Genomic DNA, 72,089 nt, shown 5'->3' with positions numbered 1-72,089 from the left:
GGACCAACTTTCAGTCAACTGACAGTGAGTTGAAGAAATCGAGTAAAGAATGGGACACCAGCAAAATTGCAAAACACTTGCAACAAAAGAGTGTCCAGTGGCACTTCAATCCGCCAACAGGTTCCCACCACGGGGGAAGCTGGGAGCGACTCATTCGCTCTGTGCGAAAAATCTTGAGTGTGACAGTGAAAGAACAGCTTTTGGATGAAGAAGGTCTCCATACCTTGCTGTGTGAAGCTGAGGCCATCATAAACAGCAGGCCGATCACAAAGGCATCGTCAGACCTCAACAACTTAAAGGCCTTAACGCCCAACCAACTGTTGTTGCTCAAGGTCAAGCCCGAGTTACCACCAGGGGTATTTGACAAAGATGACCATTACGCTAACCGCAGATGGCAACAGGTCCAGTACCTTGCAGACATCTTTTGGAAACGCTGGTGCAAAGAATACCTCACACAGCTCCAAGAACGTCAACGGTGGTCCACACCTGGAAGAAACTTCTGTGTCGGTGACGTGGTGCTGATTGTGGACGACACTTCACCCAGAAATTCATGGCCACTTGGAAGAATTGTGGAGACTCTTCCTGACAAGAAGGGCCTCGTTCGCCAAGTGAAGGTCAAGACCAAGACCAACGAGCTTTGTCGACCAATAACAAAGCTATGTCTTCTTCAAGAATCAGAGGACAATTGATGGACTGAATCTGAAGCCAGACACCTGGTCTGGATGGAATCAAGAAAAGGAAGATTTCGTTAGATAGTTGAACTAAGCAACATTGTGGCATATAGGCTCCTTTAATTAAACATGTTTGAGTAATTGTTTCAAGGACATTGATAACAATTAGGGGCCGGTAATGTAGGAGCCTAAATGCATTTCTTCGATTTTTGGTTGAAAAAGGTTAATAAATAAATTAAAATTAGTTAAAATTCATAGCAATATAATTTAATTGATTAGGAAGGGAGTAAAAGGCCTATTTACAGGTATTTTCAGTTCATTTGAATGATACTGTAATTAATCGTTTAAAATGTATTTGGAGTTTAAAATGGATAAAAATGTCATTTATATAATATTTGTAATGGATGGGAGCATATATGGAAGTTTGGTATTTTAAGTTGCTGTGCACCTTTAATTACTTTGGTTGAGGCTCCCGTGAGGTCAGTCATTCAGTCAGTTGGGCAGGTGAGAGTGGAGCCACACGGTTTTTTGACCTCTCTCTCTCTCTCCTTTTACCTCGCTAACTCTCTACCTAGCCACCCCGTGGTAAAAGTTTTGGTTATGATGGATGCTTAATGAACAATTTCAATATTTTTCTGTATAACCCCTTTCTTTGGTTTTGCTTAAGTAAACAGTTTAAACTTTACGAGCAGTCCTGTGAATTTTTCTCGTCGATGTGGATAACGAGGGGATTAGTGAGAGCGTCAAGTCAAGCTCCATAGTGTGGAACCTACACAGATATTTAAGCTCCGACGTTCGTCTTCGTTTATTAATTAAATATTATTTCGATCAATTGGTAGTCCAGTCGGAGGTGAGGTGCAGCTATTTGCTGCTGTGTGTCCTTAACAATTTTTTAACTAGTTTTTAATGTCAGGCTGCTAATTTACTGGCAAATATGATGCTGTTTTACTCCTAGAACTAACTTTAACGTCTGTGAATCTCACAGCACGTCGCTGCAGACAGAATACACAAGCATGAATGCGCCCCTCCGCCGCCCGCCCAGAGCTATCAACTACATTTGTAAATCAATTGCAGCACGCCCGTTGGCACCTTTGTCTAGCAGTGACTCTGCTCTTGGAATTTCAGAAAAGGCTGGGTCTAATACAGTGTGTTGCCTTTCAACTTTGAGGGTCTTTAATTCACCTTTATGCCAGTTTCTCTGTGTGTTTCCACAGACTAATAGAATGGACCGTCACTAGATTCCAAATGACAGCACATTGGCATTTTTAAGACCAATTAAGTTTAAAGTGGGTCATTTCCGACGCCAAATAGTTAGGAAATACTGAGATCAGTCAGTCAGTCAAACTTTATTAATAGAATTGTTGAAAGTTCCTTATGTTTTACTACATAATCACCGGTGCTCCTACAGTCTGCTCTACCATCTGAGAGCAGCTCAGTCAGAGCCGGAACTTCGGTGACGCCCCTTGACTACCGTTGTTAGGGGGCGTAGGCCCGAGTGCCTTGTGAGGGGGCTCCTCTGGTGGCGGAGTGTGGCATGACTGGCGGCCAGACTGGCGGCTTTTTTTCAGCGATCATGTTTTTAACCAATATTAATATGAATATTAATCCATATATAAGACGCACCGGATTATAAGGCGCACTGCTTGTTTATGAGAAAATTTTAGGCTTTTAGGTGCGCCTTATAGTGCGGAAAATACAGTAAAAGGGATAAGGGATAGGGATAGAAGGGATAGTCTTAGAAACAGATGGTGAAGACATGATAACCTCAAGGTCCATAAAGGTCAAGGTCTTCAAAAGCTAGCTTATTTAGCAGGTGTTGATTGTATCTTGTGGGAGGACCTCATCGTCTCGAGACTGATGGCCGTAGAGATGGTGGCACTCTACACTGGTGTTCGACTGGCACTAAGATTCCAAAATTCTTGGGCAGAGGCAGCTGGGAGCGCAGTTTAAACTTTTATCTGGTGCAGCTGGTTGGTCTGATTCAAGCAAAGCCCTCCAGCTGGCACTGGTGCTGACAGAGAATGCTGCAGCCTGCCTGCTGCTGGCAGACCTGGAGGAGAAAGATGACTACGCGACCCCAGAGGGGGCGCTACACTACAAAGACGGTTTGGGAAATCCAGCTTGAGAGACTCTGCACTAGGGATGAGCAAGTACATCACTATCTGTATCTGTTCAACCAACTAGATTATCTGTATCCGTAGATGTACTCTGAATGGGCGAGGCTTAAACCGGAAGTGGGTGTGGTTTGACCGGAAATGGGTAGGGCTTAAATCGCCACATTATTTTAAGTCTAAAATTGATATGGATTGATCACAAGTTGCTATATTTATTATTTATTTTAAAACTATTTACTGAACAGCCTCGAAATTGAGATTCAAATCAATGTTTTTGATCACAAAAGTAAGAGAACTATTTACAGAACAAGATTTTTATGGAACTGAGTCAGAACATGAATATTTTTAAGTCTATGAATGAATATTTACTGAAGAGCCTCAGAATTGAGAATCAACGCTTTTGATCACAATAGTAAAGGAATTATATATATAACAAGTAAACATAAAATGCGTTAATGAGATGCATGCAATAGGAAATTATCAACTACGAAGTATGCATGAACAAGAATTGTTATACTTAACAAAACTTTTTTTTTCTTCTTTTTCAGTTCAATTTTTTTTATAATCAAACTGGGGTTTTTTTCCCAATTATTTATATTTAGCACCTAATGTTCTTTCCATTTTTTTCCACTTAAAGTTAAACAATGTTGATTGCGGTGAGTGAGTGTGTGTGTTCGTGTGTGTGTGTGTGTGTGTGTGTAGATAGGATATGCCTGGTACACCTCCGCAGGGTGGCATCCAGGAGGCATCCAGAACAGATGCCCGAGCCACCTCAGCTGGCTCCGCTCGAGGTGGAGGAGCAGCAGCTCTACTCTGAGCTCCTCCCTGGTGACTGCGCTTCTCACCCTATCTGTAAGGGTGCGCCAAGCCACTCTACGGAGGAAACTCATTTCAGCCGCTTGTATCCAGCATCTTGTCCTTTTGGTCATGACCCAAAGCTCATGACCATAGGTGAGAGTAGAAATGTAGAGTGACCGGTAAATCGAGAGCTTCGTCTTGTGACTCAGCTCTTTCTTCACCACGACGGACCTATACAGTTGACCACATCACTGTGGTCAACTGTATAGGTCTGTCACCACCTTTTTCAGGTCGAGAACTATGGCCTCAGGTTTAGAGATGCTCATCTCACTCGCGTCACACTCAGCTGCAAACCATCCCAGTGCATGCTGAAGGTCCAGGTTTGATGAGGCCAACAGGACAACATCATCAGCAAAAAGCAGATATGATATCCTTTGATCCCCAAACTCGCCCCTGATCCTGGCTGCACAAAACTGCATCTTTCCTCCTGAGTCCGCGGTTCAACTATAGGTCTAACCCTCCTGTTCAGTACCCTGGAATAGTCTTTCCCCAGGAGGCTGAGGAGTGTGATCCCCCTATAGTTGGAACACACCTTTGGTCCCCTTTTTTGAAAAGAGAGACCACTGCCCTGGTCTGCCAATCCAGAGGTACCGGCCCTGACTGCCATGCGATGTTACAGAGACATGTCAACCATGACAGTCCCTGCACATCCAGAGACTTGAGGTACACGGGGAAGATCTCATCCACCCCTGGTGCTTTGCCATGAAGGAGTTTGGCAACCACCACGTGACTTCAGCTTGGGTGATGGACGAGTCCACGCTTGAGACCTCAGCCTCTGCTTCCTCTGTGTAAGACATGGTAGTGGGATTGAAGAGATCCTCGAAGTATTCTTTCCACCACCCAACAATATCCTCAGTCAAGGTCAGCAGCTCTCCACCTCTACTGCAAACAGTGTTGTCTGCAGACCGCTTTCCCATCCTGAGGCGCTGAATGGTTTGCAAGAATTTCTTCGAGGCTGACCGATAGTACTCCTCCATGGCCCCCCTGAACTCCTCCCAGACCTGAGTTTTTGCCTTCACCACTACTCAAGCTGCAGTACGCCTGGCCTGCCTGTACCCGTCATCTGCCTCTGGAGTCCCACAATTCAACAAAATTTGATAGGACTCCTTTTTAAGCTTTACGGCATTCCTTACTTCCGGTGTCCCGACTGATTGGACTGATTGGGGGTTACCGCCGCGACAGGCACAAGGGACCTTGCAACCACAGCTCTGAGCAGCCACTTTGACAATGGAGGTGGATAACATGGTCCACTCTGACTCAATGTCCCCAGCTTCCTGCGGGATCTGAGGCCTCGTCCACACGATGCTGGAACTTTTTGAAAACGCAACTTTTTTGTTGCGTTTATGCCTTCTGTCCACACGACAACGCAGATATCTGGAATGAAAACGCAACTTTTTGAAAACGCTGGCCTAGCTGGATTTTTTTAAAAACGCTGGGTCTGCGTTGTCGTGTGGACGCTGTATTCGCAACTTTTTTTATCCGGGGGGCATGTCCCTGGGAAAACCGCTGTGATGTCATGCATGTGACCCGTGTTTACATGTACAAACGGAGCTAAAACTGGCTTTTTTCTGATGTATAACAGCTCCACGTCGAAGATGCGTTGATAAACATGCTTTGCACTTATATATTTGTTCCTCTGTTTCTTTATTTATGTGTCATAAAGTTTATATATGTATTCATTCATTCATTCATTCATGTTCCTCGCCAAAGACGCTGATGCCAGTTCTGGGTCAGACCGGCATCCGCTGTCTGCTGGTGGAGAACTCTGTGATGGAGGTTCTCATCGAGGAGGAACAGTGTGAATTTCAGCACGTCCCGGTCCTCTCTCCTGTCGTTCTCGGAGTTGTTCTGCTCAAACATGTGTTGATAAAGGCACTGATGTGTTTACGTGTGGATGGATATTTTTTTTAAAACGCTGTTGTGTGGACGCGAATCGTTTTCGATGCGTTTTCAAAGAGTCGCGTTTTCAAAAAATTCCGGCATCGTGTGGACGGGGCCTAACACTGTCCCTTCACCATTTGTTTCTCAGACTGTCCCTTTTGAATTTAATTACATCTCTGTAAAAGAGTCTTGTGACATCATGCCTGTCTTCAAGAATATATAAACCATTTTCTTGAGATGAGAACTTTCTTTCTTTCTCATACCACATGTACCAATGTTTTGTTGTATTAGAGAACGACCCAGAGCTCTGTTAAATAAAGTACCACAAACTTCAACCATCGTCTCTAGAGTCATCTGTCTGCCCTGATCATCAAATGAACACGCTGCGGAGCTAGAAGGTCGGAATCTGCTTCAGGTGAGAGTTGAAGACCTCACTGACAGAGGGTTCTGCCAGACATTCCCAACAGACTCTCAAAACACGTTTGGGCCTGCCGAATCTGTCTGGCCCCCTGCTCTGCCAGCAGATCCAGCTCACCACCAGGTGATGATTGGTTGACAGCTCTGCCCCTATCTTCACCCGAGTGTCCAACACACATGGTTGGAGGTCTGATGATACGGCAACAAAGTCGATCATCAACCTTCCTGGTGCCATGTGTACTTATGGACATCCCTGTGGTTGACCAAGGTGTTTGTTACGGACAAACTGTGACTAGAACAGAAGTCCAATAACAGAACATCACTCTTGTTCAGATCTGGGAGGCCGTTCGTCCCGTTCACCCTATGTTGGAGTTCACCCTAGTGAACGAAAGGGTTGTGCCATCGGGTTGTTGACAGGTGTCTCACTGTTGTTTCGGCCTATGTGCTGAAAAGATTTAAATATTATATACATGTTATTCACTATTTTGCTGACTGCATGAGTATTTATTTTTAATCATATACTCGGTACTTTTCTATCACTCTGTCTCAGTAATTTTGCACACACTTGACTTGTCAAGTGTCAAATTGACACTTGACAAAACACATAGTTTCAACAACACTTCCATTTGCTTACTGGTGATCAGGACGTCGGCAGTCTCAGTTCTTTGTTTACAGGATGAATTTTCACCCGCTATCAGCGACACAGTCCAACGCCCACGGAGAAGGAGTGGCCGAACACCTGTCATGATCTAATTGGACCAGAAGACGTCACATCATCTCATGCATATTCGTTATCTGAATTGTATAAAAATCACCGGGCAGGGAAAGAGGGTGCTTTTCTCAGCTGCGCTGTTGTAAGCCCTGATTACTGCAGGCATTCAGGGACACTGAGGGGAGCCCGGATATCTGTATTAGACTTGTTGTCAGGAATAAACTCTTTAAACTTAACAGGAATAAACTCTTTAAACGTATGATGATCGGCTAAGTCTCCTACTTTACCTCAATAACAAGAACCCACAGAATAACAAAGTTTTAAAACTACTCTGCTTCAGGGCAAAACAGCAATGCAAGAATACCCGGCCTTTTTGGAGTACCTGGGAGGGGTACTGAATAGTGCTCTGACTGGTGACTCCATTGTTCTCCTTGGGGACTTCAACGCTCACGTGGGCAATGACAGTGAGACCTGGAAAGGGGTGATTGGGATGAATGGCCTCCCCGATCTGAACACAAGTGGTGTGGACTTCTGTCACAGTTTGTCCATAACAAACACCTTGTTCAACCACAGGGATGTCCATAAGTGCACACCCTAGGACCCTAGGCCGGAGGTCGATGACCGACTTTGTCGTATCATCAGACCTCCGACCCCATGTGTTGGATACTCGGATGAAGAGAGGGGCAGAGCTGTCAACCGATCACCACCTGGTGGTGAGTTGGATCCGCTGGAAGAGCAGGGAACCGGACAGACTCGGCAGGCCCAAACATGTTTTGAGAGTCTTTTGGGAAAGTCTGGCAGAACCCTCTGTCAGTGAGGTCTTCAACTCCCACCTCCGGGAGAGCTTCTCCCTGATCCCGCAGGAGGCTGGGGACATTGAGTCAGAGTGGACCATGTTCTCCACCTCCATTGTCGAAGCAGCTGCTTGACAATGGAGGTGGTCGCTGTGGTCGCGAGGTCTCTTGTGCCTGTCGCGGCGCTAACCCCCGAACCCGGTGGTGGACACCGGAAGTAAGGGATGCCGTCAAGCTCAAGAAGGAGTCCTATCAAATCTTGTTGAATTCTGGGACTCCAGAGGCAGCTGACAGGTACAGGCAGGCCAGGCGTACTGCAGCTCGAGTAGTCGTGGAGGGAAAAACCCGGGTCTGGGAAGAGTTCAGGGGGGCCATGGAGGAAGACTATCGGTCAGCCTTGAAGAAATTCTGGCAAACCACTCGGCACCCCAGGAGGGGAAAGCGGTGCACAGCCAACACTGTTTACAGTCAAGGCGGAGACCTGCTGACCTTGACTAAGGATATTGTCGGGTCTCCTCAATCCCGCTGCCATGTCTTACACAGAGGAAGCAGAGGCTGAGGTCTTAGAGGTGGACTCGTCCATCACCCAAGCTGAAGTCACCGAGGTGGTTACCAAACTCCTTGGTTTCAAAGCATCGAGGGTGGATGAGATTCGCCCTGAGTACCACAAGTCTCTGGATGTGCAGGGACTGTCATGGTTCACATGTCTCTGTAACATCGCTTGGCAGTCAGGGACAGTATCTCCGGATTGGCAGACCGGGGAGGTGGTCCCTCTATTCAAAAAGGGGGATTGGAGGGTGTGTTCCAACTATAGGAGGATCACACTCCTCAGCCTCTCGGGGAAAGTCTATTCCAGGGTATTGGAGAGGAGGATTAGACCTATAGTCAAACCGCGGATTCAGGAGGCACAATGCGGTTTTCGTCCCGGTCGTGGAACACTGGACCAGTTCTACACTCACTGGGACGGTTTGCAGCTGAGTGTGATGCGAATGGCATGAGGATCAGCACCTCTAAATCCAAGGCCATGGTTCTTGACCGGAAAAGGGTGGCGTGCCCTCTTCAGGTGGAGAGTCCTTATCCCAAGTGGAGGAGTTTAAGTATCTTGGGGTCTTGTTCACGAATGAGGGAAGGATGGAACGCGAGATTGACAGACGGATCGGTGCAGCTTCTGCAGTGATGCAGTCGCTGTATAGGTCTGGTTGCAAGGCGAAACTCTCGATTTACCGGTCAATCTACATTCCTACTCTCACCTGTGGTCATGAGCTTTGGGTCATGACCAAAAGAACAAGATCCCAGATACAAGCGGCTGAAATGAGTTTCCTCCGTAGAGTGGATGGGCGCACCCTCAGAGATAGGGTGAGGAGCTCAGTCACCAGGGAGGAGCTCGGAGTAGAGCTGCTGCTCCTCCCCTCAAGGTGAATAATGAATCCACCTTGAGGGGAGGAGCAGCGGGCATCTGTTCCGGATGCCTCCTGGATGCCTCCCAGGGGAGCATGTCCTACTGGGAGGAGACCTCGAGGAAGAACTAGGACACGCTGGAGGGACTATGTCTCTCGGCTGACCTGGGAACGCCTCGGGCTCCCCCTGGAGGAGCTGGAGGAGCTGTCTGGGGAGAGGTAAGTATGGGCATCCTTGCTGAGATGGTTGCCCCCGCGACCCTGTCCCGGATAAGCGGTAGATGATGGATGGAAGTCGAACAAAATTTGGAAGTCGAACGCGAAACAAATGCCGTTTTGGGGCGACCGTGGCTCAGTGGTATAGCGAGTCGTCCAATGATTCAAGATCGACGGTTCGATTCCCGCTCCTTCTGAGCCATTTGTGGTTGTGTCCTTGGGCAAGACACTTTACCCTCCTTGCCTCCAGTGGGGCACTTGCTGGTGTGTAAATGTGTGTGATTGTTCCGCTGGTGGTTTGAGGGGCCGTAGGCGCAGATTGGCAGCACTGCTCCAGGGCAGCTGTGGCTACATACATAATCTACCATCGCCAAGTATGAATGAGGAGTGAATGAATAATGGATCCAATGTAAAGCATTTTTGAATGTCCAGAAAAGCACTATATAAATCTAATTCATTATTATAATTACTATTATTATTATTTCTCTCCGCCAAGGAAAAGGCGAGAAAAGTCGAGAGAAAACGTGACGGTAATGTGCTTTTTATTTTAGTTTACTGTATTCAATAATATTTCACTTAATTTGCGTTCCATTGCCTATGGTACGAGTTATGGTACCCTAAACCTCTGTCCAAAAGACAATGGTAACTCGTACCTTAGTAACTCATACCTGATTACTATATGTTTTTTTTCTTTCTTTCTTTCTCGTGTTTGCTTCTTTCTTTTACATTTCTTTGATATGTTTCATTACTGTACAATTTGATATATAAATTACATTATGAAATAACATATTATGTTGGAAATATGTAGTTTTCTAGCATCTTGGACCGGATTAAGACCTGTACAATATTGGTAATGGGGAAAATGTATTTGGGGTTCGAACAAATCGGCATTCGAACAGCCTTCCGGAACGAATTGTGGTCAGGTTTGCCTGTATTTTCTGGTGACCAAAAACTCTGAGGCTTTCATGAGAAACAAGGCAGTCAGAGTCTGCAACATCCAGCGACACCCCTGAATTCAACATTTTACCCTGACCTGCTTTCATAGGTCAGGGTCATTTAATAAAAGACCCATGATCCAACACGTAACTGGTGCATTCTAGTTGTCATGAGGTTTCAGAGCTGTGTACCTAAAAAAGTATAGAAGTGAAAAAGTGACCTTGAACTAGTTTGTTATGGTCAAGGTTGCAATCTAATTTTCATTCCCTTGCCTCCCTGAATATAACGCCTTCTGTTTCTCACTGTCATTGCCCACGTGAGCGTTGAAGTCCCCAAGGAGAACAATGGAGTCACCAGTCAGAGCACTATTCAGTACCCCTCCCAGGTACTCCAAAAAGGCCGGGTATTCTTGCATTGCTGTTTTGCCCTGAAGCAGAGTAGTTTTAAAACTTTGTTATTCTGTGGGTTCTTGTTATTGAGGTAAAGTAGGAGACTTAGCCGATCATCATACGTTTAAAGAGTTTATTCCTGTTAAGTTTAAAGAGTTTATTCCTGACAACAAGTCTAATACAGATATCCGGGCTCCCCTCAGTGTCCCTGAATGCCTGCAGTAATCAGGGCTTACAACAGCGCAGCTGAGAAAAGCACCCTCTCTCCCTGCCCGGTGATTTTTATACAATTCAGATAACGAATATGCATGAGATGATGTGACGTCTTCTGGTCCAATTAGATCATGACAGGTGTTCGGCCACTCCTTCTCCGTGGGCGTTGGACTGTGTCGCTGATAGCGGGTGAAAATTCATCCTGTAAACAAAGAACTGAGACTGCCGACGTCCTGATCACCAGTAAGCAAATGGAAGTGTTGTTGAAACTATGTGTTTTGTCAAGTGTCAATTTGACACTTGACAAGTCAAGTGTGTGCAAAATTACTGAGACAGAGTGATAGAAAAGTACCGAGTATATGATTAAAAATAAATACTCATGCAGTCAGCAAAATAGTGAATAACATGTATATAATATTTAAATCTTTTCAGCACATAGGCCGAAACAACAGTGAGACACCTGTCAACAACCCGAAGGCACAACCCTTTCGTTCACTAGGGTGAACTCCAACATATGACGGCTGAGCTGAGGGGCTATAAGCAAGCCCACTCCAGCTCGCCGCCTCTCACCTTGGGCAACACCAGAAAAGTGGAGAGTCCAGCCCTTCTTAAGGGTTTGGGTTCCAGAGCCCAAGCTGTGAATGGAGGTGAGCCCAACTACCTCTAATTGGTACTTCTAAGCCTCCCTTATAAAGCTATAAGTACAGTATATGTTTTACTGGTGTATTTAATGAATTGTGCATTAATGTAACCTTTTTCAAAGAACAAAACCAAGACAGTGGATGAACTCACATGAAATGACCTGCAAATCAGTGTGACTTCTGCTGTTGTTATTGAGAGACCAGTTCAGATATTCATGGCTTCACCTTGGCAAGTGCTACTCTTATGTCATTTTCTCAGCAAAGTCTGTTTTACTGTTGTTTTCCATGCAGCTTAAGGAAGTGTTCCTTTATTTTCTGCCAGTGCGAGACTACAGTTGCTCAACTTGACATTGCAAATCATGCAGAACGCTGACTCCCATCACGTTCCGTTATACAGTACATTTCATGGAGGTGAACGTCAGCTCTGTGCACACAGTCAGGACCAGCATCTGGACAAGCAGTGTCCATCAGCTTAAAAGCTAAAACAGTGTCAGGCAACGTCATGTTATACATTCTCTTCCAATTGTATCTCTGTTCGAAATCAATAATGTAGTCCGTCATGGACACAGCACTGTCTTTAGAAATGCCATCAAAATAGGACTATGCCTAGTATGCTCAGAATTTCTCCTTCTTTAACAATGTGGTGTCCAGTTTGCAGGTATTTCCATGGCCGTCTCCTGGGCTCGTCCTTCATGCGCCAAAGCCACGTTGAGTGCCTCTTTCTTTTTATCCAGCTCTGTGACTCGTCTCCAGATGCTGACTTCATTCTTCCTGCTCTCGTATGGCCTAGCTTCATCAAACTTCGGCGGAACTCTATAATTAGCAGCCATCCTCTGCTACCAGTGACTTAATAAACACGATGTTTATATTCCTTCAGAACTTTATTCGCTCTTGACATGAGCAACATAGGTCCGCCATGACAGCATCCACGTAACAGGTGCAACTCCCGCTCCTGTGTTCCCATGTGTAAAGCCACCCCACCTCATTTACCATAAAGTACCGATGAAAGGAGCAACATGTTCACAGGGCCCAAGTCGTCCTTTTGGGCTGAGCCCAGGCAGGTCACTCTGGAAAAGGCCTGGCCACCAGGCGCTCGCATACGAGACCCAACCTCAGGCCTGGCTCCAGGGTATGGCCCCGGTTGTGCCATACCGGGCAAAGTCAGAGTCCTTGATGTTTTTCTTGCCATAGGGGTTTTGTTACTGCTCTTAGTCTGGCCCGTCACCAAGGACCAGTTTGACTAAGGGAGACCCTAGTAGGAGCATAAAGCCCCTGACAACGTAGCTCCTGGGAACATTCGGGCACTCAACACTCCCCTACCATGATAAGGTGGCAGTTCTCGGGGAGCCCTGCTTATTACTTTAAAATGTAATTCCAGGGTCAAATCATCCAATTTCTTTTTTATTTTACTCTGCAGATCTGAAAAGAATATATTGTGGCTTTCTTGAGAGGTTGCAGTATCTTGAAAGAAAAATCCTTGTTTCTGGAGCAATAGGCTCTGTTATTAATAAAATACCAATCTGCTAGTTTAATTCTGTATCTCTTCATCCATGAAAGAAGCCATCCATGTCAAAGTGGAGAAGCCATCTCTGAAAAGGGGGGGGAGGTCTGCGACATCACCTTTCACCCATTTACAATCAGGTCCTTTTGTAACTCCCAAAAAGAATGTCTCAGCAGATAAATCCAGGTAATGTGTCTCATGCTAATAAACCTTATTAGTATGCAAAGGTAAAACTCTCATTAGTACAAAAAGGTGGAACTCACATTTGAACGACCCCCCCCTTTGATACCCTCTGGCACCCCCATCAACCATTGTTGTGGTGCCAAACGGGTGTCACCGACAGTTATTGGAATGTGAATAGCATTGACCACACCTCACAGGGTTAATAAGCTAAACAGAACTGAAGAAGCCTCTTGGATGAGAGGCAAAACGTCTTGAAGAAGTTTTCTTAAAGTTCAGTAGATTGATTTAAACAGCTTTGGATAACCATGACCACACAAACATCTAATCAAAGTGGAAAAGGATATTTTCAAGAAAAAGAGAGAAGCGCTTGAATTCAGAAATGAAGACCACAATGAAGAGGTGTTAGAACCAACTAACAAAAGTTTTTTAAAAATAGGAAGAAAAAAAATGAAAAGGAATGGATTTATACTGAAAAAATACAACAAATCATGGAGAACAAGGACAGAGACCATTAGCAACCTGGTAGGTTTCAGTGAGATACTGGAACAAGGAAAAGGCCTTGTTTTGTTTGCTTTTTTTGTTTTTGTTTTTTTCCCCAAAGGGAGAATTTATCAAAGACCATGAATCTCATTATGAATATGAAATTCTCATCATAAAGTCATTTTCATTGAAACATTAAGAAACACCGTTGTAAAGTCCCAGTTCTGCACGTCTACATTGCAACCAAAACTAGAGCTGAGAGATAATTCTAATTATGGGTCTGCCTTCAGGGGAGTCTGAACCTGATTTTGTTCCTAGTGATGAAAGACCCACAGTGGAGGTCACAACAGACAGACACTTTCTGTTGAATGAAGTTCACAGCCCCCTTCAGAGCCCTGACATGCTCATTAAGACCTTTTAATTGAAGACCTTTTATGACACTGGTAGCCTCAGCTATTTTTCATAGGATGGTCTGCTGGGGGAGTAGCATCACTGCGGCCGACAGGAAAAGACTGGACAGGCTGATTAGGAAGGCGGGTTCGATCCTAGGATGCTCCCTGGACTCTGGAGGTGGTGGTGGAGAGGAGGATGTCATCAAGCTGTCATCAATGATGAAGAACCACTCCCACCCCCTGCAGGAAACGCGACTTCCGCTGGAGAGCTCCTTCAGCGATAGGTTGCTTCACTCGAGTTGCATGAAGGAACGCTATCACAGATTCTTCCTGCCCACGGCCGTCAGGTTATACAACCATACAACCAGCAATCCTCCCAGCAGACCACTCAGAGAACATATAATTGTCAAGCCGGATGATGACCAATATAATCAGTAGTAGCAGTAGTTTGTACTGTGTAGTGCTGATGTAAATTGTAAATTGATATTGTATATGTTAATATGTTTATCATATGTAAATAATTATATGTCATATGCTACATACAGTATGGGTGTATTATTTAAGTATATATGTATAACAGCCCCCCCACCCCTCCACCCCCCCTGCTGCCACGAACGCACAAATTCAAATTTTCCCACTGAATATTAGCTGCCAGTGGCTTGATCCTGTCCACAGGGATGTCCTCTTCATTGCCAATGTCGATGTAAAGGATAACTGCCCTTGTCCGGTCAGTAGACACATTCTGTGTCAGGCCTCGGTGCCAGTTCAGGTCATAGGAGTACTGAACTGCGCACACCTCTCCCACAAATGGTATATATGTTGTCACTGATGGGGACTTGTACATTTTCTCAAGCTCTGTGCTCTTATGATTACATCCCACGAAGCGATGATGTATTGTAATTGTCGGTGTTCGTCCGTCTGTTCGCCCACCAAATATCTTCACAATCGTTACAGATAAAAAGATGATATAAAAAGCACACTACTCTGGGATGAAAATCAGATGATGATCTTAACCTTGAAAAAACTAGGTTAAGGTCAAATTTAAACTCTTATACACTCAGGAACCGGATAAGATAGAGGAACGAAGGAGAAGGCCAGTGTGAGTAAGACCATAGATCTTACTCACACTGGTCTGTGATATTTTCTATCCTGAGATATTTTTGCACATATCTCAAGAACCGGATAAGATAGAAAGATGAAACAGAAGGCGTTATATTCAGGGAGGCAAGGGAATGAAAATTAGATTGCAACCTTGACCATAACAAACTAGTTCAAGGTCACTTTTTCACTTCTATACTTTTTTAGGTACACAGCTCTGAAACCTCATGACAACTAGAATGCACCAGTTACGTGTTGGATCATGGGTCTTTTATTAAATGACCCTGACCTATGAAAGCAGGTCAGGGTAAAATGTTGAATTCAGGGGTGTCGCTGGATGTTGCAGACTCTGACTGCCTTGTTTCTCATGAAAGCCTCAGAGTTTTTGGTCACCAGAAAATACAGGCAAACCTGACCACAATTCGTTCCGGAAGGCTGTTCGAATGCCGATTTGTTCGAACCCCAAATACATTTTCCCCATTACCAATATTGTACAGGTCTTAATCCGGTCCAAGATGCTAGAAAACTACATATTTCCAACATAATATGTTATTTCATAATGTAATTTATATATCAAATTGTACAGTAATGAAACATATCAAAGAAATGTAAAAGAAAGAAGCAAACACGAGAAAGAAAGAAAGAAAAAAAACATATAGTAATCAGGTATGAGTTACTAAGGTACGAGTTACCATTGTCTTTTGGACAGAGGTTTAGGGTACCATAACTCGTACCATAGGCAATGGAACGCAAATTAAGTGAAATATTATTGAATACAGTAAACTAAAATAAAAAGCACATTACCGTCACGTTTTCTCTCGACTTTTCTCGCCTTTTCCTTGGCGGAGAGAAATAATAATAATAGTAATTATAATAATGAATTAGATTTATATAGTGCTTTTCTGGACATTCAAAAATGCTTTACATTGGATCCATTATTCATTCACTCCTCATTCATACTTGGCGATGGTAGATTATGTATGTAGCCACAGCTGCCCTGGAGCAGTGCTGCCAATCTGCGCCTACGGCCCCTCAAACCACCAGCGGAACAATCACACACATTTACACACCAGCAAGTGCCCCACTGGAGGCAAGGAGGGTAAAGTGTCTTGCCCAAGGACACAACCACAAATGGCTCAGAAGGAGCGGGAATCGAACCGTCGATCTTGAATCATTGGACGACTCGCTATACCACTGAGCCACGGTCGCCCCAAAACGGCATTTGTTTCGCGTTCGACTTCCAAATTTTGTTCGACTTCCATCCATCATCTACCGCTTATCCGGGACAGGGTCGCGGGGGCAACCATCTCAGCAAGGATGCCCATACTTACCTCTCCCCAGACAGCTCCTCCAGCTCCTCCAGGGGGAGCCCGAGGCGTTCCCAGGTCAGCCGAGAGACATAGTCCCTCCAGCGTGTCCTAGTTCTTCCTCGAGGTCTCCTCCCAGTAGGACATGCTCCCCTGGGAGGCATCCAGGAGGCATCCGGAACAGATGCCCGCTGCTCCTCCCCTCAAGGTGGATTCATTATTCACCTTGAGGGGAGGAGCAGCAGCTCTACTCCGAGCTCCTCCCTGGTGACTGAGCTCCTCACCCTATCTCTGAGGGTGCGCCCATCCACTCTACGGAGGAAACTCATTTCAGCCGCTTGTATCTGGGATCTTGTTCTTTTGGTCATGACCCAAAGCTCATGACCACAGGTGAGAGTAGGAATGTAGATTGACCGGTAAATCGAGAGTTTCGCCTTGCAACCAGACCTATACAGCGACTGCATCACTGCAGAAGCTGCACCGATCCGTCTGTCAATCTCGCGTTCCATCCTTCCCTCATTCGTGAACAAGACCCCAAGATACTTAAACTCCTCCACTTGGGATAAGGACTCTCCACCTGAAGAGGGCACGCCACCCTTTTCCGGTCAAGAACCATGGCCTTGGATTTAGAGGTGCTGATCCTCATGCCATTCGCATCACACTCAGCTGCAAACCGTCCCAGTGAGTGTAGAACTGGTCCAGTGTTCCACGACCGGGACGAAAACCGCATTGTGCCTCCTGAATCCGCGGTTTGACTATAGGTCTAATCCTCCTCTCCAATACCCTGGAATAGACTTTCCCCGAGAGGCTGAGGAGTGTGATCCTCCTATAGTTGGAACACACCCTCCAATCCCCCTTTTTGAATAGAGGGACCACCTCCCCGGTCTGCCAATCCGGAGATACTGTCCCTGACTGCCAAGCGATGTTACAGAGACATGTGAACCATGACAGTCCCTGCACATCCAGAGACTTGTGGTACTCAGGGCGAATCTCATCCACCCTCGATGCTTTGAAACCAAGGAGTTTGGTAACCACCTCGGTGACTTCAGCTTGGGTGATGGACGAGTCCACCTCTAAGACCTCAGCCTCTACACAGAGGAGTGTAAGACATGGCAGCGGGATTGAGGAGACCCGACAATATCCTTAGTCAAGGTCAGCAGGTCTCCGCCTTGACTGTAAACAGTGTTGGCTGTGCACCGCTTTCCCCTCCTGGGGTGCCGAGTGGTTTGCCAGAATTTCTTCAAGGCTGACCGATAGTCTTCCTCCATGGCCCCCCTGAACTCTTCCCAGACCCGGGTTTTTCCCTCCACGACTACTCGAGCTGCAGTACGCCTGGCCTGCCTGTACCTGTCAGCTGCCTCTGGAGTCCCAGAATTCAACAAGATTTGATAGGACTCCTTCTTGAGCTTGACGGCATCCCTTACTTCCGGTGTCCACCACCGGGTTCGGGGGTTAGCGCCGCGACAGGCACAAGAGACCTCGCGACCACAGCGACCACCTCCATTGTCAAGCAGCTGCTTCGACAATGGAGGTGGAGAACATGGTCCACTCTGACTCAATGTCCCCAGCCTCCTGCGGGATCAGGGAGAAGCTCTCCCGGAGGTGGGAGTTGAAGACCTCACTGACAGAGGGTTCTGCCAGACTTTCCCAAAAGACTCTCAAAACATGTTTGGGCCTGCCGAGTCTGTCCGGTTCCCTGCTCTTCCAGCAGATCCAACTCACCACCAGGTGGTGATCGGTTGACAGCTCTGCCCCTCTCTTCATCCGAGTATCCAACACATGGGGTCGGAGGTCTGATGATACGACAAAGTCGGTCATCAACCTCCGGCCTAGGGTCCTAGGGTGTGCACTTATGGACATCCCTGTGGTTGAACAAGGTGTTTGTTATGGACAAACTGTGACAGAAGTCCACACCACTTGTGTTCAGATCGGGGAGGCCATTCACCCCAATCACCCCTTTCCAGGTCTCACTGTCATTGCCCACGTGAGCAGTGAAGTCCCCAAGGAGAACAATTGAGTCCCCAGTCAGAGCAATATTCAGTACTCCTCTCAGGGACTCCAGGAAGGCCGGGTATTCTGCACTGCCCGTAGGCTGAAACAACAGTGAGACACCTGTCCCCCACCTGAAGGCGCAGGGACGCGACCCTCTCATTCACCGGGGTGAACTCCAATATATAACGGCTGCGGTGTGGGGCCCTAAGCAAGCTCACACTAGCATGCCGCCTCTCACCTTGGACACAACACCAGAAAAGTGGAGAGTCCAGCCCCTCTCAAGGGTTTGGGTTCCAGAGCCCAAGCTGTGGGTGGAGGTGAGCCCGACTATATCTAGTTGGTACCTCTCAACCTACCTCGCAAGGTCTGGCTCCTTTCCCCCCAGTGAGGTGACATTCCATGTCCCGAGAGCTGGACTCTTTGTCTGGGGATTGGGTCGTCGAGCCCCATGCTGACGACTGCCACCCAATCCACACTTGCACCCGTCCCCTACGGTTTTCTCGGCGGGTGGTGAGTCCACCGGAGGTTGGGCCCACGTCGTCCTTTCGGGCTGAGCCTGGCTGGGTCCCATGGGCAGTGGCCCGGCCACCAGGTGCTCGCATACAAGCCCCAACCCCAGGCCTGGCTCCAGGGTGGGGCCCTGGTTGTGCCATACCGGGCCACGTCACGGTCCTTGATTTTTTACTCATCATAGGGGTTTTTGTGCTGCTCTTTGTCCGGCCCCGTCATCCAGGATCTGTTTGCCAACGGAGACCCTAAGCAGGAGCATAAAGCCCCTGACAGCATAGCTTCTGGGATCATTCGGGTACTCAAACTCCCATGATAAGGTGGCAGTTCTCGGAGGAGATTTTATTTGACTTCTAAGACAAAAAAATCTGACTTTTTTGGTCGAATTCCGATTTGTTCAATGTCCAAAGCATTCGAAAACCAAGATTTGCTTGTACCTTAAAGTAAAGCACATGACCGACGATGACTCTCTTAGTGACAAATACATCTATAAATCCAATGAGTTTTATGAAAGCTCTGTTGATATCTTGAATTAACTTTCATCCTACATCTTTCAAACAGCTTCAGTGAGATAATTGAGGAATTTTTTGACGCTGATATAATGAGAATGTAATTAAAAGTGAGATGTTTACTTCCTGACAACTCAGATACTCAAAGACAGTCATACTAGATGTGCTTTCCATAGCTTCTGGGATGTGTTTTATGAATCACAACTATGAAAGTGCCCTTTCTCAGGCATGATTTTTGTACTTCTGCATGGCAAGCTATTTCTTTTGAAGGATTTAAAGATATGGTCCCTGTCAAATAAGCTTGCCTCACCTTTTCCAGAAGAAATTTTATTTGGGGAACTGCACAGTGACCTGAAGACACATTTTCTTGTTTTTGTTTGCTGATAAGAACAAGATGTCCTTCAGCAAACTTATGATTGTCTTTTGTTGATGTTGACCTAGAGTTCTTCCGCACCTATGACTGTAGGAAGCAGGTCACTGATGCATCTCTGGCAGAAATCTTAGATGAAATATCTCATAAGGAACTTGTCTGTTACGACTTTTCCACTGAAGAATGAGTTATTTCTTGAACATTTATGGCTTTATTCCAATAAATTTAAGACTGTATTGTCGTAGTTTTCTTTATGAATTCTGTCATTTAAATGGCACAAATTCTTCCGCATGTCAATCTTTCAGTTTGATATGCAGAAGAATTAGGAAGATATAATTTTTTTAGGTGCATTTCTACCTAAAGTCAGTGGGAGATTCCAGTAACCAGAGGCAAAAATACCAAATACTAAGTGCACCTACAGATGGTTGCACAAACAGCACATACAAAGCGTGAGTCCCAATAAACGTTTTATTTTTAAAACAAAAAGTAAACATTTTAATTGTTGGAAGGCACCCAATAGTCACATCTTGTTAAATGTCCAAAGTCCAAAATTAAAAAAGAAAGCAACCAAGTACATAATGCCAAAAGAGGTGTGATCCCTCATTCCCAGTATGAAGTAAAAGAATATCAAGATATGATTTGAATGCCTAAACAACAAGAATTAATCTTGCATGATCAGCATAATGATCAGCATAATAAGTTTCATATAATTCTTTGTATTCATTGTACCAAAAGATGCTTTTGTTGCACGACTATAGAAAAGCTCTAATGAATAATAATTTGTGAACAATGTTATCATGATCACAAATTTCCCCACTGTGGGACAATAAAGGATTAACTTACGATGACGGACATAAAAGAGCTGAATGTATTCCAAATGCTGATGAATGAAACTGCTCTATACTCAGTAATGAAATGTTATCATTTTAAAAAAAAGTCAATAATCATGGCCGAACAGTATCATGCTACAGAGAAAAGAATGACTTGTGAAAAACAGATAGACGTATTGAATAATTGTTGTCAACATGAATTAAAACATTGTACTAAAAGGATTATAATTGAAACATAACCTTTTGTCAGCAATGGTGCTCAGATTTATTCCAGCTAATGACTCTCAAAGTGATATGACTGACAACTGACAGAGTGATACCCATTTTGGATGGGCGGTCTGCCCCTTCAAAGTGGGCAGGGTGCCAGGGCAACTACTCAGACTTGTCATACTTAAACAAGTATTTATTCAGCTATTTATGTATTTATTTTCTTACTTACTTACTGACTTGCCGATTCTTATTTATTGCACCAGGCCTATCTTGCCCGACATTCAGAGCATTTTATTGGAAATTATAACATGCACTACAAATTTAATTATTTGCATTATCACTTTATTTTCGTAAATGCTTTACCACATGTATACATGTATTCAACTAGGATTAGTTATTGAAAGTCAAGCAAACTGCAGCTTGATACCTTCATCATTAAGCCTCTTCATTTTCAGAGAAGATGCATTTTGTCCAATGGTGCAAATTCAATAATAATCCAATCCAATAATAATAAAAATAAATTATAATAATAACAATATGTATATATATTTTTTATTATATTGGATTAGGATTATTTTTATTTTGAAATAAATCTTAATATCAAGTCAGTGGGCCAGAATTCCTTTTTGTAGAAAATCTAAGACCAAGGCTTTTTGCTGACGATGACAAACTAGTACCTCTTGAAGGACTCCGTGTCGAAAACGACAACTTTGCAAGATCACAGCATAGCACACGGTCATTATTTCCACCATTTAAAATAAGAGACACATTCATCCAAATTATTGTGTTTATTTTGCTTAATATATGGATCTTTCTTTTCTTTTAGTTGAAACAGCATGGCATGAAACATCAATCACAATGGTAATAATGCGATATAAGACAAAAGAAATACACAACTAAACCAAGAAAAGACAAATTCTCGTAAACATTTGAAAAAACTATAGTACAACAAAGCCAAGTAAAGCTGGATCGGTAGAAAATTCAAGACAAACGGTACTTGCAAATGTGGGGAAGCGACTAGTGTTCCAAATCAAACCTGTATTCTTTAATCATTCACACCCGTCTGGATTCATCGTCAGAGAATAAGGACATGAGGCCGTAGAAGAAGTGAAAGTGCCGATTATTTTCTCATCCACCTTATAGTTCATCACATTAACACTCACATTCAATTATGACATGGTTTACACTCCAATTGAGAAAAGTCACATAATTACGTAATGCCATGTTAAGTCACAGAGCACGTTCATGACGTCTTAACTGGAGAAAAAGAAAAGCACAGTACTGCATTGTCCAATGTCTATACTAGCCTCATGTCAGGTCGTAGGGATTTTAGTAACAACACGCTGAGTACACACTATGTAGATAAATTAGTGCAGCAATTATTTAAATTATGAGGATTGCTGAATATGGCGTCATCAACCGAAGACAGAAACATTCACTTAATTAATTAAAGATTTGCACAACCCAAATACATTTACATTTAGACATTTCTATGCAGAAATTTTGAAAGTCTTATTACCAAATTCTAAAACCCTTTTGAGAAACACCACCTGCTGCTAGCAGGGGTAGGAATCAACGGGTTAGGGTTAAAGAAGTTACGATTATTATTTTATTATTCTGGCTGAGTAGTAATTTGTAATAGACCTTGGTAAGGACACTGGTATCTGATAAAAATATTGGTCTAGATAAAGATCTATGCCCTACAAGTGACTTTTAAATATAATGTGCTTCTATTGTGTAGAACTTCATTACTTTCTTAAGCATGGCTAAGTTCTCCTCAGTTTTCACTCATTTTTAATCAGACTTGGATGTAAATATACAAATTTAGTGTTCCATGCAAAACCTTTAATTACAAGTGTACATTAACTGACCTTTCAAACATTTCCTCACATACATACATGTAATTTGGTTACATAATTGCTGCACCAATTTGACTCTCCTTTACCAATAACAACCTCATGTTGTTTTCACAGGGATGAATTCTACCGTCTACTCAGTACGTCCAATCTTACAAGAGAATTGAAAGACAAGACTCTGCCACACTTTCACTGCACATAAAGATAAAATAATAAACATGTGAAGGATTTTTTTCTGTGAATGTAAAAAAATAAGCCTTCTTTTTATCCTCCCATGTTTTGATTTTTAAAAATCTGCCCCTGAAGCTCTGAGAGTACATTCGTTTTTGCATCATGCACCACCAGCATGCAGCCATACACTAGAGGTGTAAAGTGCATCATGTGCCATTCCTTTCTAATTCAGTCATTCATCTCTTTGCAGCAGAGTCTTGCCTCTCACCTCTGTCACCTGTCATCATTCAACATTTCAAAACATTTAAAAACATGCCTGGATGAAGGCAAAAGACCACAGAGGGAGACAAAGTACACAATTTCCTGCCTGGATCCACTCTTCCCATCATCTGTAGACATAGAGAGGCACTCTGAGGGTCATGGCTGTCTTTGGAAGTGACTCTTTAAGTTCCTCAGAAAAGATCTGAAGAGTTCCACATTTCATTCTTCATATACTGTGCTTCCATTATCGTTTCCTTGCTTGTCTGTGATGAGTCATCAAACTCCTCTTTGTTCAGAAGCTGGATAAATCATCCTGCTGCCTTCAAGAAAATGTCCCTTAATATTTATAGAAGTAAACTTTCTGCTGTGGCTGTACTTTAAATTTCAAGGGGGACAGCAAAAGAAAACAGGTATTGAAAAGGAAATACAGTTGGCTGTGTGTAAAGTCATGGTAATTTATGCTAATATTACTCCTCGATAGCAAAAAGAAAAAGTACATACTCCTGTAATTAAACCAGCACCATTTGATTAAGAAACACAAGCCATTAAATGTACGTGTCCACTGGTCTGTGTGTGATTGTGTGTCAACATGTTGCATCAGACCTCACTGAAGTGCTTATTGCTACAGCAAGTTGATATCAGGTGTACAGCAAGTATGAAAATGGTCAACATGTACTAAATATGCAGTAACATTTATGTCCCACCTATCTCCAAACACAAGTTCTGAACATGGCTAAATCAAGTGTTGGGAACAAAGATGTAACATATTACAAGTAAAAATATTCAAAAAACCCAAAACATATATTCCAAACACAAAAAGCAATTTCATGAGCAAAACTAAAAACACACTGGGAAACAGTAGTAATAGGAATATAGCTGTCCCTGGATTTATGTTGTGTAGTATATCACTCCAGAAAGCAGTTTTGTGCAGCAGTCCTGAAATGTTATCTTCACTTACTTGAAAAGATTTTGTACCATTACTGAAATCTGGGGATTTTCATTACATTCAGGGCAGAGCGCAGTAGAGGGGCCATGAACAAGACTGCCAGTTATGTATATGTTGGAGTTCCCGTTGAGTGATGGCATGTTGTGGTCCACTGAGAAACCAGAGGCTGATATAGTTACTGTCGTACAAGCTGACAACACAACAGTCAGTTTTTGTGAACTCACTTCGAAAGCACAATATCACAGAGAATTTCTTTTACCATTTGTCCATCTTTTTCTGTAGTATTGCCCCTCAATGTGACATTCCATTGGCTGTCATCTTCTTTATCTTCTCTGGTTTTTGGCAGAGGTGTGAGAGATTAAACCACTAGGTGATAGAAGTAACAATAAAAAATGAAAAATAGAAAGACAGCATATGTGTGGAGAAAATAGTTGTGGTACAATAAAAAGCCAGCCATGGCTTCTTTCTTCCATTAGTCTATTTTCTCCTCAGTTCAGAGATACGGTCAGAGTGTGATGTTTCACACAGATTCTTCCATGAGAAACAAGAGGTGAAACTAGACGTCACAGTGACATGCAGTCATATTTGACCGGAAGTGGTTGGCAGCAAATAGTGAGTGATGTGGAATGTAAGGTGTTTCATTTGTCTGAATGATGAAGTGAAGGGGTAACACAGTGTCAGGGTGGACAGGGTGAAGAAACGTAAAGCATATGACATACGCTCCTCTCCTCTCCCCATTACTCTCTTCCTTAAGTCCTTTTCTTTCTGTAGCATACCCCTCCAGACCATCGTTCACTCTGTTCCACTTCCTGGTCTAGATGAAGGCCTCTGGCTTGCTATCATTGTTGATCTTGACATAGATCTTGGGGTCCTCGTCACGCTCGTCTCTGAGGCGTTGAAGGTGGCGGCTGTGGCATAGCAGGTAAAAGGGCAGGCAGAATCCCAGCATGCTCAGTGCCAATAGGCCGACATTGACCTGAAGATAATTATAAGGGTCAAAGCATCATGAAAAGGACTTCAAACTTTCTAAATATTTCCTACAGCACTTGTTCCTAATAGTATTAATATATGCTTATGTCGTCTCACCCATAGAGGGTCTCCATTCAGGGGTCCCACCATGGCCATGAACAGAGGCTGCTGAAGCAGGGCGAACAGAGCGCTGATCAGGGATTGCATGCCTGTCAGGCTGCCAAACTGAGAGGATGGGTAGCTGTACAAACAAGACAAGAAGAAACATCTCAGGTGGTAAATTTAAAAAGGCTTTGCTTTTAACCTAGAACCCTTAGGATTCGGACTGAATCAAATCAAATTGCTCTAGTTTTAATTGCATGGGCTTCGATGCCGGTATGTATTCTCTAAATGATTTTTGTACAATTTATTCTGAATAATACATTTCAATTATAATTTCCTTAAACAATGTCCATGACATTTCACATGACCATACCCTACAGGGCATTTCCTGTTTAAACACATGAACAGTGTGAGGTCTGTGAGTCTGAGGATATCCATCATAAGCAACCATGATAGATCTGTAATACAGAAATATCATGGTTGCTTTGCTGGATGAATAGCTCAACATTGACATTGATTAATTTTCTATGTCAGCTGGGATAGGCTCAAGCTCCCCGTGACCCGCTACGGCAGATACAGTGGCGGTACATGAAAATGAATGAATCAATAATTTTCATGTTGTATGCTTAAATACCATCTCAATTTTTTACTTTTTGTCAAATTTATTTACAGTATTAACACTGGTGGCTGGTCAACATAAGAACACCAAGGTCTTGCCCTACCCGTGTCACACAACACACAAAATTTTCATTGTTATGATTATACTAATAATCATAATAATGATAATAACAATTTCACAAATTGTCAATCGTACTACATTTTAAGAAATGCACGAGGAATGTGTGTTTAAAATATGATAGAAAATTATCTATGCTAATTATCTGCTTTCCCTGTCAGACCTCATGTCTGTCTGTCTGTAGTTCAGCTCTAGGGGCAACGGAACAATCGCCCTACGTAAATTGGCTTATGTTGCTGTCAACAAATAATTGATTCAAGATAGAAATGAATGACATTAAAGTCAGTCAATAACCATCCTCAAATCAATCACAGAAGTGGACATCATTTTATTGCCTCAGTCCACCTCTGGACTCGGCTCACTATTCCTTCTAGGCACTACAACAAAATGAACATCCCATAGATTCACTGCAATCTCATATACAGTACCTGTATGTTGATAACAGGAATTAGAATGAAAATAATTGTTAATTATTTCAATTCAAGTGATAATGTGTGTGTGATACCTTCGAGTTTTGTATTAAATAGGGATGTCTACAGGGATGTCTACTGAAATGTCAGGATATAGCACACACACACACACACCCCAAGTAAAATTTATAGCACTATTCCTTCAACACATAAGTCCAAATACATTTGGCCATGTTCTATGTGTAGTGAACGGTATGGTGTGTAACACTGATTGAACATCGTTGTCCTGTTATCTTTTGGACGTCACACTTACACAGCAGCATAGAGACCTCCGACTGCAGAGTGGATGAACCCTCTGACAATAGTGTGCAGGACAAATGACAGAATCTATAGAGAGTAAAAACATGTACAGTAAGTACAACGTTCGATCATACAGCTGTCCATAGTGGAAGATGGTTTTCACGTTTAATAAACGAGATTCAAAAAAAAGTAACATGCAATAACTTCTCTTCCCAGTAGATGTCACTAAAGTACTGTGAATTAGCAGGATTGTCGTTGCACTGGGAGTCTCTGGTCAGAACATGGCGTACATTCCCGTTTCTCCCTCTTCCTCTGCAGTAATGTCTATGAGACGGCCCCCAGGAACACACACTGATATGTGTATCCCACAGAAGCTTCAGCAACACAAAATAAATATCAACCCAGTATGTGTTTATGTACCTGAAGGGGCAGGCTGGGGATGACGCAGGTAACCCCAAAGCCAACCAGGAGTAAGTTGGTAAAGATGAAGGCTCTAGTTGCATTAATGATTTTCTGAATCTGTCTGTCAGGACGACGTGGCTGACCAGGCTCCCTAGTGGAATGGAAGAAAATAAATACGTTAAACTCCTGTGTTTGTCTCCTTTCATTTTCTGCTGCATGGATATATGCCTGTAACCGCACCTCTTGGCACTCTTCTCATTAGCATCCTCACAATCTTTGAGTCTCCAGTCCATGACGTAGCCAATCACAGGAGAGGTCACCAGACACAGCAGTTGGAGCACACCAAAGATGGATGTGTAAACACTCACTGAGAGATAGACAACAGAGCAGTGACAGTAAATGTTTTGTTTATGTGAAATATTTCACTTTAGAACATGAAATGAACATGAATAGTTTGGGTGAAGAACTTGTAAATTAGCAAACATAACATAGACAGACAGATGAGCAGAATGACTCAAGAGGGTAGGTGGTTAGATCTTTTTTTGTTTCTTACCCACTTGCATCTTCTCAACTGCAACAGCAGCATGAAGCCAGCATGACAAGGAAAGATAAAAAACAACAGAGACAACAGGGAAGTGAAAGACAGAGCTGTGTTAGCAAGCATCAACAACGCAGTTTAGCTGGGCAGAAAGACAGACAGAGGACTGTTAAGTGTGAGATGGCAAAAAGAAAAGATATGGCTAGAAGAAGAAGACCGAATAAAACATTCTACAACTCTCAGCTCTAGTCATCAAGTTGAAACACAGACCTGAGCTGAGGTCTCCCTCTGTCAGAGACTCCAAGATGGTGTTCATGGCTCCCATGTAGAAGATGAGGCGCAACTGGGTCACACACATTGTGATGAGGCTCAGCAAGAAGATGGGACTGAAGATACTCTTCATGAAGGACTGAGCTGCAGAGGAAATTAAATAAAACACGTCTTTACAGTTTGATAACACATCACAATATCACAATATCTCCACACATGTGATTAACTTTTTGCCAGCACATGCTATTCTGTAATATTTAAAGAATATTACAGAAATGTCTTTGTATCTTTTCACATTCTAATCTCTTTGTATTTGATGGAAAACTATTGTTTTCTTTGTTGTTAAAATATTTGTCTCCCTTCCTCGGTTAAATACGCTGTAAAGATGTAGGGACCACTGTCATCTAAATATTCCCAGTGACCCCTAGGTACCATGGAAACATGTATTCTGCATGACAAGCTTAGTATAGTGGTGGATTCCAAGGACGATGGGTTCCAGGAAAAGTTGATCATTGATCAAAATAGTGAATGTAGAAGTAAACTGGACACAGTGGTCCATATGTTGAAGCACTGGACAAACCAATTAATTGTCGGTGCACAGATGGGAGCAGATGGCTTTATTGCCCAGAACAGATTTAAATTAAGATAATTGTTTCTTGGCAGGTCATGCCTCAAGGTATCAGAATGTTTTAAAAGCACTTTCTTACGTGTAAAATTGGAGTAATGTAGAATCTATGTGAAACTAGCAAGGCAAACATACTAAAAGACCTTTGCTTATCATCAGGGATGACCCAAAATGTAGTTAACACAACAATCTACTACACTGAGGTCATGGTTCATTACAGAGTAAACTGGAAGTTTCTGACCCCGTTGTGGGAGAGCTGGGAGAAACTGAAGAAGTTGTAGTGGAACAAAGGTAAGCTTAGACATGATATAGAGGTTAAGGGACACTGGATGGCAGAGGTACAGAATATGTACACAGTTGTTGTTTACATCAGGTACAGAGCATTAACATTAAACACAAGTTTAATTAATAAAAGGTAGCAGGTTCATCAAGACTATAACATCGGACACTAAACTTGTTTGTGTAGTTTCCACGCTGACATGGGACCAGGCCATCTTTAAACAAAGTGAGCACGGATTCTGGATATATATGTGTGTGTGTGTGTGTGTGTGTGTGTGTGTGTGTGTGTGTGTGTGTGTGTGTGTGTGTGTGTGTGTGTGAGTGTGTGTGTGTGTGTGTGTGTCTGTGTGTGTGTGTGTGTGTCTGTGTGTGTGTGTCTGTGTGTGAGACAACAGACAAAAACTGTTCTGGTACAACCGTTTACTAGATAGTGAGTGTTTGCTCAGAAAGTCTATCCACATTTGGAGCTTGATTGATTCTGGATAATATAATCAATCAATTATATATAATAATCAATTCTTAATTTAATTTTTACTTCACAAAGGAAATAGAACAAGCTAAAATCCAATATTGATATATCATAGAGTCGGTTTTAGTTTAGGATTAGGTGGTAATATTTTGTTTGATGGGATATAATTAAACTATTATAATATGTCAATCGACCTCTTATCTTCACTCTTGGAAACATCTCTGTAAAAATTATTTCAAAGAGGAACTTTTTAAAGTACACATTTCACTTTCTGCTATTTCTCCTCAGGGCTTTTGTCTGTACACAGTTGAAGAATGTTCTTAACCTGGACATAAGACTGGACAATTTGAGGCTGAACGACACTCATTTTGACTTGTGTTGACATGATTTTCAACAGCAGCTTTCGGTACTTGAATTACTCTCAAAGATAACAATAATCTCTCAGTGGAATGCCAAGGATTCCAGTAATTTTGGTTAGATGGCAAAATTTTTCTAGAGATTTGTAGCCTTTCAAGTTTGACCTGTGTTTTTCACTTACACTCCTCCTTCTCCTTACACTTCACCTCCAGGTCCATGGTAGACAGGCAGAGCTTGTTGGCCTCCTGCATCTCCAGGTCTTTGGGTGGCTGCTGCTGCTGCTTTATGGAGTTGCCGACACTAAGACGGCGCCCCACTGTGGTGACCTGTCGATAAAACTGCTTCCCAGTGATCTTATGGTCAAATCCTAGCCAGCTGAACTTGATCTTCACCCTGAAGGAATGACATAAAGACAAGACATACAGAATGGTTATTGTGGTCACAAAGTACTTGGAGACATCAAATGAAAGCAGGAGAAATACAAAATTTAAAAAAAAAAGTCAAGGGAAAACTGGTTAGGAAAGAGAGGATTGAGATGAGTAAGAACCAAGTCCCTTGATCTTCTAGCTTTATATTTCTTGTCTTTAAAGCTTACTTGACCTGTGCTGCATTACACAGGGATTTAGTGAAAGCTACGAGAGAGCACACAGGTCTTTATACAAGTTCATACGCAGTAATGTGTAAAAAAACAGCCAGTGAGACTCAGGTTAGCAGAAAGCATTACAATAGCTGCTTAATAATGCTAGCTATGGTAAAGGGAAACGATTGCCTTTGTGTGAGCAAGACTATGATGCGTGTTCCTTACGTGAAGTCCATATCCTCTGGGCCTGGGAAGGGTTCTAGAGGCCAGTTGACAAAGCAGTTGAGAAAAACAAGGCCGGCGCAGCCAGCCCAAACCATAAGTATGGTGATGAAGGTGGCACCCAGATCATAGATCACCTATAGGCAGGCAGAAGGTCATAAAACATCATTCAGGAGACTCGTGTTCCTTTCTGCATTAGCAGTGTTATTCATTCACAATTCACAAGAGGACATGGCTTTTAAAGAGAAAAGGTCAATTTCATTAAAGTTTTAGCTTAAATCAGTAATTAGATGATTCATTGGCAATACATATCAAATTTACCTTGATGCCAGGGAAAGTCACAGCAGAAGAGGCATAAGATCCAATCATCAGAGCAATGAAGGTTGACCTCAGATCTCCAAACATGTTGGGAAGCTATGAAGAGGGCAGAAAAAACACACTGATTTTTTACAAAACTTCATAGTAGTGCAAACAATTTCTAAAGATTGATAGGAAAGACAGTGGACAATATCATCCTTAAATATAATAACATTAGCGTGTGAGACTGTTGGCATGTGAAAAGCAAAAGAAATATTAAGTGTCTCAACCGGAAAATAAATTTTTCTTTAGAAGAAGAAAAAAATGCTTCCTGAAGTAAACTACAACACCACAGCTCCTTCACCCAAGCGCTTCGCGTGACCAAGTGTTGATAGGCTTGCTAAACACAAAGTACACCATGTACAGCATTTCCTGCACAGTTCACATTTCAGTATTTGAAGTGGAACTGAGAGCTTGTAATGACGACCCTCAGCTTCACATGCAGGAACACATGATGTTCATCAAACATCAAAAATTCAAAATGAACCAGGCCTCTTCAGAAAGTTAAAATTACACCAAAACATTTCACAAAGGATAATACATTTTTGACAAAATTAAAGATCAATCAAACTCAAAGTCAATAGCAGTTGATATTTTCAGATGAAATAGATGCTGAGATCCATATTCCTATACTGCTTTATCTGCCATTGTGGGTCACGGGGAACTGGAGCCTATCCCAGCTGGCTTAGGGGCGTGACGCGGGGGAAACTCCATGCACAACGTCAGTGCACTGCGGAGCCACACAGAGAGAGACAACCATGAACGCTCACACTTACACCTACGGGTAATTTGGAAAGGCCAATTAACCTGAAGCACATATTTTTGGAGGTGGGAGGAAGCCGGGGAACCTGGAGAAAACCCACGCAGCCACAGAAGAACATGCAAACTCTGCACAGAAGAAGAATCAAACCCGCAACCACCTTGCTGTGCAGCGACAGCACACAGCAAGTCTGAGTGCTATGATATTTTTTTTTATTGCTCTTGAGTTAAAATAGAATGAAATGACTGGCCTTTATCTTAAGTGCCATGAACTACAGTACTGAGAGAGTTTCCTCCTGTGACTCAGTGGAATTATGGAGAAAGAGAGAGCAGTGAATTATAACTAAAATGTAGTACTATTGTAGACCATCAAGTCTAAGCCTAGACCCAAACTTCCTCTCTGTTCTCTTTTGCATTGTTCTTACCTGTCAGTCCACCCATCCATCTAACCCTACAGGGGTGCAGCTTGTTAGGCCGCTGCTTGAACCCTGTCACACCAGACAGACGTCATTCCCCAGAATAATTGGACCAAAGGTGAGAAAAAAATCGTCATGCCCCAGTCACTATGTCCAAAATAACAAGAGCCCCAAATTTTTCCATTCCTCTTTCTCTGTGGCAGTACTCAGCCAGAAGATTCCAGTTTTGCCCCTTTACGAGAAGAAGCTGGCTATCAACACAAGAGTAGGATGGCTGACCTTTGGCACAGTTGACAATATGATAGGAAACACAAATGTGTCTAACTCAGAAGTTTGGATGAAGTTATGAAAATAAAGGTTTTAGCAGCTATGCAGACTCAGAAGGTTTGAATTCCCCTTTGTTGGTCTACCCCATTCCCCAGATTGTGGTGAAGTGTAAGATTTTATTTATAGCCTTGGTAAAAATGGGGTATGGGACAAACGTATTACTATACATGACAAATAAAACATTATGTAATAATATACTACCAGTATATTATTGTATTATTATATAAAGTATATTGGGGAGGGTGTTGCACTTTTGTAAGTCAAGTAAGGGTGTAAAGAAAACACCAATAAGTTTGGGTAGAGCCAATGAAAGGAATAATAAGAGTATGTTTCAATCCACCATTTAGATCATGTTTATATACCTTCTTGATCACTCAGTCAACAAATAATTTCATATTTAGATTCCAGATATTTTTATAGGTGTAAAGGAACAAAGATACCTCACTGTGGATGAGTAAGATAGATATTATAGCGCTTTATCAACACCACCATCACCAATAATCAAATTTGCATTGTTAGCAAAGAAGATGGTCTGAAACCCATTCCAGCTGACTTTAGGTAGGAGTCATGGTGCATCCTAGGCAAGTCATTACTTGGCCAGATAAAAAAAAAGACAATCAGCACTTCAAGTTTCCTGTGGTCAGTTTGGAGTCAGGTTTTTAGTAGTGGGAGGGAGGAAAACACGAAGACACGAGGGAACACAAAAATGAAAAAACAGAAATGACCCATGCAGATTTAAACCTACAACTTCTTGCTGTGCCATAATATGTATGGGTGTCAGTGTGTGTATGTTTATTTTGTGTGTGTTTATTTACTTCTATACTTTATAGATACCACCGGAATTTCTATCAGTGAAATCAGGTTCTCTTCATTTGACCCAACCAATTATACATGAGTCAAGCAGATTGGTGTGTTCATAGGGAGCGAGTCAGTTCAATTTCAGACTCGAACAGACAGACCAAAAACAACTGTATGGCTGCACAATAACAGACATGATCATTTCCAAAGTCAAAAACAAGAGCTGTTTGTAGAAAAGGTTTGACCTGACATTAACATGATATTTCCTTCTGGTAAATGGGTCCACTTGAATTTGTGCTGGAAGCCCACAATTTTAGACTAACTCAACAGTGGATTATATTGATCAAACAAGTCAATTCATCCATTTTTCTTGAAGATGAAATAGCTGCAATTTTCTTCAATTTTCTTGTCTTCAGCCTCTTTTTCCATCACGTGTTTATGCCTTGTGTTTCATGTGGCCTTGTGATGCGCTGCCAACCACCTCTCGCCAATGGTCAGTTGGGAAAGGCTCCAGCAACTTCTGTGACCCGTAAAGCAGAAAAGCCGCTGTCATCAAGACGGTTGCGGTTGTCTCATCGACGAGAAAGTGGATGGATGGATGGACGGACAGATGAATGGACAGCTCTGTCGCTGTTGCTCAGCGTCCATGAGATTTGTAGCTTGGGCAATTTTTCTGCTCAGCTGTGATTGACTCATGTCTGGCTGACTGAGCAGGAGGTTATCAGTGCGTGCAAAGGAAATTAATACTGTGTACACAGAACAACATGTGACCCACTCTAACTATCATAGCTCCATCACACACGACTGATACAGTCCACAGTCTAGGCCACATGTGTCCAACTCAAGGCCTGGGGGCCAAATGTGGCCTGCCACATCATTTTATGTGATCCACAAGAGCACAAAAGGTAAGAGTGTCCAAAAATAAATGGGTCAAAAGCGTGCTTTGACCAAAAACCACAATTCCATTCCCACAATACAATAATTTAAGGCTATTTCAACTTTGACAAAAAACAAAGTTAATGACTTAACTTGTGTTTGATGTTATTTTTCTTTATTCACTTGGATAGTTTGATCCTTAATTGATGGATTTAATTTGGGTTTCATAAACTAACAAATTAAAAGAATCCCTACCTATATATTTGAATAAGCTCACTTGAAAAGTCTCACGCTGTCACCAACTCCACCCACTACCTGTCGATCAAGCGCCCAACCAATCACAGCGCCCAACCAATCACGGTGCATCTGCCAGAAGGAATCACGTGAACAATATGGCATAAGGCATCTGCTATGTTAGGAGAAGAAATAACTAGACATGGACTTCCCAGTTAACAAAATTTTAGTGTATCATAACGGTTCCAACAATTTTCATGTTTTTGAGCAGAGAGTTCAAACAGTAGGAACGAGACAGAGAACGGCAACGACTTCTGAGCCAAACTAGCTGGCTACCACAAACAGTCTGTCCAGCTATGGTTTCCATTTGGAATTGGACAATCGATGTAGTATCCAAAGTGCTCCTGGGGCATCTGACAAAAACGGTCTTGAAGTAACTACAAACAGTTCTGTTTAAGTCAGCTAACAGAATTATCACTTCTCTAAAATTTCTTTTCCACTTGCTCTTTTGACAAGGGCCTTTTCCTTTAACGTTAGCTGCTTTCCCAATGTCACGATTAGTTAGCTTTCTTTCTCCAGTTAGCCTGCTAACATTCATCTATGGCTTCGCAATGTCCGCCCAGTGCAATCCATGATTTGCCAACACAAAGTCATTACGTCACCACGTTGATTTTTGACTATGCTGGGTGTGCTTGGTTTATAATACCAATACACTTGTTTTCACATGTTTGGTATGAAGTCTGATATTATTGTTTTATTGTGGAATTTCCACGGGTTCCCGCTAGTTTATGTTATAACAGGGCAATAAGCAAACATGTTTGTAACTTGAATAAGTAAAAATTCAGAGTCATTTAACATTAACGAGTAGTTACTTTTATTTTGACATTACATTGAGTTACAATTACATTCATAAGTTACATCTACGGATGTGGCCCTCGGTGAAAATGTGTTTGACACGCCTGGTCTAGGCAGTGAGTCTCTTCTCTCCATCGCACGAACCATGGTGAACATAAAAACATATTCAAACTATTCAACGAGCCAGAAGATATGAGAGTACAAGCATTGAAGGACCATAAACATTTTGTGTTGCCCTTCATTCTGAATGAACTCACTTTATATGAGTGTGCCAAGCCCAAAAAGTAGAAATGGCAATGACAGAAGCTGTTGAGAACTGCTGATCCTACAGTTAGCTGCGTGAAAAGTGAAAACAGAAATGTTAGACTGGAAAGAAGTGAGAAATGAAAGGAAGAAGAAGGTTTGCTGCAGTAAGTGGAAACTTCAGCTAAACAATGGAGAACCAGCTCTGACCGGTTCTGTCCTGATGGGGCATGATAGGATTCGATCTATAATAAAAAGCAGCCAAGTGGGCCGTAAGATTAGCAAACACACCAGACAGCATACCTCCATTGACCTGATATCGTGTTTTGCTCCCTCCCATTATGGTCCAACATTTTTTTAAGGCTGGATAAAACAGATTTTAGTCTGAACAGTTCACCTCTATTTCACCCGTTCACCTCTATTGCATGTTTCATGTTCCTGTTTAATTTCATATGTTGTATCTGTAACAGCTGAATACAGAGCATATACAGCACATCGTCCCTCATCCCTATCATCTCCAGCATGTTCAAAATAACCTACAAATCATCTCACTGCCTGCTCTGTTCAGAATGAAGTATTATTTGTGCAGAATGCTTTTTATCATATCATTTATCATGTCATGTTAACGCTTTTATGCAGAGAATCTGTCAGATATATGATCAGTGATCCTGTACATTCAGAGGGGGAGGCGACGGTAGAAAATGGATAGACAACTGTAAAAACTCCTTTCATGGCATGAGAAAAAAAAACCTGATTAAAGCACCAAATAAAGCTTCAGACTAGAGGACTTTGTCCAGAAGAGAAACAGAACTGCAACATGTGAACATGAAAAAGATTAAGAAAAAGGGGACACACTTCATGTCTCGTCTGCACAGTTAATATACAGCACTTGCTGTATATGTGTGAATAGAGGAGGTCTGTTTGGGAACATTTCATGGGAAGGGGGAGCACTACTGTGTAACATGAAGCTTTTTACAGGTGCAGATTGGATAGGGAGTAGACACACCTTCTCTTCCTTTCCTCTGGGTCACTCCCAGTTTTCTATCTCTGGGAATATTAACGGTACATCAAAAGGAGGAAGTGAGAAAGTTGAGCAACAACATCTGAAGAGACAACATAATGGAGTGAAAGCATTCCACTTTATTCTCCTTATAGATTGAAAAAAAAAGAAGAAACAGGGAAAGAACAACAAAATACATCCCTGCTCCTAAATGACTGAAATACACACATGCTCAGAAATCACGGCAGGTCGCTATGACTTTCAATGATCCATGATAAAAAAAAACAACTGCTGAGTCTGACATCTTTATCCCTTCAGAAATGAATGTTGCAAAAACCTCAGTAACAAGCCTTCACCGAGACAGGAGAGATAAAGAACCTGAGCAGACATCATGCAAAACACACACACCTTTCATCGATTTTGAATGTATGACCAGCATTTTTTTAAAGACCTGCACATTCCTTGAACTGAACCAATACCCACATACACACACACTTACACATAGCATTACAAAGAAAACCTTTGTTGAGGCCTGCAGGGAGGTGCCTACTGTAGGTTAGAGGTTCTCCACAGTTGAAAAACATACACAACCTTAACATCACCCCAGCATGTCCGTGAGACGTCTGAGGAAGATGACTGATATGTACACGTTTGGTCTTGCTGAGGGAGCTCAGCTGATAAAACAAACAACCAGGCTGAGACTAAAAACTGGGAAGGTCAGACGGACTTAATGGGGAAAAACCAGCTGGGCAAGTGTGTGTGTGTGTGTGTGTGTGTGTGTGTGTGTGTGTGTGTGTGTGTGTGTGTGTGTGTGTGTGTGTGTGTGTGTGTGTGTGTGTGTGTGTGTGTGTGTGTGTGTGTGTGTGTGTGTGTGTGTGTGTGTGTGTGTGTGTGTGTGTGTGTGTGTGTGTGTGTGTGTGTAAAGGTCCCTTTAGAGTGAGGCGTGACACACTCAAAAGTCCCACACTGCTGCATCCTGTTTGTCTCTTCAGTGGCAGCTTGTCTCTGTTATCAGTGTTTTTGTGCTGAAGCGACTGATTCTTGAGACTGCATTGTTACAGATAAATATTTATAGTATTAAATACATAAAGCAAAGAATTAACAATCCACTCCTGAAGTAAGGTGAATAATGTATTTGCACTACTATTGAGCTGGTGGGACACATCTGTAGATGAGTACTGTCAACAACGCACACACACACGTAATCGCACGCATGCACACGCGTGCGCGCGCACACACACACACACACACACACACACACACACACACACACACATGCTAGTGATGTCTTCTGTGGATGAAATATTAATGAGGAGAGGCTCACAGCTACAGCAGCAGCTGAATGTTGAATAATAAATTGCTAATGCAGACCCACTCTCCTTCATCCACTGTTCTCTTGTCGCTCTATGATGTGGCCTCTCTCTCTCTCTGGTGATGCAGCACTTTAGCTGAGATCATCTTAACCACTGGTCATTGTTATGTCCTCTTCTGTTGTCCATACATTATTGCTCATGGTTTGACATTTATTACAAACTGGCTTTATGTTATTGTGGAGGATTCTTCTTCTCTATTTCTGACTCTTCATTCTTAAACAACATGTATTTAATGGTGTAGTTTCACTTTTTTTCAAAAAATTAAACTAAGTATGAGGTTTTAGGGACGGATAGGAAAAATTATTTTAACATTTTAGTGAATATTGTCCTTGGTATGAGCACCAACTAACAGAACTCATACTACAACGACTGACAGAAGTGCAAAAATTCTTATTTTTCTGATGATCGGAATCAGAACATTCATGTTTGTTGATGTTACACAAATGGCAATAAGAAGTAACTGTGTCTGAATAATCATAATATTGTTAGAATGCAAATAATGTGTTATGTCCACACAATGCGATTATTCAGAGGAAACATGCTGAGGTTTCAAAACAAGTGTTTCAAACACACAAAGAGTGAAAATGCCCTAAACCCCACATCATACAAGAAGAAGGTATCAACAAATGTGTATCAACAACATTAGCAAAACTGTTGAGAATGAACTTCCATTTTGGAACCAATCCAATTTAGTCATCAACCAAAAGGAAATAGTTGAAGGATTTTTTTTTAACATGATGATTTAGTGGAAGTAAAGGCAGGAAGTCGGTCCCCTGCCCAAACGATCATTTTACTCACACTTGGCACACACACTTAAAATTGAATCATTGTGATCTGAATAGTTTTTACCTTTTTACTCTTGTCCTTAGTGTACCAGGTGCCATACATAATTATAGTTTATAACATGAAAGTCAGACTTCATAAAAATACCCAGTAATTTTTAAAGTTATATTGTTAATAGTTATTACATTTAATATTTTGCCCTGACTGTAACAATTTATTCGGTATGACTTGGGGTATTGTTAATATCTGTTCAGTGCTCATAGCCTCTCCTCACCATTAGTTCTGCCAATTTTATAATATTAAATTTTTTCTGCTATAAAATGTTAGATCTTGAGGTATGGAGTCAAATTAAAAATGCTTGAACAGGCAAGCAGATTTTTATATTGACAAATCATGCCAATGTAATTTCTGTGTTGGGGGTGTAAAGACACAACAGAGAATTGCACCCACAATACAAACAAATGAAATTATTCCACACCAGTCATTATCAGAAGTGACAACCAGTCCCAAAGACAATGGATAGCTAGATACTAAAGCTTCGCTAAAATATTTTCGTCCACATGTCTTGATGACAATGTTTTATTAAAGCCCCACTGCATACAAATGTAGAAGGGAAATGAAGACAAGCTGGATGTTTATATTCACATCTTCTAACCTCTGTTTCAAGTGATTTACCAGCCATTCCAAAAATGTCATTTCAAACATTTTTATCAGTGTGTCAATCAATGGGACAGTCAAACCATGTGACAATCACATACCCTGACTGTATCTTAGCAAAGCTTTGGTACTCACCGTCAGAGAAGTGAAGGTCATACACATGCCTCCAAATCCATTCATGGCCAAAGCAAAGAAGATCAGGACCGACAGATCTAAAGACAGAGATCAACCTTAGTCTCTTGACATAAAGCCTCCATGACATCCAACCTGATCAATTAAAGTGTCACAGCTGCATCAGTACATTTTATGTTAATATTCTGTGCGATGTGGTGCACCCACAAAAGCAGCCTCATATGTGAAGATGTTAAAATGACGTATGTGAGATGGTATGAATACTTACTGTTGGGATTGCTGGCACCGTAAGCAATGAGTAGGCAGGAGAAAGCAAAACAAGCACTGGGGAGACAAAGCGATTGGAAAAATTAGGCCAGGAATAAACCTGACATACCAGAAGAGGCCAAAAAATATCAAGCAGCAAATGGATTCTGATTTTCTTCTCAAATCTTACCTGCCAAGAAGTCGTAGCTTACGTGGACCATATTTATCCATGACAATGCCCATGGGTAGGGTGATGGCAGACAGCAGGAAGGAGCCCACGGTGAAGGCCAGGTTCAGCATTTCATCCTGGTTCTTACAGATGGGCCAGCCATTCATCTCCAGGTATTCTTCAGACGGCTCAGATGTGTTGGAGAGGTTGAAGCTGGAGATGTTTTCTGGATGGGCAGTAAAACAAAAGTAGAGACAAAATCCATCACAGTTGAAGTCTTGAATAAGGAACACAGAGCTTTAATATTCTTTCTGTTATCCTAACTGTAAATCAAAAGTCAAAGGTGTATTAATGCTTTAATGTAATGCTTCCATTTTAATTGTCAGCCATATAATTTTTCTCCACTTTGTCTGACAGTCTTCAATCTAGATTGAAATGCCTCTCCAACTTTAAGTTACAACGCTCATGGTATAATAAACAGCCCAATCAACAGGGGGGTACTTCATATATCCAAAGGGTGTCCCTTTGGTCAAGCCATAATACAGTCGGGTCTATGCTGGCTCCGTTCTTCTACCAAGCTGATATGGATTTTACTTGGTGGAACTTTTAAACCTGCTAAAAACAAACCAAACATATAAACTACATCCTCCTCAGTCAACCTGACATGTTAAGTTAATTAACTTATCAGATTAATTAACATACTGTTGAGTATAATTTGTGAATCTCAAGTCTATCATCTACCTACTTCATCCACAATTGTTTCTACTAAAAAAAATTAACAAATAAAAGTAGAACCAAGGCAGTCAAAGACTGCAATATCCCGCGACACCCATGAATTCAAAATTTTACCCTGACCTTCTTTCAGGGTAGTTCAGGATAAGTCACCTGAAATTGCAGTCTCTGAATTCAAAATTTTCTCTCCGGGTTCTCCAGCTTCCTCCCACCTCCAAAAGCATGCGCTTCAGGTTGATTGGCCGGTCCCAAATTGACCATAGGAGTGAGTGTGTGTGTGAGTGATTGTTTGTCTCTATGTGGCTCCGCGGTACACTGGCGTCATGCCCGGAGTGTCCCCCGCCTCACGCCCTGAGACTGCCGGGATAGGCACCGGCTCCCCCGCGACTTGCGTAAGCGGATTAAGCGGGTTCAGAAAATGACTGACTGACCCTGACATACTTTCATAGGTCAGGGTAAATCAAAGCATATGTAGATCAAAGCATGATCTATGGTCTTTACTCACAATGACGTTCTCCTTCGTCTTTCTATGTTATCCGGTTCGTGAGTCATAATCTTAGTCAATTTTACTGTCAAATGTACCATATATGCATACAAAAAAGTTGAAATTTGACCTAGTTTTCTCAAGGTCAAGGTCATCATCTCTTTGTCATCCCCTTTGCCACCCGGGTAATGTGTTTTTTATTTCATCTTTCTAGCTGCAACGGTTGGGAAGAAATTTTGGTGGACTAACGAACGGATGGACGAACACATGAACAATGACAATTACAATACATCACCGCTTTGAAGTGGGATGTGACTAGAAACAAGGCAGTCACAGACTGCAACACCCTTGAATATAAAATTTTATTCTGACCTACTTGCATATGTCAAAGATCAAAGCTTGTGTTCTGACCTGCTTTCATAGATTAAAGCACTAGCTTTGATCTATGGTCTTACACTGGCCTTCTCCCTCATCTTTCTATCTTATGCGGTTCCTGAGTTTACAAAAGTTCAAATTTGACCGTGACCTAGTTTTCTGAAGGTCAAGGTCATCGTCTTATTTTCAACCCCTTTGCCGCCCAAGCCGCCCGAGTAATGTGGTTTTTGTTTCATCTTTCTAGCTGCAACGGTTGTGAAGATATTTGGTGGACTAACGGACAAACAGAGGGACGGACAAAGAGACGAATGGACGAACACACAAACACTGACAATCACAATATATCACCGCTTTGAAACGGATATAATAAAATAAATCTAAGAACTCCAATAATATTAACAGGAAAAGACTTTGTCATCATACATCATACTATTCATCTGAATCTTCCTGTGACACTTGAAACTCTGGTGTTGTTATTTAATAAATCACAAATACCTGCATTTTAAATGAACTTGTTGGTGTCTGTGTTGCTGCATGAACCATCATCCAAACAACCTCATTCTAGAGATATCCATCTGAAATAAAAAGGTTTTTGTTTGCTTGGTTTTTCAGTGTAGGTCCTCTCTAATGCTGAGTTCTGAACTTCTACCCTTACCCCCCAACTTTGAGCTGAGATGTTGATCAAAAGTTGGGACACCTCCTTGACATCTGGGGCGGTAGTGGCTCATTGGTTGAGCAGGTCGCCCAATATTCCTAAGATCGGCAGTTCCTAAGATCGGTGGTTCGATTCCCACTCCCACCCAAAAAAACACCCAGAGTGTGAACTGACAGTGGGAAGTGTCAGTTCAACTCTGGAGCACTGTCAAGGTGCCCTTGAGCAAGGTGCCGTACCCCTTCACAAGTTGCTCATTTGGGCATTCCACAAAAGGGCTGCCTGCCACTCTACCTCCCCCTGCATGCCCATAGGCCCCCTTGTGTGTGTTGCATGTGCTACAGGGGCCTGTACTAACTAACAGGTATGCATGCGTTTGCAGTATTTACTAATTAGAGTGTGCTCTTAATTTCACGTTGTGGATCAGACCAGTATATATATTTTTTTTTAAATAGAAGGGAAAACAACACAATACTCGGAAAACTGGGACACCTCCTTGAAATCTGGGGCAGCAGAGCCACAAATAGCACAACACCCCTGCATGGCAGAGGGTAGTTCTCTTGCACTGGTTCAGTCTGCCTACTGCTGAATCACAGTAAACACAGTCCAGTGAGTTCATGTGGACTCTATTTTTGTGTATCCGCTGCCTCGGGTGAGTCACTAGTATCAGCAGACAGGTGGGGGACAAAGAGGAAGAAAAGTGTTTTTTGGTAAAACTGGCAGAGAACCAATGGAGACTAAGCATCTAGCCGGTGTTTAGTGTCTGAAGGAAGGGACCTTGTGAGAAGTGTTTTCTTACTTTCAGCACTTTTGGGAAGTTGTCAACAGCAGCTTATTAAGTGTGTGCTACATTTAATAATATGCTTTAACCTGTGTTCTTAAAGGTGTGTGATGTTTGAGTTAATGGGGGTGGTGGCTATTGTGTTATTCATGCATAACACTGGTACATAAAAACAACTCAGGCAGTCTGCAGACAAGTAGGTCAAAGGTAACACGTTTAACAAACATCCCGGTGAGCAATGTTGTTTTGATGCTGGATCCACACTCACTAGGTGGGGGGTGGGGGGTGGGGGTAGCTTTCTACCTGAGCAAAGCAGGTTAGTTGGTTGGAATTACACAAAAACATGAAATGTCACGTTGAATTGAAAGTTCTGGAAGTTATGGGACATGAAGCAGAAAACACTCCATATATTTTGTTGAGGAATCTTTCAAGGACACATAGAGCTACATGGCAGCAAACTGATCATGTCGATGTACATTGTCATTCATCCGGTCCTTGATCCTTGAAGGAATAACATCCTACAATTGCATCCTACTGCATAATTGCTCACACACTGATGTTAAATGAGCATAATATTGGCCATGTTCATCATCTTTGTTTGTATTATAAGCAAGATAACATTTACAGATCAGCGCTAAGGAGACAAATTCCTGAAGACAAATGGGCCTCAGTTTGTCAAGTAGATTATAATTGACAACAGGACTAAGTGAAATAGCATCCTGATAATGGCATATTGTGAATGTTTAAGAGAAAGAAACACGTTACAATATATATATACAGTACCAACAAGGCAGTCAAAGACTGAAACATCCCGTGAAGTGTAGGTCAGGGGACCCTGAAAGTAGTACCTGACAAGTGCATAGCTTTGACCTTTCAGGGTAGGTCAAAGCTATGCACTGGCTTTGATAATAGATCAAAGCTATTGCATAGATCAAAGTTAGTGCATAGGTAGATCAAAGTACAGTGATACCTCTACTTACGAATGTCTCTACATACGAAATTTTCTACTTACGAAATTTCTCAGCAGGATCATATTATCTCTACTTACGAAAGAAATTTCAACTTACGTAATATAAAAACACAGTATCGACTGATACTCGAATAAATACACAGTATCGGCTGATACTTGAATCTCCCACAGGTTCCTGAACGCAACATTCTCATAGCTGCTCTGCCATTGGCTATTACCTATTACGAATCTTCCTGGCATCCCATTGGCTAAGAGGGATGCCACTCCACCTCTATGTTGATCTAGAAAGGTGCTTATGGAGTGTCTCGGCATTCGGCACTCGATCCGTGAGGTGTTCTGATAGTTTTGTGCAAATATAATAACTTTTTGAGTACGTATTCGCTATGGACCCCAAGAAAGTGACGGAGAAAAGAGGAAAAGAAAAGACGAAGAAAAGAGTCTTTTTGTCCATACAAACAATGCAAGAGATCATAGAAAAGCATGAGAAAGGGTTGATCTTGCCAAAGAATATGGACAAAAATCTACAATCGACACATTATTAAAACAAAAAGAAGTTTAAGGAGTTTAAGGCGTCGCGTGGGTGGTTGGATAAGTTCAAAAGGAGGACTGGAATTCACTCTGTTGTTCGGCATCGTGAGATAGGAGCGCATGAACCAAAGAGGGCAAAAACAATGAGGACAGCAATTAAAAGGTAAATGACCGTCATTATTATTCTTTACTCTATTCTTTGTTTTTTATGTTATGCACAACTCTCATTTATTGTGTAATAATCTAATCGTAACATGTATTTGTTACATATTTTGATGCATTTTTATGCTTTATAAAACATTTATGTTGGAATTTTTGTGGGCTTGGAACGGATTAGGACATTTGCATGGAAAACGCGTGTCTACTTACGTAATTTTCTACTTACATAATTTCTTCCGGAACCAATTAATTTCGTAAGTAGAGGTACCACTGTACAAGCTCTGATCTATGGTCTTACTCACACTGGCCTTCTCCCTTGTCTTTTTATCTTATTCGGGTCCTGAGTGTACAAAATTTGAAATTTGACCTTGACCTAGTTTTCTCAAGGTCAAGGTAATCATCTAATTCTCATCCCCTTTGCTGCCCAAGTAATCTACTTTTTGTTTAATCCCTTTATTTAACAAGCTCCGATCAACTCATAATCCGACTAACATAACTACCTCTGCGTTAACCACAGCTACTTCACATTAATGCTGACCATTTAGAATTATTAAGACATTAATCTATTTTCCTGTACACAATATGACTGTAATCGTCTCATCCAGCCGCTTCTTCTGCTTTGTGGGTCAGGGGTTGCTGAGGGCTATCCCAGCGGACTACAGGCGAGAGGCAGGGTACGCTCCGGATGCAATGCTGGTGCACCGTGGAGCCACATGACAAACAACCATTCACAGACACACTCACACCTACAGACAATTTATATTAATCAATTCACCTAAATTACATATTTTTGGAGGTGGGAGTTAGCCAGAGAACCCGTGTAGACACACAGAGAACATACTAATTCCGCACGGGAAAGACTCAAACCCAGAACCTTGTGAGGCTACAGACTGCACAACCATAACAGCCAATTATAATAATAAATAATGTCTAAACATACTTTAACTTTCAAAATGTATTGCAAGTAAATTTCTATAATACTGTAATATATATAAAGGCAACACTATGTCTGATTTTGGATGAGTGTGAACATTATAAATTTCATTCTGGATATATCTGCTGACTTTCTCCATGATTTAATTGATTATTAGACCCACATTAATTCAGAAAATAGTTTTGTAATATTGGTTTGTCAAACAAACTGATGACTGAGTTGGATTAAAATTTTATTAATATACGATAAATATTAAAATAGTTTGTAATTTCAAATGAATGTATCACTGAATGTTTAGCATGGAACCATTTTAATGAACATCAAATAGTTAAGAATATTCCTTACTTTTCTTATTTGAGCAATTTTCTTTTCTGAAATGTAGTGGTGAGGAAGTATAAAGTGGCAATGAAAATAATAAATGCCCAGTTAATATACTGTATGTTCAATATTTTTGATGAAATGCAGTACTTGTAAAGTAAGAAAAATTCCATCACTTAATTTTGTTTGATGTCAAAGATTTCATCACACCGCACTATTAAAAGATTACCCTGAACATAAAAAATTCAGACTATGAGAAAAGACATGGCCTAACTTCAAGTTTATAAACCATAGCAGTTGATGTCTGCTTAGCCAATTTAGCACCCATCGAAATTCAATCAAAATGTACACAGAAGAAAAAGACGGATCTGCTGCTGGACTGATGAAGTTCAGGCAGATGTACTGTGGGTATGTGGCACTATCAGAGGGATAAAAACCATGAAAAGGTTTTGTACAGTAAATGAGGCCAGGCAGGCTTTCATCACTGCTCCTTTGTTGGACATAAAGAGAGACATCCACAGACAGAGACACAATCAGAGGATGAAAGAGCATCCTTTATCACAGTGACTGTAGAGAGTGAACCACTACTTCATGGATGCCTCTGAGGTGTGTCCCCAGCCTGCCTGCTGATGCATCAATTTCATTTCCATGAAAGTCCAAACTACTGGATCAATAAGAATATTGTAAGTTTGTTAATTTGAGGGTAGTCACTACTCCCAAAGGTTGCAGAACTCGGAAGAAAGAGAAAACCTACTTAATTCTATCACGTCCACTCCATTAAAAGTATCACTAGTTTCTTAATCAGTATTTTGAAATCTTTAATTCTGAACAGTTCAAATAATCAGGGTGCCATCACTGGTATTTTGTTCATATCTGTTTAAAGAATGTGGCAATGTTTAAACTAGTTAATTTTGTGCTAAGCCATGTCCAGTTCCGGAGTGAAGAATAAAAAGTCTGAGAGTGACTTCCGTTTGTATTGGTTGAGCTTGTGACTTCAAAATTAACTAGAACTAAGACAGTCAGAGACTTCAACGTCCTGCGACACCCTTGAATTAAAATTTTTACCCTGACCTACTTTCACAGATCAAAGCACTGGCTTTGATCTACGGTCTTACACTGGCCTTCTTCCCTTGTCTTTCTATCTTATCCTTTTCCTGAGTGTATAAAAGTTGAAATTTGACATTGACCTAGCTCTCTCAAGGTCAAGGTCATCATCTCATTTTCACCCCCTTTGCCACCCGAGTAATGTGCTTTTCGTTTCATCTTTCTAGCTGCAACGGTTGCAAAAATATTTAGTGGACTAATGAACGGACAGACGAATGAATGGATGGACGAACGGCCGAACAAACAAACACTGACAATTACAATACATCACTGCTTTGAAGCGGGATGTAATAAAATCTGAAGCTAGACAGAAGGGCACTTACCAGGCCTTTGTAGTCTGCCCATTTATAATTGAGTATCGATGCTACATCAGTTGACATTAAAATAATACATCTGAGATGCACTGCAGACAATGAAAGCAGCACGTTCTTGCAAATGTGAAGATTACAATTGAGATGTAGGTTAATGTAGTCACAAGAGGGCACAAGCCAGTGTCCCAAGCCCGGATAATTACAGAGGGTTGTTTCAGGAAGGGCATCCGACGTAAAAAAATCGAATCAAATCGGTCTAGGCCCAAGTTAACAACCACCACCATCGGTGCTGTTCACCTACAGGGTGCCGGTGGAAATTGGACTTCTGTTGGTTGAAGAAGGAGAGGATGAAAGTGTGTTCGTAGGAAGAGAGAGAAGAGGAACACCAAGAGTATAGGAACTGAGAGTAGGAACATTGAATATTGGAACTATGACAGGAAAAAGTAGAGTTGGTTGACATGATGCAGAGTAGGAAAGTAGACATACTTGTGTGTCCAGGAGACCAGGTGGAAAGGTAGCAAGGCTAGAAGTTTAGCAGCAGGGTTCAAGTTCTATCATGGTGTAGATAGGAAGAGAAATGGAGTAGGGGTTATCTTGAGGGAGGAGTTTGTTAGGAATGCCCTGGAGGTAAAAAAGAGTGTCAGATAGAGTGATGAGTCTGAAGCTAGAAATCAAAGTAGTGCTAGGCAAGAGTGCAGCCAAACAGCATAGGATGGTGGTGTGTGGGATGACTCTAGTGGTGAAGAAGATGAAGAGGGCAAAAGCAGAGCAGAGGACAGAATGGTTGAAGCTGAAAAAGGAAGAGTGTTGCATGACGTTTAGGAAGGAGTTAAGACAGGCTCTGGGTGGTCAGGAGGTGCTTCCAGATGACTGGACAACTAATGTGATCAGGGAGACAGGTAGGAGAGTACTTGGTGTATCACCTGGAAGAAAAGTAAATAAGGAGACTTGGTGGTGAAATGAGGAGGTACAGGAGTGTATACAGAGAAAGAGGTTTGCTAAGATGAAGTGGGACACTGAGAGGACTGAGGAGAGTAGACAGGAGTACAGGGAGACACAGCGTAAGGTGAAAGTAGGGGTAGCAAAGGCCAAACAAGGGACTTATGATGACTTGTATGCTAGATTGGACAGTAAGGAGGGAGAGACTGATCTATAGCGGTTGGCAAGACAGAGAGAGAGAGAGATGGGAAGGACATGCAGCAGGTTAGGGTGATTAATGATAGGTATGGAAATGTATTGATAGGTGCCAGTAGTGTGATGGGAAGATGGAAAGAGTACTTTGAAGAGCTGATGAAGGAGGAAAATGAGAGAGGTGGCTGTTGTGGACCAGGAAGTAGCAAAGATTATTCAGGATGAAGTGAGGAGGGCATTGAAGAGGATGTAGAGCAGAAAAGTACTCGGTCCTGATGGAGGTATGGAAGTGTCTGGGAGAGGTGGCAGTAGAGTTTCTGACTGAGTTGTTCAATAGAATCTTAGATAATGAGAATATGCCTGAGGAATGAAGGACAATTGTGCTGGTGCCCATTTTTAAGAACAAGAGAGATCTGCAGAGTTGTGGCAACTACAGAGGAATAAAGATGATGAGCCATACAATGAAATTATGGGAAAGAGTGGTTGAAGCTAGACTAAGGGCAGAAGTGAGCATTTGTGAGCAGCAGTATGGTTTCATGCCAAAAAAAGAGTACTACAGATGCAGTATTTGCTTTGAGGATGTTGATAGAGAAGCACAGAGACGGCCAGAGGAAGTTGCATTGTGTTTTTGTAGATCTGGAGAAAGCTTATGACAGGGTGGTATTGTATTAGGAAGTCTGAAGTGGCAGAGAAGTATGGTAGAGTGGTGCAGGACATGTATGAGGACTGTAAGACAGTGGTGAATTGTGCTGTAAGTGTGACAGAGGAGTTCAAGGTGGAGGTGAGACTGCATCAGGGGTCAGCTCTGAGCCCCTTCCTGTTTGCTATGGTGATGGACAGGCTGACAGACAAGGTTAGACAGGAATCTCCATGGACTATGATGTTTGCAGATGACATTGTGATCCGTAGTGACAGCAGAGAACAGGTAGAGGAGAAATTAGAGAGGTGGAGGTTTGTCTTGGAAAGGAGAGGAATGAAGGCTAGCCTCAGTAAGACAGAGTACATGTGTGTGAATGAGTGGGACCCAAGTGGAAGAGTGAGGTTACAGGGAGAAGAGATCAAGAAGGTGGAGGATTTTATGTACATGAAGTCAACAGTCCAGAGCACTGGAGAGTGTGGAAAAGAGGTGAAGAAGCGTAAACAGGCAGGATGGAACGGGTGGAAAAAAGTGTCAGGTGTGATGTGTGATACAAGAGTTTCAGCTAAAATGAAAGGAAAGGTGTACAAATCTGTGGTGAGACCAGCAATGTTGTTTGGTCTAGAGACACTGTCACTGAGGAAAAGACAGGAGACAGAACTGGAGGTAGCAGAGATGAAGATGCTGAGGTTCTCTTTGGAAGTGACCAGGATGGATAGGATCAGGAATGAGTACATGCTATAGGTTTTGGTGATAAAGTCAGACTGATGGTTTGGACATGTCCAGAGGAGAGATAGTCAATATATTGGTAGAAGGATGCCGAGTTATGAACTGCCAGGCAGGAGGCCTAGAGGAAGACCAAAGAGGAGATTTATGGATGTAGTGAAAGAGGACATGAAGTTAGTTGGTGTGAGAGAAGAGGACACAGAAGACAGGGTTAGATGGAGAAAACTGATTTGCTGTGGCGACCCCTGAAGGGAAAAGCCGAAAGGAGAAGAAGAGGAAGACAATTGAGATATAGGCATAAAATTAAAAAGGCTCCACTGCATCAGTTTCATTTTAACTATAACTGTTGTTAAATCCCGCTTCAAAGCGATGATGTATTGTAATTGTCAGTGTTCGTGTGTTCGTCTGTCCGTTCGTCAGATTGTCCACCAAATATTTTCACAACCGTTGCAGATGGAAAGATGAAACAAAAAGCATATTACTTGGGATGAAAATGAGATGATGACCTTAACCTTGAGAAAACCAGGTCAAGGTCAAATTTAAACTTTTGAACCGGATATGATAGAAAGATGAGGGAGCAGGCCAGTGTGAGTAAGACCATAGATCAAAGCTAGTGCTGTAGTCCATGAAAGTAGGTCAGAGCACTAGCTTTGATCTTTCACCTATGCAAGTAGGTCAGGGTAAAATTTTGAATTCAGGGGTATTGTGGGATATCAACAAGGCAGTCTGTGACTGCCTTGTTGATATTCAGTCTTACAATGTTGTTACAATCTATAACTAATTCTAAACTTTAAGTATAAGTGAGCAAATCCTTTGAGTTCTCTCTCTTCTGAAACAGCTGAAATTCATCCATCTTTTATGAGTACAATTGCCGTGTAAAGCTGACTCACCTGTTCCTTTGCACAGGTACGAGTAGAAGCCCTCTGATTTGAGCATGATTAGCAGCGATCCCCAGCCCAGCAGCACAGCGGAGAAAAGCAAGTTCTCTATGACCGCTGTCACCGCCATCCACCATCGACGGGAGAAGGCTGTGGCCAGTGTTGGTGCCATATCAGCTGAATTGGATGTTGCACTTTACTGACTGGAAGCAAGGGAGGTTACTGGAGCCTGAAAGACAGACAAAGGAATGATATTTATTAAAACCAACTTGCTGGTTGCATTCTTCTGTTTTCATGTTTCTCATTATCAAAATAGTGTAGAGCATACCACTGCTCATACCAAGAATGTCTTGAGTTCAAGGCCGCCTGAAGACTTGGGTCTTTTCACCACCAAAATATGCAATATATCTCCGGCTTCCTCCCACCTCCAAAAACATGCGCTTTAGGTTAATTGGCCGGTCCTAATTGCCCGTAGGAGTGAGTGTGTGTGCGTGGTTGTCTGTCTTTGTGTGTGGCTCTGCAGTGCACTGGCGTCGTGCCCTGCGTGTCCCCTGCCTCACACCCTATGCCAGCTGGGATAGGCTCCAGCTCCCCATGACCCGCTGTGGCGGATTAAGTGGAAGAAAATGGGTGGATGGATATATGATTTGGTGAAGCTAAATTAAGTTGAGGCATGACTGTAAGTGGTAATAGATGTATGTACAAAGTCTGAATAAATGCAAAGGTGGTTACAAAAAACAACTAAAGAAAATGATGCCTGAAATGAGGCTAATTTCAGGAATCATATGTGAACACTCACATATGATATGATCATACAGCAAGTATTCTGTTCTTATTTATCTATTTACATGAATATATTAATTTCATGCCTATCCTAACATATTGTTGCTTAGTGCAGTTGGCTGTGCAAAAAGCTCTGTGTCTATTTTTGTCTGCCTGAAAACTGTTCCTGGAACTATATGTAAGTACGTTGAGATAAATCCATACACTGTAGTTTTATGTGTTTATTAACTTGAGGAACAAAGCCGATTCCGATTTGAAGCAACTGAATTTCATAACACGGTGTTCATATTCACTCTGTGGGCCGTGGTCTTATACTTTTCTTTGTTCTTGCCTGATAAGGAGAGTGGTGCAAGAGGCCGCCTCTCATTAGCAGTAAACAGCTGGAGCAAAACCCCTCCTCCCATGAAAAACTCCCGCCCCTGCGCCTGTTTTATTGGCTTCAGACTTTCAGAGGTCTCTTGCTATTGGCTGCTAGTGACATAGCGCTTGCTGTCGGTACACGTGAGGATTTAAGTTACGTTCAAGTGTATGGGGCAGGACCACAAATGATTAATAGCAACAATTTAACTTAAATGTTCTCGCTGAAATCAAACAACGACATTACTAAATGCATTTCCCTTGCTTCTAAACTGAAAAATTTCAATTGAGTAATTTTTTTTAAGTATATCAAATATACGAGGGTCTGTCGTAGGCGAATTCCATTGTACTTGAATGCAACGTGAGCTCCAGCCGGTTCGAACCGGTGCGGCGCGAGACATTAGTGTCATTTACAGTATTCCCTCCCGCTTCCGTCTGTTTACTAAATGATGTCCACTGTTCGTCAAGGAAGAAAGAACTGCAGCAGAATAAAATATAAACCTGAGTCTCTGCACAAAAAAGCAAATGCGCTAAACAATCAAGAGAAAAGATTAAGTCCAATGCATGCTAACTAAAATGATTTATTGGAAACTTGAGCTTATTTTGTAAAATAAATAACATTGATAGCACCTGAAAAAATGCAGTTATATTACTACAAAGTGTGGACAGTCGACCTCTTTCAGATTTTACACCCCACACGTTTCAACGTTCCATTAACCCATAATAGACAATATTTATCGATCACAGCTACAGGTAATAAATTGGACAACAAATCAATAGAAAACAATTTCAAAAAGCACACGATCGGAAACAGAGGTGAGCAGACTTAAGGTGACTTGCGTAGTGAGTAGGGGGTTTCACTTTATGTTCAGATCATCTCTGTAAACACTAAGATAAAGTATAGTACAGTGCATAACGAGCAATGCTGGAACTGGTCTGAACTGGACGAAAGTCATTCGCTCCCTCCCCTCCCGATCCGCATCTCCAGTTCACTCCCGAGTCAAGTTACAAGGTAAAAAGCATAAACAGTTCCGGTTTTAATTTCAGAATAAAGGTCATGAGCCGTTCCAATGCAATGTCTGGTACAGTATATCCTTTTCTGGCAAGTCCTACTTTAGGGGAACTTCTAATGAAGAGGAAATAATTTGTAAAAACAAACAGCAAACCAAGAATAAGTGTAAAACAACCCAAACATTGCACAATAATAATTACTTAATAATGATCAATAATAATAGCAATATATTTCATTATACATGCAGTTTCATGTAACACGTTTTGATGCAGGAGACGTTTTAAAAAATAGTCGATGAGTATGTTTGTATGTTCTCTGTATACTTTTAATACACTACAGTACTGACATTGTCGAGAACAATGGAAGTTGCATTTATGAACATGTTTTAATACGTTTGCTTCGAAGGGAAGTACAACTTCTTCCCGGAATCACTCGGGTGTTTTTACAGTAACTTTATAAGCATCTATGCAAGAAGCGCTCAGCTGTTCAGTATCAACAACAGCATGGGGAATTACCATCATGCTGCTGAAACAAAGACAGTTAACTGTTTGCGGTCAACAAAAGGCTTTCAGATTAAGAGCCTCAGAGGTTCGTCTCAGCCTCATATCTGTTAGTAGTGAGATGCTTTTCTTTCACAAATTGATTGTAACTTTCATACAGCATCCGAGCAAATAAAAGGTCATTGAGAAAGCGGTCGTTCATGATGATGACAGTGAAGGAACAGACAAAACATCGCCTTAATCTCCAGCAACATAATATGTTATGCAACGTACAGAAAACTCAGTGGAAGAAAGTGACTCACTTTCTGAAAACCACGGCAGAATTTAAGTTTAAAGCTACTGAAGCTTTAGTTTCCTGTCTGCAGCCATTACACAAAGGAAACAGACAGGAAGAGGTTCAAATAAGAAGACTTAGCTTCAAATTGATGCTCGTCAGACAGAGTAGTTGTGAATGTGAAAATGGTGATTTCTACAGAGGACCAACAATTTAATCAGCCTCCCCAGTGAAGTATGCCAGAGCTCCAGTGTGGAGCATCCTTAGTACGGACGACCTACCTGAGCCTGTGGATTCAGACAACAGCCGCTCCGTCCAAATCTGTTCCTGCAAGACCAAATGTCCCTTAAAGACTATGACTCACAGACAATCGGTGGAAATTCAGATTTAGAGAGTCTCTTTGGTCTCTTAGAATAACTATTTTTCCACTCATCCCACATTGCTGCTGATTTATATCAGCGCAGGAGCGATGAGCAAACAACAGCGTCTCTTCATTGGCCCACAGCTGAGCTAGAGACCAGCCGGAGCCAATCAGAGCAGGACGACATTCTGCGTTCTGTTTCCCTGTGCTAAAAATTATTAGCTCCGTTCGCGGAGACATGTCTGCACACTGTCAGAACAGCTGATAACACGACACAAAGAATAAAAATATTTTACATATAAAGGTTATGGTGCAAACTACATTTAAGTATGTAGCTCTTTTAAGAATAAACTTCCAAAGACACTGGAGAACGATTATTTACGCTTAATGTGTCATTCGCTGCGATACGACACTAAATCAATAAACATGCTGACTAGTATAGGATTATAGCAAGTTTTCTTGCAAGATAATATATATTGGAATGTCCTTTCTTTCCCAACCTGTTGTGAAACACTAAATGTCTCTGTGTCAGTATCATAACTTGTAAAAACACAAAAATCTTTGTGTTGATTTGACAACACATTCACGTCTTGCCAATTAAACTCATTACTAAGCCGTGTTTTTGTATGTAACTAATGCCGTGTAAGCTATACTAATACTTGGAAGCGATAAATCCTCCCATCAGCACCTGAAAGTGAGTCCCTGTTTACTTCATGTTGCTGCTAATACAGTAGAGGAGGAGGGCTTTCATCCAGCGAACAGATGAAAACAAAAACAGAGGCGCTAGAATCCACAGCAAAGGCGACGCCTGGTGGCAGCTGAGGGTTTGATGAAGCACTCAGACACTGAAAGTGTCTGACATTCAGGTGGAAGGAAACTTATTCAGCTTTTTCTGTGTTAGATTCATTTTCTCAAATTCTGTATTTTTACAAATGCTTTTTTACTCATCTGTAGGCATAAAAACAAGGTTTGAAACAATAATTTAATCCATTTATATTTCTAAAAATAGAAATTCACAAAAACTTCAAGTTATATTCTAAATAAATAAACAAGTTGATTTCCACCCCTCAAAAAAGCCTTAGAGATGAGGACTTGCAGTTACAGACTAATTGTAATCTATGAATTGCAGTTGAAATACATCGATGTATTTCAACCACTAATTTATGTAATTAAGCATAAATAACTGGATATAATAATAATAATAATAGTAGTAATAATAATTATAATAATAATAATTCAAACTTTATTGATCCCCAAAGGGGAAATTCTCTTTTCACTCTCAGTACATGCATATTTGTGTTAGTTTTTAGCACATCACACAGTATTGTGAACAAGGCCGCTGAAACTCAGCACACTAGGGGCCTGTAATCATGCAGTTACTCCAGGGGAGGAAGAGTGACTGGTCGCGCATGGAGGTCGCGCCCCAATGAGCAGCTTGTGGTGGGGACGGCGCCTTGCTCAAGGGGGCCTCTGCAGTGGCTGGGAGGTGAGCTGACACCTCCCACTGTCAGCTCACACTCCAAGGGATGTCATGGCGGGAGCGGGAATCGATCCACCGATGGCCGGGTGATCCGTCTTCAAGACATTTGCTCTACCGCTGAGCCACTGCCGCCCCAAATTACAATTTACTTAATTAATTTACAATTTACTTAATTATTTATTTAATCACAATTTACTCTCAATATAAAATCAATACTAGGAAATTTTAGCAATTGCATGAGCAACTTTGTGGTTCCAGCAGTCTGTTGGCCATCTTAGTTCCACTGTTTGTTTGTTTTTTTACCTTGAATTGGCTTGCCATTTGGTTTCAGTGTGTGAGATTATGTAATAGTGTCCATTCTACTCGCTGACATTAAACTACAGTATCAAAACTCACGCATTTATAAGAAAACAGCTTTTCAATTGTGGTCCACTGTAGTGACCTCTCTGCATGAAAATATTATAACTTGTTTGAACTTATCAGCTCACACAAGTTTTACCTTTAACTCAACTGTATAAATAGGAGAGGAAGAAGTATACTTTATTAATCCCTCAGGGGAAAATTACAGAGTCACTCGGTTAGTTTTTGACAAGTATACAGGGCCCCTGATCACACAAGCACACAAGGGGGCCTGTAAGCATGCAGTTAGTACAATCACATCACTACACACATCAGGGAGGCAGAGTGACGGGCAGCGACTTCGGAACGCTCCCCAATTTGAGCGGCTTGTAGGGGGGATGGCGCCTTGCTCAAGGGCGCCTCGGCAGTGGTTGGGAGGTGAGCTGTATATATATATATATATATATATATATATATATATATATATATATATATATATATATATATATATATATATATATATATATATATATGTGTGTGTGTGTGTGTGTGTGTGTGTGTGTGTGTGTGTGTGTATATATATATATATATATGCTGGAAACATCTGTTCAATACAACAGATGTTTCCAGCATTTTTCCTAAATATAACTCTAAACACCTCTTTTGACAAGTAAGTCTAATACTTTAAAGACCACTTAGTTGTGATGACCTGCCGCAAACATGATCAATCAACTTCCGGCAATCTTCCTCCTCTTATATCATTCCACATGAGCCAATGCCTTCAGCTCCTGGGCCTACATGCTGCAACTGCTGTCCCACTAGGTACTCTACAGTATTTAGGTCAGGCAGCTGAGATGGCCACTGTAGAATGATTCATTCATTTATCTTCTTATAAGCTTCTGTGGGTCACAGGGGTTGCTGGAGCCTATACCAGCTGACTTATGGGCGAAGAGCAGGGAACACTCCGAGCGCAACGCCAGTGCACACGAAAGACAAACAACCACTCATGCAACCCCCCCCCCCCACACACACACACACAAGCAATTTGGAATGATCAATTCATCTGTGCATGTTTTTGGAGGTGGAAGGAAGCTGGAGAACCTTGAGAGAACCCACACAGAAACGGGGAGAACATGTAAACTCACAAAAGAAAGGACTGAAACCCGGAACCTTCAAGCTGTGAGGCAACATCGCTAACCACTGCACCACCATGCCACCCATAATGATTCAGGACTTCCGAATCTAAACTCTCGAGTCTTCTCAATTTTATGTTAAGTATTGTATAAGCGAGAGACACATAAAAGTCAGTCAGGTGTTCACTGGGCATCATGGTGGCGCAGTGGGTAGCACTGTGGCCGCACAACAGGGTGGGTCCGGGTTCGAGTCCCGCTCTGTGTGGGGTTTGAATGTTCTCTGCGTGTCTGTGTGGGTTGTCCGGCTTCCTCCCACCTCCAAAAACATGCGCTTCAGGTTAATTGGCCAGTCCCAAATTACCCGTAGGAGTGTGTGTGCGCGTGGTTGTCTGTCCTTGTGTGTGGCCCTGCAGCGCACTGGCATCGTACCCGGAGTGTCCCCCGCCTCACGCCCTCTGCCAGCTGGGATAGGCTCCAGCTCCCCGTGACCCGCTGAGGCGGATAAAGCGGAAGAAAATCGATGGATGGATGTTCACTGTGTGAAGATTATGTCTAATTTGATGTGACAGCCATGTTTTCTCTTCATATTTTTTCATCAGGTAATTACTAATAATTACTCTGAGCATCTCCCTTCTGTCATCTCACCCTCCTTTTCTCTGACAATAACCTTCATCTCAGCAGGCATCGGCTTTGCATTAATCCATCAGCAAAACAATATGCAGTAGTGAAGTGAAGCTATGCTCATTTTTCCCATTATTTGGCCATATACAGTATAAAGATATCTGAAAGTTTGAATATATCTTGTTGTGAATTGTGTGTCTTTGGTGAACCTGTGCATGTTTCTCTTTTTGATTAACTTTGAGATTGTTGCAATTAATTTAGGGAACTTGAGGTATCTTAAGTCCAACTGTTAATGATCAAACACAAAGACCCTTCATCACTTCCTCCGACCTGTTCTTAGGCCTGAGATAATCACAGTCTATTCTGTACATGCTGGCTTCTTCTTCTTTCAGTCATACAACTGATCCATAGGCCACAGAAGTAGTAGCATCCCACATCTTCTATGCCTTGCCAGATGAATCTGAGCGCACAGCAGCTGACATTTCTTTTGCTTTTGGTTTGCAGTGGGAAGTGTTCTGGAATTCAAGCATGGAGCTTCTAGAGTAAATTAAGACCTTAACAGAAATTCCTTCAGGACTTTAGTGCATGAAGGCTGTCTCAGTGTTCCAATGACAGCTGATTTGTAAGTGTTTGATCCTGTGAGGGATGATATTCGTGGGGATGATTACTTTTACTGAGTACTACAGTACTCAGTACTGTAGTACTCAGTTATGTGGTCACAAAAACAACAAACTGAACCTCAAAATATAACCAAATATTTCTGTGAAGACCCTGTCATCCAGGTCATGGTAGATTTCTGTGTTCTATCTCGTCGCGTCCGGGATGAGAAGAGAAAATATCCAGCTTTTCTTTTGAGTCCAGAGTGGACTACAAGTACTTGTATCACTGGTCATTTTTTGAATGCATTACTTTGATAAATATACTTAGTTAAATCCCTCCACTGTTGATGTACTGTATTAAAAAAGAGGAAGTACAGTAATGGGCCAAATGGGTCAAGAGTTCCCTTAGACTGTCTCTTTAATGACGGGACCATTATGAGCGTTTCTCCTGGAATAGCCAGTGGATGATAACTGAGATTTCTTTCTTAGCATTTCTGGAGCAGATACGAAATAATCCTTTATTTGTTCCATAATGGGAACATTTTCACAATTACTGGAGTGGTGTTCAGAGAGAATGGAAGAACAGGATAGACAGCAATAGGAAAAATAATGAGTTGTAGAAGAGAGATTAAAACATACTGTACATACATAGACATACAAAATCAGAAATATACAATCTACACTGGTAATACCAATTGAGCGAGTGATTGTGTGTGGACAACTGGGAGCAGTTCTGGTTGTGAGTTCAGTCCAATTTATTGTTCAGGTGAACGCCCAGGTACTTATACAATGTCACCATCTAAATGTCCATTTCCTGAATGTTCACCGTTGGTTTTCCTCGAGCAGATGTGGAGGTGGTTCCACTGACACCAGTCCACAAAGTTCTGTGTCACTCACTGTATGGTTGGCCCTCATATGTATGGTAAATCTGCCTTTTTTCTGTATTCATCTCAAAAGATGGTCTTCACTGGGATATTGCAATCGTAATATGTTTTATTGTTGTCCGTGCCTTGATGGCTCAGTTCAGGAAATGGAAATAATTTATACATTTTTCTATTGATATATTTTTTAACATTGGTGATGCCTGTCTTTTCCTCGTTCTGTTTGTTCATTTAAGATGTCTGTGTATTCAATGTCTAACCAAATACTTGTATCCAAGACTTTATTTTATTTTTCCAACTCAAAAAGTGAGTTTGAGTTGGAAACATTATATTTCAGCCCAACAATTTATTTGATGTTAAACTCAATATCACAGACATTATTTCAGGACTTGAAAATGGTTCATAGGGACTTTGTTATGCTTTGAGTTTAACTAATTTCGACTCGTTGATAACTAATTGTGTAGTTCAGCACTGAAATTAAAAACAAAAAACTCAGCCTCATAAAATCCATTCATCAATCAATTTAACTGTCTTATCTTATAAAATGACGGCCTTGTTGACAGAATTCAGCTTCTGTCCTATGTCTGTCACAAATGTACCTTTCAGGTGTTCCTTTAACAGTGAGTGACATTTTTTGATTGTGTAAAAACTACTGAAAGTAATTTCATAAAATGGACTGAATTGTAATTGAGCTGTTGACACTTTGAGGCAAAAAAGAATGTTAAAATAAACAACAAACAGCCATTCACCAATTTACTCCTCAAATTTATTTTTTTATTTTTTTAAATCTTTAGTATTTTAGTGTGTCGGCATAATTATACATTAGTGTGGTGCATAGAGTAGGTCAGGACTGATAACAGGAGTACATCCTTAAACTGAGAGATACATTTAGTATTTGGTATGAATAAAGCTTGTACACACAGATAGAGACCTCTAGGTGCTCCTGAGAACTTTTTAAAAGAGTCATCTCTTTTTAAGGAAGTAGCTCTCTAATTCGCCCAAATCAGTTGTATTGCAGTTCAACAAGAAACATGAACATGATTACATTAACAAAAAACAACAACAAAAAACAACAACAAAATCAGAGAAGCTCTTTATCCTAAATGTTTTATGTCAAGCCTTACTTGGTTTGAATCTCTTATTTATAACACAGAACAAACTGTACATACAGATCTCCCACCTGAAAAACAACAAAATAACATCCAGAGCTGACATCATAATATCATATAAATCATACAACATAGAATCATTATAAATCAACAAGGTCTTTGGCTAGTAGATTGTAAGTGCAGTTACACAGTTTAGCATCAGCAGATTGTACCTGCCTCACCAACCAGTGCCACAGAAAAGTTTTTTAATTGAGCAACGTTTAGAAAAGAAAAAAAAAAGGAAACATTTTTGAGCTCTTAAATATTTTGAGGAACTTTTTCTCAGGATCATTATTTGGTCAAAGTTCAGGTTAGACAGATGTTTACTACAGAAATGGTCTCAAGGTCAAAAACTTTTTGACATCATGTGTTTTAAGTCTGACTTCTGGAAGTTTCATGACAATTTGAATAACACATTTTTCTACCATGAAAACAGCAAAATTGTCAATAGAATGTTTCATTTAAAGGAATAATGTAACCTTTTTTCAATATTATACAACAACAGAGTACATTTAAATGTACATGTGAGTAAACTAATGGAAGCCTTTGTGACACAACAGCGATCTCGCATTGGTTTCATATTCAATCCAAGCTAGTTGTCTACGGTTAGCTGTGGCTAATTTAAACTGAGCTAACTTTTTCCTCTTAGCATTGAATTTAGGATACAGAAATAAAAGTGGTTTCAATGTTCACATTTAACTGTGAAATTACACATTTTCATGACTTTCACATAAATTTCCAAAAATGTCAGGCTATTGCTGTAAAATGTCACATTCAAATATTGAGACACTTAACAGTTCTGAAATAAAACCATATTTTTCAGTCTTTATATGTTCTTGATCTGTACCCAATTATAACAAAAACCAAACGCTCGACAAAATTGTGCATTTTAATGTCACATTTTACAAGTTGTTTTAAGACATTATTTCACAAAACATACTGGCGTCATGCCCGTACTTTCCCCCGCCTCACACCCTCAGTCAGCTGGGATAGGCTCAAACTCCCCGTGACCTGTGACCGCGGATAAAGCGGTAACAGAAAATGGATGGATGGACGGATTTAGGATACTGACATAACTAATTTTAGCTGTTTAAAAAAATGTTCAGGTGTACAGAAGCAACAGTTCAGGCAGCAGGAAGTAGAAAGAAAAGACTGGAGAGGCAAATCAGACGATAGACAAATAAATGAAATGTAGGTCACTACTGAGGGAGATGTCGGGTCCTGACGTGGTTCAAAATAGTCAGACTGCTGTACAGGATGCTGGAGCAATGTTCAGCTGGAGGACAATGACAACTCATATCACGGTATTCATACATCAATATACAACTGAAGTAATGCTTTATGAATCAATTTGTTAAAAAAAAGGCACAAAAACCAGGTCGCTGCATCATATCACCTTTCTATTTATCACATCTCGCACATCTTCACATTTAGCTTTGATGATCTTCCTTCCCATTCTAACACTGCAAACAGATTTTCAGTAGTACATTCAACTTTTTAATCCTGCTTTAGTGCACAATCTCACACTACTTATGCAGAGACATGTCTAATTGCCTGATAAGTTATTTTTCCTCTTCCCTAAACCTTAAACAGCTTTCCTACATACAGTCAACTTTGTCCCTTACACCTACATACATTGATAACCTGCAATCCAGTCCGGTTCTGAGAGCAGTGTCAGTGATATCAGCAAGCAGAAATGTAAACAGGAAACGAAAGGCAAAAATCAACATTTAACCCTTATTTTCACCACTACCCTTCTTGTCAATATTGTCTGGCTCTTCCCTCATTATTTTCTTGGTCATGTTCCCAAAATAAAGCAAAATAAACACATGGTGCCATAAAATGCACCAACATATTTGTTATTTCTTGGCTTCATATTATAAAATCTAAATATTTCAACAGCAACAATATTAATCCCAAAAATATAACATACAATCATAAATATATCAATTAGTTTTGTTGGATTTGTTGTCTTTTAATTGGAAACACATATCACTACTGTAATGAATGGTGGGTTCTGATTGGCTTAGGCAGAGCAGGGCATAAAGGTGTGTGTGTGGCACATGGGAGAGATCAGTAGTACTTAGGTTCTGGTGTTATGTGCAGGATCTGAGAAGCCCTCATCTGGAGTTCAGTCTGGGTGCCGTCTGGAAAACATCCAAACCAGAAAAATATGACACAGTGTCAGAGGTGTGGCATTTATTCTTTAAAACATAAGATCAATAGATGAATACTTTATTCATCCTGCGACAATGATGCATTGACACCTTTTGAATGTAACAAAATATTGACCATGATCAATTGCCCAAACATATTATCCTGATAAAGTGAATCCACAACACTTTTGCTGCTTGTTGCAAGAAGTTGCCGCCTAGTAAGATTATTAAAGCTAAATAAGTCAGATAAGAGCCTGAGTTTGAAGGTCGAGTGACCTCTAGTAGTTAGTTGAAGATTGAATACTGAAACATAAGAGATATGTGAAAGTATTTACATACAGTATATTTAAATGTGGAAGAACTGACAAGCTTTAGCACACTCACCACAGACAAGTGTCCGTTCTTAGCCTTGGTAATCAGTAGCTCTGATCCAGGAGTGAAGTCTATGATTCCCTCTTTCCCTTGACCCACAGCAAACTTTATACTGGTGGACAAACAAAGGATAAAGAGAGACACGTGTTTCAGGACCAGTAGGTGCTCTAAATGTAGCGTTTTATTTTTAGGGAATGTTGTAATGCCGCTGGCTTTATGTAAGGACAGAGACACACAAATAAACCAGCAGAAAAAAACATAAAGCTCCACTTTTAATGAGCACCGACAATGAAATGATCAACATGTCAAGTTCATGTTCACAGTGTTTTGGTACCTAACCTGCCCTGGTTGATGTTGATGTTGTTTATTTTGTCGGCACAGATGGCGATCTTGGTCAAGGTCTCAATCACATGATCGCTCTGCAGAACCACATCTCCCTGTGAGAGAACCGTCATACAGAAACCATCAAACCTCCGAGTCAAATGTATTTTCTGACTCGTCTGTTATGATTCATTTGTACATTTTACTTGATTTCACCTTCTGTTTGTCATCACTGGGCACGTGCAGAACAAACAAGCCATCACTGAGAGAGCTGACTGAGATTCCTGCAGGGGAAGGAATACATTTTCATGAGTAATGACATCAATGCTGCCCAGATCTGAATGACACTAGTTGACCTCTGACCTTTAAGTGCTCCGTAGTCAATGCGTTGCTTGAGTTTGGCTTCCTCTATGATAACAGCACTGTTAGACATGAGCAGAAGCTGGCGTGGCCGAGCCTTGTAGCCTTTTCTGTCGTACTTGGTGACTTGCACTGCATACTGGGAACAGATGGATGAGGGTAGAAACATTAGCTAAATGGATTTACAATCTCATTTACATATCACTTACTTTTGTTAGTGTGTTCCACCAACCTTCAGCTTCTCACTGCCCAGAACCTGCAGCACCTTGGGGTTAATGTCCTCACCGTCTGAACAAGAGGAGATATGCTGGTAGAACAGTTCCTGTCCTGTTCAACATACAACTAATGTGTTGTTGTAAAAATGTCTTACTGAGTCGTGTGCTGACAAACAGTTTCGGCACACTTTGTGGGTAGTTGTCTTTCCTGTCCTTGAAGATCTCGCTGGCAGTCATCTTCTGCTCCATCTATTCAAACACATTAGATTACAGTGAAGCAAAATAAACTGCAAACAAGAAAGTTGACAGTAAAATAACAAAGGGTGTGTGTTTCTGACAGAGATAATTGGACAATATTCACCTGGTGTTTCCACTCAGGACTGATCTTCTTGCAGTAGCTCCACACCATGTTTTGCATGCACAGCTTACGTAAATGCTCTGATGCCTGTCGAAACATAGAGCAGCAAAACAATGTCAGGTTGAGTAGCATTTTGTCTTAATTTAATCAGATAGCATCCTAGCCTTTATTTCTGATTATGATGACAACACTGGCATTTTATATCATTAATAATATGAATATATAATACTATGTTCAGTACAATACATTACTGTCTGAAAATATTTGAATGTGGAGTAACTGATGTTAAGAGTAGGGCCAAGTTGACTCTCACACACATATACATACTATAGCAGAGTGTGTATTTCGGTGTGTTTTTGACCCACCTCCGCCAGAGCAGCAGGAGGTGTAGGCCAACTCTTGTCCAGGACATTCTTCGGCAGGTTCCTGTGTAGGTTCATTAGGAAGGAGTATCGCACATAATCCAGGAAATATTCATTCTCTGGACAGCGTTCTTTGTGGCGGTACATAAAGCCTTTGATGAACCTGGGGGTGACATGTGGAAAGAAATTTGTCAAACATCAGCTGTCTGAGAGCGATGCATGTCTCAGTGAGAGCATTGTTTTGTCTGTGGACGGCATACCTGCGGATCGTGTTAGCAGCTTGTCGTCGGCGCTGAGCCCTCCTCCGGGCCAGGATCCCTCTCCACCACGATTGGATGAAAATAGCTGGAAGGTACATTACATATATAATAAATTGACTCCTCTTTAAAAAATTTACACAAGCTGTAAAAAGAATAAAAAAAAACAGCAGAGGAAGAAAATGCAATGGCTTCCTGACCTGCGGCTCTCAGCTTCTGGTATTTAGACCTCTGGCTGTAGCCTCTCCATCCTGCCTGCAGCTTGGTTGCTTGATGAGGATAAAAAAAGAAAGAAACGTATTTAAATCTGTGGCTGTTCTATAAATCTTCAGCACAAATCATCAGCAGGTTCAGGAACTAGTTAGGAGCCAAGGTAAGCTTTGCCCACCCAGTTCTGCATCTTGCCCAACCTATCAAAAGTGAGCAAGACTTTTTTTTTTGTTCCAGTACCATTTCCATTCCCGACTGGAAATGGTACTGGAATACCAGCCAGTCATCAACCCATCTCCACACTTGCTAACAAATTCTTCTTTTTAAGGTAGATATATAGAAATTGAAGAGTCTTTGTGCTACTGCTTCATAATAAGATCTGTCCTTAAGCAGTATTTTCTTTCGTTCCATTATAAATGTGTGGTTCAGTAGAGCTCCATACTCGCTGGTCACTATAAAACACAACTTGCTCATTCACATTTAGAGTAATGATATGAGCCTGTTCAGATATTTTAGCCAAGTGGAACATTATCAACCACAAGACAGCTTCATTAACTGCACAATAGGCAACACTGGTAAACACCCACAACCTATTAAAATCCAGGGTTATTGGCCATGAGACACACATAGTCTCATGGCATGCTGGGAGTCCTGTTCAACTGTTCTCTAACACGCTACAGTATAAATAAATATATAGGTATATAAGTATAAAGTTTTTCTCAGTTGGGCTGTGCCAGTTTCAATTTCAGCAAACATCCCAGTATGATTTAATGCCAGAAATAAAAAAAATGAAACTATAAAAAAGGCATCTTTCATTTCAGTTAAATTGTAACAGTAATTTTATTTTAAGCTTCCATTACAAACATACAGTACATCAGATTGCAGTGATGTATACAGGCTCTTTGCTTTCCTTTCTCCCAGATGGGGGCGCCATATTTAGTATGAAAAAAAACCATTCAGACAGTAAATCAACCATCGGCCAAATAGCTGCATGATCGCACGTGTTTCCATCAGTCACAGCTGAACTTCAAACAGACTGACCGACAAGAAAAGCACATATTTTGCACAGATGATTTTCTCTGATATTTTAACATATTTAATTTAAACATTTTTTTCTGACTATTATCATTAGTAATGGCAGTGATAGTACTATTCTGTTGCGTATTGTTGTGTGACTCTGGCCCTCTGTTGACCAGCCACCACTGACTTACAGGTCCTTCTTTAGGCTTGACTTTATCGTTATCATAGTTGATTCAAGTTTTTTCCCCCAACCCTTTTCAGCTTGATTTTGAATAAGCCTACATTCTAATTTTCTAATTAGTGGTGATGGTGAGAAGTCTCACCAAATTCAGTTTTACTTTTACAAGCTCATTCACTGAAAAGAACTATTATAGGGTTGAATGTTTAAAGATGAATGTTTTATTATAATCTGCTTTCACCGTTGTTTTCTTTGTCATTTTTCAGTTTAGCTTTGACTGAAAATGTTTTGTTATAATGTAAATATTGGTAATGATCTCACTGGTTTAGGCTTTCAGGATGCTGGTCCACTTCTCTAAACTCTGGGCTTCCCATTCCCACCCATTAGCAGTCCACCCAGATAAAGTTGGCTAGAACTGACCTTAGACAGAGACACTCACCAAGACTGTGTTTTCTGGTCTCAAGTGCATCCTCAGTGGCAAACAACGTCTTTGGGAAACGGATGAAGATTTTGGATCTAAAAGGTAGAGTTCAAAGTAAAACATGAATTCTACTAATGATTTTAACAACATTATAACAGAATAACAGAGAGGGCTTCCCCTACTGTGCCTGGTTTAAAAAGTACAGTCAAGAAGAAGCATCATGAAGCACAATAGTGTCTGTGTGTGTGTGTATTATATATATATATATATATCTCACTGACCTGCCAAGTTTGTACTCCTCAGGCTTGTATCCCAGATGTTTGACCAATGTGGCCACTCCATCGGACAGTTTCCCATGCCAGTTAGGCCAAGTGTCTGGACATAAGGACTTGTACCTAAACACACAAACACAAGTTAATACAAAAAACATTGACCAATCATTTCAACCAAATGGACCACAGTCAAGATCTGGGGGCAAAATCTGGCCTCACACATGTGACACTCCTGATACTCTGCTACATTGACACTGCCACAAATCATCTTAAATTGACATAAAGGTTCTAATGATTTAGAATTTGTTGGAGCCATTTTGAAAAAAAAAACTTTAAATTTTTTTTACATTAGAGCTTCTAATCCATTCTGTCTGTTGTTCTGGAGAAATTCCATCAAGTTTCTCACGACATGGGTTATTATTTGAACACATGAAGTGCAAAAATACTTGATCTTAACATCACCACTGGATAATGACAAAGACATAAAAAAGGCTAATCACCTCTGAAGAAAAACTTCGTAGCGACGTCTGTAAGCAAAGCCAGCTCTCCTCACCCTGAGATTCTCCATCAGCCCTAGATACTTGACTTGGTGACGGATTAGCACCTCATCAAATCGAACTGCGATGGTAGAAGAGGGGTTAAAAACAAAGAGATGGAGACAAAAATAAAATCTTGGGCAAAATGAACAAGAGAAAAGCAGCAAATGCTAACCGACAGCAGTAGGAGTGACAGAGGACAGTGAAACGGTGTTAAAGAAACAAAAGGGCTGTTGTCAACGGAGACCAGCCTGATATACTGACATCCACAGTGCAAGTCACGTTTACAGCTGAAAACAAACAGTTTGGGTTTTTAAACGTGAACAACATTGACAACACGTAATCATTGAAGGTGGAGTCAATCAGATCTTGGGGCTATAGGCTTATACTTTGGCAACATGGATATTAATGGTAGTTTGAATCACACAAATATTTTAGTGTCACTCACTGCTTGATTTAGGTTCTTCACCATAAATCTGTTCAAACCGATGAGGCATGAACCCATTCTGCTCCTATGCTGCTCCTCATGAAGCAAAAATGGATGAATAGAGATTCATACCTGCTTGCTTGGAATCATTGGGCTTGATGCAGCGGATGTAGGATGGCTCCTTTGACATGAGGATCTCCATGAGTTTGGCCAGACTGGCTTTGAACTGGGTGGCTGCCTAGAAGGGCAAACACAGAAACAGAAAAGGACAGTGGTAAGATGGTTAGAAAGAGATGAAGAGATGATTTTTCAGAAGATGGGAGAGGAAGCTGGTCAGTGACCAAACGTAGAAACCACAGATGAAAAGTGTGTGAATGAGAGTCAGTAACATAAGAAGGGTTGTGAAAGCAAAAGGGGTGGCTGATGTGACTGGCTTTCCAGTAGAGAGGGAACACTGGGTCCAGTGTGAAGGACTGGGACTCTAACTTATCAGTCTGTAACAGCCCCCGGTTCGACTGTATCTGTGTGCGTGAGGGGCATACAAGTGTCAGGGCATTCCTCAGTGAGTGGGAGGCAGCAGAGAATCCCCCCATTGCCCACTCAACAGGAGGGGAAACACACATCTGTTTGTTTAGTTGTGGGAAAGTATGCTGGGATGAACAAGAATTTGATTTACAAGAAAGTAAAAGACAGGCAGAGAAAACCTCAAAACAGAAAGAACAAGCACAAACACACACACACACACACACACACACACAAAGATACACACACACACGGCATCTCACCGTGTCTGGGCGTTTCTTGTCACTCAGCTCCTCCTTGTCAAAACACTGCGTCAGAATCTTATTCTCTGACATGCACATAACCTGGAAACAAAGGAAACGATTAGCATCTAAAGCAGGTAAACACGACAACAATGAATTAGTATGTGAGTAATACTGTCTTTAAAACTCACTTCTTTTAAGTTTCTGAACAGGAGATCATTGTTCTTGTCCAAAAATCCTGAGTGAAAGAAGTGGGAATTGACTTAAACAAGTATCATCTCATCGTTTCCATGAAGGGTCCCACAGTAACACTCGTTACCGGGAGTACCCAGAAAAATCCCATGGTAACACTCATATTTCACTGGAATTTATTCATCAGAAATCTATGTAAACTCAAAATAGAACCAGGAACAGTATTTTTACAGTATTATTATATGTAGCGAGGAGGCTTCACTGTTTTCTTACATATACTTTGTTCAGTAATTTGCTTTCAATTAGTGTCTGATCGATGTTACAAGCAGTCGCTTGGCCGAAAAGGCTGTCTCAGGCTAATATTTTTGTCATTCCACTTGCTTTAAAAATGAAGGTGCAAAAACAACTTGCTAAAAAAAATAAAAAAAATAAAAAGATGCTAAAAAAAAGATGCTCTGTCAGACTTTTAGTATTAATATTATGTTGTTTAAATGTAATGTTCCTGTGGGTGGATTGCTACAGTAGTACCTGGAGATAATAGTTTAATCCGTTCCGTGACTGAGCTCATAAGGCAAACATTTTCCCATTTAAAATAAGTAAAAGTATTTTAATCCCCTCCATCCTTGTAAAAAAGTCCCAAACCTCCTACATTATGAAAAAAACATATTTTTAACAACCATTAGATATGCAAACTTTATCTGTGCATAATTAGTTATGCATAAGTTACATTAACAGCAATAAAGTATGAGGACACACGAGCTACACCTTTACTCCGTGAATGAAACCACAATCCAGTCTCAGGTGATGCTGTGTCCATCCGTCAACACATGGGAAAGAACAAGATCTGAATGTCGAACAAAAATATAGACAGTGCAACGGCTCGTAGCTCAAAAAACTCATATGTAGATCAGCTCGTATCTCGAGGTACTACTGTACTTCAGCGGGGCTATTCAGGGTACTCAATTTCATCCATGCATTACATGTGAAAGACCTATTTGATTCTAAATTCCAGAACTGGCCTCGCCTCAGAAGGGTCCTCAGAAGTTTTAATATGTCACTAACCTATCGATGCAGTATGGCAGTGCACTGGGTGGCGCTGTTCACAGCAATAATGTCCAGTTTGAATTCAGCAAAGGACCTGGAACTTCTGTGTTAAGTGTTCTTCCCAATACAGGTGAGATAGTGGCCTGAATGTATGTGTGGATGGCTGTTTGTCCCTGTCTATTGACCCTGCGACTGGCAACTTGCCTGGGCTGTAGCCTGCTTCACACTCAAAGTCAACTGAGATAGCACCCCCTCACCCCTACCAGGACTTGTTTCCTGCACCACACGCATAAAAACACACACAGTCACACACACACTTGCATACCATTGACATTGTAGTTGACCTCTCCAGCATAGTGCAGCAGTCTAAATTCTTCTCGGCCCATCACCTTCCTGGTCTTCGCATCAGCCAGTTTGTGGCTGCATTGACAAAAACATAACAAGATTACACGAGGAAGAAAACCAGGCATTTTGATGAGCAACCAGACCTTTAAGTACCATGAAACCAAACATGTACATTTCTGATGTTATGACAGTTACCCAAGACAGAAGTAGGAATAAAACTAACGTGACAAAATGAGGGTGTCCTCCAACAGTGTCCTCCAACTTTTCTAGAAAGGTGAAGTCACTGGCGTCTCCAGGTCTTAGACACTCTTCATCCTGTGGTAGGACAAAAGCAGCTGCTGGTCATTGTCTTAAAAAGGCTCATATCTTCTCATATGGGAAATGGTCTTTTACTTAACCAGAACTTTTCTAGTCTCAAAGCATTTTACAATTATAGTTGAAATTCTGGTGGATTTCCCAGTTTGGAATCACAAAAGTACTTCCATTCATCTATCCATCTAACTCTCTGTTTAGTCAGCTTTCATACAGTGGTGGCAGCAGACACCTCCTGCTGTTTAGGAGTGGTCACTATTCACAAATCACTCACACACTAGTAGAACAGCCTCTGGGAGCAGTTTGGGGTTCAGAATCTTGCTCAACTTCTACATGTGGGCTGCATTAACTGGCCATTAACTTGATTCTATGCTATTAATATGGAGTTCTCACTTTAGCTTATATACCAACCAGCGCCTTTAAATATCACTATTGTACCATGCCTGTTTAATATGTAAATGTAATGCATAAATTATAAGTTATGATTTAATGCAAATTTAATGCTAGATTTCTTTGGCCAAGGGCAGCAACTGATGAGTCTGTCTGATGAAGAGGTCCTGGACCAGTATTCCCAGGGTGAGTGTTTCCATACCAGAATGGAGATGATGCCTTTAAACTTCTCTTCCACCAGGTCACAGATGATCTTGTTGTTGAAGTACTGCACCGGCTCCCACTGCAAAGACACAAATGTCTTTAATGTCGAGCAGTGTGACAAAATAATCATGAACATGACTTGGTCTTCTCTGGTGTGATGAACACAACGAATGTCTGAACTTAACATATATAACAAAACATCTCAACCAGTTTTTCAATCTAACCCTTACTGACTTACAACTTTTGTTAACAATGAATTCCATCATCTGAAGAATCCAAAGAATCCTGGCAAACAGACATGCTTCACACCCACTTGCATATGGACGCAAACGGAGAGCTTCAACGTCAATGTGTTGTGTTACATTAGCGTTAAGAGACACATCATTTTGTTGAAGATAATACCCCCCTGACCCTGATGTCAGAAGATAAAAGGCTCTTTGAGAAGTGAATCCAAGTTCCTACAACCTGCTTTCGTATCAGTGCATTTATATTTGAACACACAAACAACCTTTGTTCCATATCAGCAAACCAAAGCAACATAAATGCAATGACCAGAAAAGATAAAAGGAATCCATAAATGAAATCTTGATACTGATTGAACCATTCATCATCTTTTGACCTTTTTTCATCTAAAGATAATAACTACAAATAATAAACAATAACTTAAACAACATCAGAGTTAAGATTTCATTACAAATGGGGCAGCATCTTCATCAAACTACACTCACAATAACATGTGTGTCTGCTTAAGCCTCTGTGATAAAGGAGAACGATAAATTCACAAATTCATAATGAAAGACACAAATGTAACCACAGTCACATAAAAGCTTGTGGAAAAGAAAACTTGGCTAAAGGAACGTGGAAGAGAACAGACAATGACTGGATTGGGAAAGGAGCGTACAATCAAACAGAGCTAGTGACATTAGATCGAAAAGAGAGTATTACATTCTTCCATCTGATCCAAGGGTAAAGCTAAGGTGTGTTAACATCTGGAAGAAATAATTGAGACAAGAATGAGTGATGAGATGGGGGATACTGAGGAAGAGAGGAATCATATCTAACCGTGATGCCTTCGGCCTCGTACTCCTCTTGCTCTGATTTGAGGGTGAGCTCGATGAAGAGCTGCTGAAGCTTCTCATTACAGTAGTTGATACAGAACTGCTCAAAGCTGCAACACACACAAAGAGACACAACAGATGAAAGACAAATACAAGCCACAGTCACAAATGTGTCACCACTTTTTGAACATAGATACCTCATTAGTAAATGAGGTATCTATTTACCTCATTTATAACCTTTCACAGATGCATCTGTGAAAGGTTATGTTTAGGTGAACTGCAACTAAAAGCTCCAGGAATAGTGCCTTGACCTTGGAATAGTTTCTACTGTAAGACTTGTTTCATTACTTTAGGAGTTTTAAAGATAGGAAGATGGTAAATACAAAAACTACAGCTGAATTTGGACCTGGTTTCAAATTTAAAGCTAACACAAACAAATATTATTTTTTATTATTGTAAATGCCGTACCTGTTGTTCTGGAAGACCTCAAAACCATAAATGTCCAATAGGCCAATGACAGAGAAGTTTTTGCAAGACTCATCCTATGAAGCACAAATAATTAATCAACACATCTCTTTGAAGGGAAACGTCTCGTATACACAAGCCTGGAAGCAAAGATCACAAGAATTGAGCTGTAAAATAAAATATGCAATAGAGGTTTTAAGTTAACTAATGTTCACAATTGTCCACAAGGGAGAGCTGTGCTGTAATTGTTCAAACCACAATAAATAATACATGTATGTGGGTCTGGTTTGAGAAAAGCATATGAAG

General features: G+C 41.3%; 2 protein-coding genes across 6 annotated transcripts in view; both read right to left on the bottom strand.

The window, feature by feature from the left end:
* Positions 1 to 21,391: 21,391 nt before the first annotated feature.
* On the bottom strand, positions 21,392 to 53,386 carry LOC137597000 (large neutral amino acids transporter small subunit 4-like). 2 transcript variants are annotated; one of them, XM_068317866.1, is made up of 14 exons: positions 53,264 to 53,386; positions 50,069 to 50,285; positions 39,358 to 39,562; positions 39,190 to 39,245; positions 38,925 to 39,001; positions 30,433 to 30,525; positions 30,115 to 30,248; positions 29,491 to 29,702; positions 27,580 to 27,723; positions 27,012 to 27,138; positions 26,790 to 26,922; positions 26,383 to 26,456; positions 24,939 to 25,062; positions 21,392 to 24,828 (listed from the first exon to the last, which is right to left on the bottom strand). In XM_068317866.1, exons 2-14 carry the CDS (start codon positions 50,226 to 50,228, stop codon positions 24,667 to 24,669), a joined length of 1,701 nt encoding a protein of 566 aa, XP_068173967.1. In that variant the 5' UTR covers positions 50,229 to 50,285; positions 53,264 to 53,386; the 3' UTR covers positions 21,392 to 24,666. The 2 variants fall into 2 exon arrangements, with proteins under 2 accessions (XP_068173967.1, XP_068173968.1); XM_068317867.1 differs by lacking the exon at positions 53,264 to 53,386 and adding an exon at positions 50,397 to 50,488.
* A 5,758-nt stretch (positions 53,387 to 59,144) lies between these two features.
* The window catches only part of LOC137596337 (unconventional myosin-Ic-like), a 52,324-nt gene continuing 39,379 nt past the window's right edge, over positions 59,145 to 72,089 (bottom strand). For all 4 annotated transcript variants that reach the window (XM_068316744.1, XM_068316743.1, XM_068316746.1 and 1 more), the window contains 22 exons: positions 71,787 to 71,860; positions 71,323 to 71,428; positions 70,259 to 70,339; positions 69,578 to 69,669; positions 69,335 to 69,429; positions 67,965 to 68,011; positions 67,795 to 67,875; positions 67,142 to 67,247; positions 66,547 to 66,664; positions 66,056 to 66,169; positions 65,793 to 65,869; positions 64,146 to 64,214; positions 63,949 to 64,033; positions 63,692 to 63,851; positions 63,330 to 63,413; positions 63,124 to 63,217; positions 62,986 to 63,041; positions 62,757 to 62,892; positions 62,610 to 62,677; positions 62,412 to 62,509; positions 62,085 to 62,184; positions 59,145 to 61,691 (listed from right to left, as the gene is read on the bottom strand). In XM_068316744.1, coding sequence (XP_068172845.1) covers positions 61,665 to 61,691; positions 62,085 to 62,184; positions 62,412 to 62,509; positions 62,610 to 62,677; positions 62,757 to 62,892; positions 62,986 to 63,041; positions 63,124 to 63,217; positions 63,330 to 63,413; positions 63,692 to 63,851; positions 63,949 to 64,033; positions 64,146 to 64,214; positions 65,793 to 65,869; positions 66,056 to 66,169; positions 66,547 to 66,664; positions 67,142 to 67,247; positions 67,795 to 67,875; positions 67,965 to 68,011; positions 69,335 to 69,429; positions 69,578 to 69,669; positions 70,259 to 70,339; positions 71,323 to 71,428; positions 71,787 to 71,860 — 1,968 coding nt within the window. In that variant the 3' untranslated portion in view covers positions 59,145 to 61,664. The remainder of the gene's footprint in view (positions 61,692 to 62,084; positions 62,185 to 62,411; positions 62,510 to 62,609; positions 62,678 to 62,756; positions 62,893 to 62,985; positions 63,042 to 63,123; positions 63,218 to 63,329; positions 63,414 to 63,691; positions 63,852 to 63,948; positions 64,034 to 64,145; positions 64,215 to 65,792; positions 65,870 to 66,055; positions 66,170 to 66,546; positions 66,665 to 67,141; positions 67,248 to 67,794; positions 67,876 to 67,964; positions 68,012 to 69,334; positions 69,430 to 69,577; positions 69,670 to 70,258; positions 70,340 to 71,322; positions 71,429 to 71,786; positions 71,861 to 72,089) is intronic.

This window comes from Antennarius striatus, chromosome 6 (assembly GCF_040054535.1).
Source record: "Antennarius striatus isolate MH-2024 chromosome 6, ASM4005453v1, whole genome shotgun sequence".
NCBI classification, from domain to species: domain Eukaryota; kingdom Metazoa; phylum Chordata; class Actinopteri; order Lophiiformes; family Antennariidae; genus Antennarius; species Antennarius striatus.
The sequence above is the reverse complement of the archived record's forward strand: the minus strand, read 5'-3'. Positions and strand labels throughout refer to the sequence as shown.

Bases quoted from the DNA above. Each gene is read 5' to 3' on its own strand.
- LOC137597000 (XM_068317866.1), bottom strand. From the start codon at position 50,228: ATGGCACCAACACTGGCCACAGCCTTCTCCCGTCGATGGTGGATGGCG. The intron at 39,246-39,357 runs GTAAGATTTGAG...TTGTCTCCCCAG, and splicing joins AAGCTACGACTTCTTGGCAG to TGCTTGTTTTGCTTTCTCCT. The intron at 25,063-26,382 runs GTAAGTGTGACG...TTGTTTGTACAG, and splicing joins GGAGGTCTCTATGCTGCTGT to CTACCCATCCTCTCAGTTTG.